The sequence below is a fragment of the Arachis stenosperma genome, chromosome 9 (genome assembly GCF_014773155.1).
Source record: "Arachis stenosperma cultivar V10309 chromosome 9, arast.V10309.gnm1.PFL2, whole genome shotgun sequence".
Classification (NCBI taxonomy): domain Eukaryota; kingdom Viridiplantae; phylum Streptophyta; class Magnoliopsida; order Fabales; family Fabaceae; genus Arachis; species Arachis stenosperma.
Window position 1 is genome coordinate 27,367,034 of NC_080385.1, and position 71,735 is coordinate 27,438,768.

The 71,735-nt window shown below is 34.4% G+C and overlaps 7 protein-coding genes across 11 annotated transcripts; 3 read left to right on the forward strand and 4 right to left on the reverse strand.

The window, feature by feature from the left end:
• Positions 1 to 11,002: 11,002 nt before the first annotated feature.
• LOC130949310 (uncharacterized) lies at positions 11,003 to 11,530 on the reverse strand. Its single transcript, XM_057878067.1, has one exon. It carries the CDS (start codon positions 11,528 to 11,530, stop codon positions 11,003 to 11,005), a length of 528 nt encoding a protein of 175 aa, XP_057734050.1.
• A 7,139-nt stretch (positions 11,531 to 18,669) lies between these two features.
• Positions 18,670 to 23,231, forward strand: LOC130947952 (uncharacterized protein C24B11.05-like). 3 transcript variants are annotated; one of them, XM_057876667.1, is made up of 9 exons: positions 18,670 to 18,727; positions 18,959 to 19,031; positions 19,937 to 20,008; positions 20,186 to 20,251; positions 21,134 to 21,231; positions 21,340 to 21,465; positions 21,802 to 22,056; positions 22,571 to 22,636; positions 22,751 to 23,231. In XM_057876667.1, the coding sequence occupies exons 3-9, from the start codon at positions 19,957 to 19,959 to the stop codon at positions 22,901 to 22,903; spliced, it is 816 nt and encodes a 271-aa protein (XP_057732650.1). In that variant the 5' UTR covers positions 18,670 to 18,727; positions 18,959 to 19,031; positions 19,937 to 19,956; the 3' UTR covers positions 22,904 to 23,231. The 3 variants fall into 3 exon arrangements, with proteins under 3 accessions (XP_057732650.1, XP_057732652.1, XP_057732651.1); XM_057876669.1 differs by having other exon boundaries at positions 18,695 to 18,727; positions 19,922 to 20,008; XM_057876668.1 differs by having other exon boundaries at positions 18,695 to 18,727; positions 19,927 to 20,008.
• LOC130947953 (peptidyl-prolyl cis-trans isomerase, chloroplastic-like) lies at positions 23,105 to 27,066 on the reverse strand. The gene is made up of 7 exons (XM_057876670.1): positions 26,824 to 27,066; positions 25,819 to 26,010; positions 25,204 to 25,339; positions 25,019 to 25,107; positions 24,840 to 24,894; positions 24,441 to 24,526; positions 23,105 to 23,490 (listed from the first exon to the last, which is right to left on the reverse strand). The coding sequence occupies exons 1-7, from the start codon at positions 26,890 to 26,892 to the stop codon at positions 23,332 to 23,334; spliced, it is 786 nt and encodes a 261-aa protein (XP_057732653.1). The 5' UTR covers positions 26,893 to 27,066; the 3' UTR covers positions 23,105 to 23,331.
• Positions 27,067 to 32,820: 5,754 nt separating this feature from the next.
• Positions 32,821 to 34,398, forward strand: LOC130949312 (uncharacterized). The gene has a single exon (XM_057878068.1). It carries the CDS (start codon positions 32,821 to 32,823, stop codon positions 34,396 to 34,398), a length of 1,578 nt encoding a protein of 525 aa, XP_057734051.1.
• Positions 34,399 to 45,809: 11,411 nt separating this feature from the next.
• On the forward strand, positions 45,810 to 48,713 carry LOC130948731 (uncharacterized). Of its 3 annotated transcripts, none has more exons than XM_057877587.1 (3): positions 45,810 to 46,400; positions 47,881 to 48,048; positions 48,391 to 48,713. In XM_057877587.1, exons 1-3 carry the CDS (start codon positions 45,858 to 45,860, stop codon positions 48,403 to 48,405), a joined length of 726 nt encoding a protein of 241 aa, XP_057733570.1. In that variant the 5' UTR covers positions 45,810 to 45,857; the 3' UTR covers positions 48,406 to 48,713. The 3 variants fall into 3 exon arrangements, with proteins under 3 accessions (XP_057733570.1, XP_057733568.1, XP_057733569.1); XM_057877585.1 differs by having other exon boundaries at positions 48,432 to 48,713; XM_057877586.1 differs by having other exon boundaries at positions 48,435 to 48,713.
• A 542-nt stretch (positions 48,714 to 49,255) lies between these two features.
• On the reverse strand, positions 49,256 to 56,340 carry LOC130948730 (GDP-Man:Man(3)GlcNAc(2)-PP-Dol alpha-1,2-mannosyltransferase-like). The gene is made up of 7 exons (XM_057877584.1): positions 55,932 to 56,340; positions 54,086 to 54,372; positions 53,326 to 53,512; positions 51,842 to 51,910; positions 51,541 to 51,734; positions 49,906 to 50,015; positions 49,256 to 49,796 (listed from the first exon to the last, which is right to left on the reverse strand). Exons 1-7 carry the CDS (start codon positions 56,229 to 56,231, stop codon positions 49,552 to 49,554), a joined length of 1,392 nt encoding a protein of 463 aa, XP_057733567.1. The 5' UTR covers positions 56,232 to 56,340; the 3' UTR covers positions 49,256 to 49,551.
• A 14,087-nt stretch (positions 56,341 to 70,427) lies between these two features.
• LOC130949313 (uncharacterized) lies at positions 70,428 to 71,147 on the reverse strand. The gene has a single exon (XM_057878069.1). It carries the CDS (start codon positions 71,145 to 71,147, stop codon positions 70,428 to 70,430), a length of 720 nt encoding a protein of 239 aa, XP_057734052.1.
• Positions 71,148 to 71,735: the final 588 nt, after the last annotated feature.

Below are 71,735 nucleotides of genomic sequence, written 5' to 3' on the forward strand. Positions count from 1 at the left end.
AATGTGATAAAATCCCCAAAAATTAATACAAGATAAACCCTACAAATGGGGTTTATCAACCTCCCCACACTTAAACCAAGCATGTCCTCATGCTTAAACCAAGAGAAAGCGAAGGGCATCAACATTTATTCAATGGAAACTAACTAAATGCAATCTACCTACATGCAACTATCTAAATGAATGCAATTGCTTGGTCAAAATAAATCAATTTCCAAGAAGCATATATGCATGAGGGCTAAAGGACTAGCAAGTCTAATCCACAATTGAATTGAGCTATTAAATATTTTTTTTTACAAACTTGCATGAAAGGAGATGATCATAGGTGGAGATATGTAACTGAGCATCAAACCCTCACCGGATGTGTTTGCACTCTATTCACTCAAGTGTTTAGGGTTGACTCTCTCAATTCTCCTCTATTTCATGCTTTCTAAGATTTGTTTTTCTTCTAACAATCAACAAATATTTCATGCATGCATACATCTATCATGAGGTCTTTTCTTTGGTTGTAATGTGGCTAGGGTCAAGGTAGGATGCATATATGGTTAAGTGAGCTTGAAGTTTGAATCTTTGATAAGCTTAGACTTCCCACCTAACCTATGACATCCTATACAATTTTAAAGCTAGCCTAACTACCCATCCTTCACTTTTTCACATACTCATGTATCCATTTTCATTTCACAACACTTATGCATTGATTTTATTGAGCTTCACTTTGGGGCATTTTGTCCCCTTTTTATTACTTTTCTTTTTCTTTTTTTTCTTTCTTTTTCTATTTTTTTTTTCATATTGTTTTTTCTTTTTCTTTTCTTTTTTTTTTCTTTTGTTTTTCTCATTTTTTTCTTTCTATATACAAGAGTATCAATGCATAAAGTTTTACATTTGATCAATACATGAGTATGTACCCAGTTCTCAATATTTTCAATAAAATACAAAATACACCCCTTTTATTCACCCAATGTCCCAAGTTTTTCCACTCTTGAATGATGCTCACACACACTAGCCTAAGCTAATCAAAGATCCAAATAAGGAACAATTAATGTTTTTCACTTAAAGGCTTGTAATGTGCTAAAATAAGAACAAGTGGGTTAAGCATAGGCTCAAATTGGCTAACAATGGAAGATAAAAGGTAAGGCTATTTGGGTAAGTAAGCTCAATCAAATGATGGCCTCAATCATATAAATGCATGAATACACAAAATAATGGACATAAAGAATCAAACAAATCAAAGATTACAATCATAGAAAGAGAATAATGCACACAAGAAGGAAAATAAGTGGTTATAAGATGTAACCACACCATTAGGCTCAAATCTCACTTGCTTGTGTTCTTAGCTCAAAAACATGATCCACAATATATATAATTCAAGCAAGTTCTATGAAAAGTTTTTACTCAAATCAATTGGTGCCCTATAGATAGAATTCTTGAAAATTTTCATTATTTTGACTAAGCTTATTGTGTATATATATGCAAAAATAAAAAAAAATGCGAGTAAAAATCCTAAAATCCTAGAATGAAATGCACAAGTGTTAGGATTAGAAATTTGTCACCCAAAATCGCCGGCCGGTCGGACGACCTCCCCACACTTAAAAGTTTGCATCGTCCTCGGTGCACTCAAAGATGAGTAAGGGGGTACGGCGAATCTCCGGATTGCTGCGTGTTCTTTCTTCCGCTTCCATGTTTGCTTGTGGTGCATTGTTCATGGAAAACAAAAATATAACACCATAAGATGAGACAATACAAAATCAAGGAACCATACTTTGTTGGAGTGAGGTAAATCACTAGAATTGAGTGAGTGAATTAGTGTGACATTAAGAAATATTAGTGTGTGAATTCTAAATTGCGCGGTTTAGAACACACATTAGCATAAAAGCTATGTCACAAAAGAAGCATGCACTTTACTCATTCTAGTATGCTTGAGATGCTTTAAGTGAACTTGTAAGGTAAAACAAGCATTAAAGAAGCAAGAAAGCATGCAAGCTAAGCCTATAGATGCATATGTTCATGAAATACAATGCATTAAGGTAAATGCACAACATCATCCATCAAAAAGTTGCCTAATTACAAAATAAGGCTCAAATCACATGGTGGCCAAATCATGCAATTCAAAAAGAGTTACAAGCTCGAAGGCAATTCTCATCACTTGGTATTCTAAAAAGGTAAGCATGAAAAACTCAAAACCAAGTAGCAAAATATAACCTCAATCATAGAATCCAACAAAGATTGTAAACATAATGATGTTAAGAAAACGTCCCTTTTTAATACTTAGCAGCAATTAATGGTAAACAAGAATATCAATCCAACACTTATGATGAAAAGAGAGAAAATAAAATGAAAACTAAACTAAAACTAACTAATCAACTAACGAACTAACTAATTAACTAACTAACTAACTAATAACTAACTAAAATAAATGGTTATCGATGGTGTTTAGAAGTGTTGGATGAGGGGTAGGAGGAGGGAAGAAGAAAGGAGAAGGAACGAATTAGAAGGAGGAGAAGAAAAGAAATGTGGTGAAGGAAGGAAATCTGCGCGTACGCGCGCATGGCGCGCGCGTGTCGATGGCTTATTTCGAGAGTGGTGCGTACGCGTCATGTGCACATCCGCGCAAGTGGGGTTGTGCCAAAGGCACAACGTTGGTGCGGCGTAGGCATAACTCTCTGGAAAATGTATGGAATGTGGAACTTCTCAATCCACGCATATGCACGCATGGCGCGCGCGCGTGGATGGTCGAAAATGCTAGATGCACGCGTACGCACGCAGTGCGCGTACGCGTGGATGGTGCTCTGTTTTTCAAAAATTTTTGCTATGTTTTTGCACCAATCCAAGCATTCTAAACCTCCAAGCATCTACCAAAACACCCTAAAACCTTATTTAACATGATAAAATACTAATTAAACTCAACCAACTAATCTAAACATGAAATTAAACTAGTTCTACCAATATGTACAAAAGAGAAAATGAAAGGATTTTACCATGGTGGGGTGTCTCCCACCTAGCACTTTTATTTATTGTCCTTAAGTTGGACTTATGGGGAGCTTCTCTCAAGGTGGCTTGTGCTTGTACTCATCTTGAAACTTCTACCAATGCTTGGACTTCCAATAAACTCCATCATTCAAGATTAATATCTCCAAGCTTTGATGGAGTTCTTCATAAACCATGGGCTCCCAATGTTGATCCTCATGTGTTCCCGGATCCCATATTTTGTCTTCACACCCATCTCCAAGTTGATTATCATTAATCCATGTGGGTGGTGAGCAAGGTGAATTCTCAACAAAATGACCAAACATCTTTCTAGACCCATGTACTCTAGTTATACACCAACCCTTGTTATTAAGCTTTGAACATGTAACCATGGTAAGCCTAGAATGGCATTTCCAACCACTAACCATCTCCTTTTTACTCTTAAAGCCACAAATATATCTAAGTTGACCATCCGTTTCAAAAAAACTATATTCAAGGGGAATAATAAAGCTTGAGTATAAGGAATTTACCCACTTGAATGAGAGAGTGGATGGTGGTGGCTTGGGGAGAGGTATTTCCAATGTGCTAGTAAACTCCACTCCCTTGTTTTCTTCCTTGATTGCCTCCACCTTTTCACAAACTTCTTCACTTTCAATCCTTTGTTCATCATTTTCATCCCACTCTTCTCCATCACTCAAATCATAAATGGGAGGACGAGAGAAATCTACCTCCATATCACTTTCAAATTTAGTAGGAGAAGGTTCTTCAAATTTAAAAGATTCTTCACCAAGAAGATTGGATGCATGATCTTCATCACCAAGGGAACTCAATTCTTGCTTCACTCCTTCCAAGTCTTCATATGGGCTATGCCTTGGAGGTTGTGCACATTCCTCCTCAACATCAACTTCAATCTTCTTGGAGGAGTTTTCTATAACTCTAGGTTCCCATGGAGGTTCCGCATCTCCTAAGTCTTCAACCATTTCTTCCTTTTCTTCAATAATCATAGGCTTCTCCAATTGTTCTAACACAAAGTAGGATTCTTCCTTTTCCACCGGAGTTTCCAATCTCTCCTTCATGCTATGTTCCTCTTTAAATTCTCCACATGTAGCCATGGGAGTTCCTTGAGTGTCCAAAAGTTGGGATGCTAGCCGGTTTACCACCTCATCCAAGGCGGTCATGAATTGTTGCACATCCCTTGTCATCTCCTCTTGTCCTTGAAGAAGAACACCGAGGGTTTCATCTATTAGAGGTTGGGGTAGATGGGAGGGTTCATCATATTGGAGAAAGGGTTCATTATAGGAAGGTGGTTCTTCTTGGTAAGGTGGTGGTGTGTATTGAGGTGGTTTTTGGGAGTAGTAATCTTGGAATTGTGGTTCCATGTATGGCTCATATGGTTCAAAAGGAGGTTAGTATGGTAGGTAAGGATCATGGTCATATGGAGGTGTTTGTTGAAAATAGGCTTGTGAGTGTGGTTGAGGTTCATGTTGAGGATATGACTCATAGGCATATGGTGGTGGTTCTTGAAAATCACAAGGAGATTCACCATAGCCATTGGATTGGAATGCATCATAGAATGGCTCTTCTTCATAGTGCATTGGTGGAGGTTGTTGCCATGAGGATTGATCATATGCATATGGCTCCTCCCACCTTTGGTTGTCTCATCCTTGATACACTTCTTCATTGTAGCTCCCATCACCTACAACATAATTGTAACTACACTCATAGCCAAAGTGAGAATTCATGGTAGCAAGATAAAGCAAAACAAAAACTAGTAACAAATAAAGAGAACAAATTTCTACAACTACCAAAAGCTAACAAAGAGGCAAAAGACAAACATATTCACAATATTCACAAATATACAATAACCAATAACATAACACCATTGCAATTCCCCGGCAACGGCGCCATTTTGATGATTAGGATTTTTGACGGTTTAGAATTTACAAATGAATTCTCGTTGCAAGTATAGTTTCTAAACCAATCACTAATCCTTTCATACAAAAAGTTGTTTTTCACTAAAACAAACCCCTAAAATTTATAAACCGAAGTATTGGAACCTCGGGTCGTTCTCCCTAGGAATTACAATAAAGTGTCTTGTTATTGGTTGTGAGTTATTTTGGGGTTTTGATAAGAAGCATGAAAGATAAATTACAAGAAAGTAAACTAAGGCCTAAAAAGGTCTTGGCAAGGGTTGGTGGTCAAGGATCTCTATCCTAATCACTAACCACAATATGAGAATTGGCAAGGATTAATCTCATTAAATCATCATCTAACTAGTAGTAAAGGAAAGTCAAATGAGCTATATCAATCCTAGTCCATAAGTCCTAACTCTCCACTAATTCAATTAGTGAGAACTAGAGTCAATGGATCCCAATTATCAATTACTTGGACATTAGTAACTCAAGAGGTCCTAAGTTACCTTTCCAAGCCAAGAGTATAAAATTCTACTCTAAAATCCAACCAAGCATTTCATCAAACACTTGGAAGGCATAAAAGGAAAGTATAGTAAAATTGCAAGAAAAGTAAATCTACACTACTCAATTGCAAGGAACTAAACAACAACAAATCAAATGAACACAATTATTATGAATTACCTCTAATTGAATTGAAAGAGAATAGGAGGAACAAAAGTAGATCTACAACAAAGTATAAGAACAACATAAAGGAAATTACAACAAAAGAATAGAGGAAGATGAATGTAACAACAAAGAATTGAAAGGTAGAAGTAGAAGAAAATGAATTAAAATCTAAATCTAAGAACTAAACCTAATCCTAATCCTAATCCTAGAGAGAAGTGAGAGCTTCTCTCTCTAGAAACTAACTCTAACTACTAAACTATGCTAATGGTAACTAACATGTCCATCCCTCTTCAATCCTTGGCTTAAATAGGATCAGAAATGAGTTGGATTGGGCCCACAAGGCTTGTAAATTCGCTAGCCACGAGTTTGCATGAAGTGAACCACGTGCACCAACGGCGCGTACGCGTCCTTATACATATAGCAACTATGGCAAATCTTATATCGTTTCGAAGCCCCAGATGTTAGCTTTCCAACCCAACTAAAACCGCATCATTTGGACCTCTGTAGCTCAAGTTATGGTCATTTAAGTGCGAAGAGGTCGGCTTGACAGCTTTCCGGTTCTTTCATTTCTTCATGAGTTCTCCAACTTTTCATGCTTTCTTTCTTCATTCCCTTGATCCAATCTTTGCCTCCTAAATATTAAATCACTTAACAAACATATCAAGGCATCTAATGGAGTCAAGGAGAATTAGATTTAGCTATTTTAAGTCCTAAAAAGTATGTTTTCACTCTTAAGCACAATTAAAGGAGAATATACAAAACCATGCTATTTCATTGAATAAATGTGGGCAAAATGTGATAAAATCCCCAAAAATCAATACAAGATAAACCCTACAAATGGGGTTTATCACTTCTTTAGGCTCTTCTTTAGTTGTTTCCACCTCTTCACAAGCTTCTTCAATTTCAACCTTTTCCCCTTTTTCACTTGGCTTGGTGTTGTCTTCAAGAACTTCATCTTGCCCAATGGGAGGTGATTCAATTTTGGATAGGAATTCTTTGATGAATGAATCCATCTCTTGATCAACCTCTTCATATTCTTCAATTTCAATATACACCATGCCAACTTTTCCCTCTTGGTAGCTCTCCTCCAATTCACTCTCTTTTTCGTTGCTCACAATGGGTACGGGAGGTTGTGCACATTCTTTTATAATTTCAACTCCATGTCCAATGGGAGAGGATTCGATTGTAGATAGAAATTTATCCATGATTGAATCCATCTCTTGATAAGCCTCTTCCAAGTCTCCAACGATGATATGCCTTGGAGGTTGCGCACCCTCCTCAACATCAATATCAAGCTTCTTGGAAGAGTGCTCCATGATGCTACATTCCCTTGGACTTTCAACATCTCTTAAATCTTTAACCACCTCTTCCTTTTCTTTAATGATCATAGGCTCCTCCAATTGTTCTAACACAAAACTTGATTCTCCCTTCTCTACCGGATTGTCCAATTTCTCCTTCATACTTTGCTCTTCTTTAGGTTTTTCGCATGTGGCTACGAAAATACCTTGAGTGTTCAAAAATTGGTAGGCAAAAGTGTGTACCACCTTGGTCAAATTGGTCACAAACTCAAGTGTATCCCGCTTCATGGCCTCTTGTCCTTGAAGTAACAAAGTGAGAGAATCGTCTATTGGGTTTGGGGTGGGTAGGAAGGTTCATCATTTTGGAGAGAGGGTTCATAATAGGAAGGTGGTTCTTCTTGGTAAGGTTGTGGAGATTGTGTGTATTGAGGTGGTTCTTGGGAGTAATCTTGATAGGGTTGTGGTGGTTCTAAGGGTTCTTGCTCATAATGGTCATAAGAGTATGGCATGGATGATTGGTGATATGGTGAATATGGATCATAAGGCGGTGTTTGGAAATGAAAGGCTTGTGAGAATGGTTGAGGTTCATGTTGAGGATGAGATTCATAGGCATATGATGGTGGTTGTTGAGTGTCACAAAAAGAGTCATCATAGCCATTAAATTGACATGCATTAGGATGGGGATTATACCTATAAGTATCCGGAGGTTGTTGCCAATAGGAGTGATCAATTCCTTGAGGCTCCTCCCATCTTTGTTGGTTCCATCCATAATGAGTGTCATCATTGAAGTGCACATTTCCTACAACAAAATTAGAACCAAACTCAAAGCCAAAGTGAGAATTCATTATGGAAAGACAAAATAAAACTAACAAAATCTAGAAAACAAGCAAAAGACAAGCTATTTACAATATTCACATATGTACAATAACCAATAACATAACACCATTGCAAATCCCCGGCAACAGCGCCATTTTGATGATTAGATTTTTGACGGTTTAGAATTTCACTAATGAAATCTCATTGTAAAGTATAGTTTCTAAACCAAACAATAATCCTTTCATACAAAAAGTTGTTTGTCATTAGTACAAACCCCTAAAATTTATAAACCGAAGTATTGGACCTCGGGTCGTTCTCCCTAGGAATTGTAATGAAGTGTCTTGTTATTGGTTGTGAGTTATATTTGGGGTTTTTAAGATTTTGGACAAGAAATATAAATGGCAAAGAAAATAAACTAACAACTAACAAAGCTCTTGGCAAGATATGAGAACTAGAAGTCCTATCCTAGTTATCCTCCTCAATTGTGATGACAAATTGTCCATTACTCCCACTTAGTTAACCTCTAACCATGGAGGAAAGTCAAGTGGATGAATCAATTTGATTCCTCAAGTCCTAATCAACTCCTAAAGGAAAGACTAGCTTTAGAGGCATTCAAATCAATTAGCAACTTCTAATTATCAATCAACAAAGGAATTAGATAACTCAAGAGTCACTAATTACTCTACCTAGGCCAAGAGGAACAAAACCTACACTAAAATCCAACCAAGCATTTCATCAAACACTTGGAAGGTGTAGAAGAAAAGCATAGTAAATCACAACAAGAATAGAATCTAACAACAATTATTGCAAATAATTAACAACAACAATCAAGGAAATCACAATTATCATGAATTACCTCAAATTGCATTATTGAAAGAAAACAAAGGAACAACAATCTATCCAAAACAAAGTGAAGAATTACAATTATTAAAGCACATAACTAGAAAAAGGAAGAGGAAAAGATTAAGACTTGATAAAGGAGAAGTGAATTAAAGCATGAATTAAACCTAGATCTAAGAAGAGAAATTAACCTAAACCTAATCCTAATTCTAGAGAGAAGTGAGAGCTTCTCTCTCTAAAAACTACTCTAAACTAAAGCTATGACTAATGGTAAAAAGTATGTTAATTCCTCTTCAATCCTTGGCTTAAATAGCATCAGAAATGAGTTGGATTGGGCCCACAAGGCTTCTAAAATCGCTGGCCACGTGTTGCATTAAATGGGTCATGTGCCACCATCGGCGCGTCCGCGTACCGTGCACGTGCACGCCCCTATACGCGATGCAACTATGGCAAATCTTATATCATTTCGAAGCCCCGGATGTTAGCTTTCCAACCCAATTGGAACCGCATCATTTGGACCTCTGTAGCTCAAGTTATGGTCAATTAAGTGCAAAGAGGTCAGGCTTGACAGCTTTTTGGTTCCATCATTTCTTCATGAGTTCTCCAACTTTACATGCTTTTTCTTCATTCTCTTAATCCAATCTTTGCCTCCTAAATCTGAAATCACTTAACAAACATATCAAGGCATCTAATGGAATCAAGGTAAATTACATTTATCTATTTCAAGACCTAAAAAGCATGTTTTCACTCTTAAGCACAATTAAAGGAGAATATACAAAACCATGCTATTTCATTGAATAAATGTGGGTAAAAGGTGATAAAATCCCCTAAAATCAATACAAGATAAACCCTACAAATGGGATTTATCATTTGTGTACTGTATCTCAACATTTTGTAGTAGTTTACTAACGAAGTATACCGGTTGTTGTTTGTGCTTTATTTCTATCACCAAAACAGAGCTAACAGTATTAGTAGAGATTGATAAATAAACAAATAAGGGCATACCTAGTGTTGGCCTTTGTAGGATTGGTAGAGAAGATAGTGTTTTCTTTATAATTTAAAATGCTTCTTCATAGTCCGAGCACCATTGGAAGGCTTCTTGCTTTCGTAACATTTTGAAGAAATGGTGTGAGTAACTGGAGATAGCGGGTAGAAATCTGGATAAGGTAGCCAACCTCCCTATAAAATGTTGGACTTCTTTGATTGTTCGTGGACTATGCATATCTATAATTGCTCGGCACTTTTTTGGGATTGCTTCGATGCCTCTAGAGATTAGCATAAAGCCCAAGAATTTGCCTCTTTGGACTCCGAATAAGCATTTCTTCGGATTCAGTTGCATATTATGGTATCTTAGCTGAGCAAATATTTCTTGTAGATCGGTACTATGGGTCCTTCCTTGTGGTGTTTTAACCACTATGTCGCCAACATAGACCTCAATGTTTCTTCCTATTTACTTAGCAAAAATTTTATCCATTAATCACTGATAAGTAGCACCTGCGTTCTTTAATCCAAAAGGCATTACTTTGTAACAATAATTACCATATTCAGTTATAAAGGATGTTTTGTCTTAATCTTGGGGATGCATCAGAATTTAGTTATAACTAGAGTAGGCATCGATGAAACTCAAAAGACCAAAACCTGAAGCATTGTCTACCAACTTTTCAATACATGGGAGAGGATAACATCCTTTGAACATGCTTTATTTAAGTTTGTAAAGTCTACACACATTCACCACTTACCTAAGGCTTTCCTTACCATAACCACATTAGACAACCAAGTTGTAAAGTGTAGTTCTCAAATGAAACCTGCCGCGAGGAGTTTTTGAGTTTCTTCTAAAGAGGCTATCTTCTTGTCCTCGCCCATGTTCTGTTTCTTCTGAGCTATAGGTCGGATAGCCTGGTTGATTTGTAGTTTGTGGCATATGAAGTTAGGATCAATACTTGGCATATATGTGGGAGTCCAGGCAAAAGGGTCCACATTTTCTTGGAGGATATTGAATATTTGGCATTTATCCTCTACAGACAGTGAACATCCAACATAAGTGAATTTATCAACATTGTTATTGAGAATTACCTTTTCAAGATCATCTGTAGGTGTAGGTCTTTTATGAATGTCCTCTCTAGGATTGAGCTCGGCTAATTTTTCATGTCTGTGATGTTGTGTATAGCTCGGGTATGTTTGGATTTTGCTGACTATTCCGGGCTTGCTTTAAAACTTGCATTATAGCAGTGTCGTGTTTTCTTTTGATTAAAATGAATTGTGCCACATGGTTATCTTACACATGAAACTTAATACACAAATGAACAGTAGATACTATAGCACCAAAATAATTTAAAGATGGTCTACTGAGAATAATATTGTAAGGGCTAACACAATCGACCACTAGGAATTGGATATCCATTGTCTTTGATAATGGATGTTCACCTAGTGTCATTTTTAACCATATGTACCCAAGAATAGGAACTCGTTTTATTGAGAAGCCCACAAGCTCTCCAGAGGATGGCTGTATTATCTTTTCGCGAGCTTCATTTTCTGAAAAGTGGAATAAATCAACACATCGACGTTGTTGCATGGGTCGAGGAAGACCTTCCTTACTAAAAGGTTTCCAGCCTGGATGGAGATAACAACTGGACCATCCAAGTTTGTTGCTTTTGCTTGATAATTAGAATGCTCAAAGGTTATAGTTGATGTTGATGACTGTGGTGCAACTTCGGATGGTACTCCTTCCACCACTAACATTGCTCGATACGTTCTTTTTCTTGCCGAGCTGGTAAGTCCTCCTCCTGAGCATCCTCCAGAGATACGGCTAATTAGACCCCTTGTCTGAGATGGTTGATATTTTACCTTCTCCTGTGCATTTGTGTTTTCAGGTTGGTTCCCGCCTGTCCTTGGTTGTCTTTGTTGGATGCGACCGTCAACATACTTGTCCAATAGGCCTTGTCTCGCTAGTCTTTCAAGAAGATCTTTGGCCATCACACATTCATCAGTGGTGTGGCCAAATTTCTGATGGAAAGCACAGTGCTTGAATTTGTCCATATATTTCTGATCTTTATAGGTCCTGGTTTTACTCGGTGATTTGATGATTTTAGCATTGAGTATTTTCTGGATGATTTCTTCTCTTTTGGTGTTAAAATGAGTATACACATCAAAATTTGGAGTTAGCTTGAAAGACTTCCTATCATCTTTATTTTGTGGTTTGGGTTGTCTTTTCTCCTCTCGGCGAGGTTGTTGTCTCTACAAATGCCAAACTTCACGGAGTTCTTCAATTTCCATCTACCCTGCAGTTTTCTTTCGAAACTCTGTCAATGTCTTCGATTTAGTTACTACTATAGTCTTTTAAAATTTTCCCAGATAGAGGCCGCTTTTAAGTGCATGTAAATGGAGAATCTCCATGGTTGATTTAGCAAACCATGTCATACAATCCTTTAAGCTCTCATGTTGACCTTGTCTGATAGTACTAAAGTAATCTGACTTGTGAACATATATCTTGGGGGCTGCAAAGTGGTTGGTGAAAGACACTACCAAGTCCTTGAAGCAATAGATAGAACCTACAGGTAACTTAGAAAACCAAATGTTGAGTTTAGTAAATAATAACAATATTTGATGATGACAAACATGTTGATGGTTGGGTTAAATGCCCAATTGGGATTTGATGGAACTATTGAGTGTTGCAAGCCCATGTTAATTGTGCAGCCCAAATTAAGAAGACAAGAAGCCCAACTAAAGAGACCAAGTGCTTCCAAGGTTGCTGAATGGAATTGAATCCATAACCCAGCCTATTGCTATTCAGGACAAAGGAAAGTAACTCTAAGCTGGTGGTACTATATTGTTTCGAATAAGGCACAAAGAGAAAGAAAAGTTCACTTTTTCTCTTGAGCACCAATGAGGAAGAAAGAAAAAGCAATCTCTGGTGGCTATGTCAAATCAAGATTGAAGATAAAAGCAAATGTTCAAATCAAGAAGGAAAAAGGTAAAATATTTTCATAAATATGCAAGTTAATTACTTGTTGATTTCACTTTCCTCTCTGCACAACCATTTCAGGTAATATGAAGAAAGTGGTGGTTACTTTTTTCTATTGTGAATCAATGGCTAATATTGAAACTTGGAGCCAAAGCACAAGGTTAATAGTTTTGATTTATCAAATACATTGAGGATTTGTTTTCAAGGAAGCTGCATTGCTTAACTCTGATTCAAATCCCTAAGTTTATGGTCTGATTGAAGAAAAAGAAAGTAAGTCCTCAGCTAGCTCAAGATTCAAGGAACTGACTTTGTGAAGGAAGCTCTAAGTGTGGAAACAAAACTAATACAAAAAGGAAAAATAATTCAGTTTGCAAGTAAGGAGAGAGAACTCGAGAGAAGAGAAGAGAAAAACCTTACAAATCTAAGTTTGAAGTTTTGGAAGTATTGCACCTACACTAAAAGGAGCATTTCGCCAAGATGGATAGCTACATTTGAGAGTTCAGAATCTGGGTTCAGCATATAGAGTTTGAGCTGTTCAACATCACTTCCTTCATAGTTAATCATTGAGTATTCTATTTGTATATTGTATCTTTTTTTTCTTTCTATTCATCAGTGGTAAAGGAGATATAAGAGAGGTATTAAGAAAAAAATCATTGAGAGAAAAGGCAAAGAGAAGAACTTGAAGAGAAAAGCTAAGATTTGTTTCTTGTCTCTTTTGATTGTATTTTTGTTTTACATCTTATATCTGATGTATCCCTTACTAAGTTGGATAAGCACTTATTGTGTCGAGAGTTTAGGAAGTTGCCTAGCCAAGTCAAGTTTATGTTGAAGCTTGATTTGTCCCTGATAGGATTAGGTTGAATCCTTAGAAATCGGTGTATGTAATACTTGAAATGATAGTGAAAATTCCACCAACTTTGTGGTGGAGATTGGATGTAGGTTGCATTGCACAAAACAACTTAACCAGGATATATGGTTGTATCTTCTTCTTCCCTGCATTGATTCTGTTTTTCACGATTTATGAGACAAAATAAAATTGTCTCCTACATAATCCATCTCGAAGACAAAACTGAAGCTAAGTTTCATTTTCTGGTTTGAGGCATAATTAATCAAGTTTAAAAGAATGCCATAGATTCAACCCCTTTCTCTAGGCCATCAAAAACCTTCACCAAAGTAACGCAACACCGTCTAAAAAAATTGAAAAAGATCGACAAAGTATAGAGTCAGAAGCACCATTAAAGAACCTCATAGATTGAAACTTAGTAACATAAATGTGAAGGCCTTAAAGGCCTTCGTACGGCTTTAATGTAGTCGACAGTACAAAATTCTTTAGCATCTGAAATTTCATGATATCCTCCGAAAAAGGATTGGACAGGGTCTTCCTCTCTTTGGGAGGGGTTACTTCCTCAAGATCCCATGACTGCATGCCTTTCTGGCTTGTGTCCTTGGGATCTCCATCAATTTTTTTTTCATTCCTTTCTTGATCTAGAAGCTCGGTCATTCTTTGGACTTCGGCTTAGAGTTCTGCATTTTGGGCCAGCAGCTCCAATTGTGTTAATTGCGAGATTCCGTTGTCAGCCATACTGGATGTCCCTGTAAAATAAGGCACGGGAATAAAATAAAAACAAAAACAAAATTATTTCAGTGGTGTTAGTCTATTTCGGGCTCCACGGTGGACGTCAATTTATTCTGTGTTAATCAGTTGCTTAGCCGAGGTATAACCCGAACTCTTCAGGAACAAGATTACTCGGTTTTGCTTATCTTCTCTTTCCCTCTTTCTGTATCTCCAAACGTCGGGGTTCCTACAAGAAAACACTCTGACGTCCAAGTCGGCAAGATCATCAAAGAAATATTCTTTTTTTAATAATACTTTCCGTTTTGCTATATTCCTTTCGTTTGATTCCTTCTTCGTTTTATAAGGGTTGGATCGTTCCGTTCGTGTTTGAAGTTGTGGTCCTTCGCAATAGGAGTGGTCGTTGTGTAATTTAAATGTTTGTTTCTGTCCATCATTATCGTGGGTTACTGATGCCGCTCATCTCGACTTCTAAAAACTATCGGCTATATATGCTCTGTCCGAGATATACTCTATTAATTCTGAAGTTTAAGGTATAATTTAATTATGTTACAGTGATTACAGTGATTATGGTAATTTAAAAAATATTCCTAAAATTAAAATAATATTTTTTATTATTAAATAATACATTTTAAAAAGTATGCCTACAAAAAGTATGATTTTAATGTTAAGAATACTTGCATAATCTAGTTACTATAGTATATATAGTGATACTAAAATTTACTTATATATATATGGTTAGGATTAAATAAAATTCTGAAAAAGAATATTTATTTATTTGAAAAATAAAAAATAAATTGTGGATTAATAACCACATTATGTTGATAATAAAATAAAGATAATTTCAACGATATGATGCTTATGGATCGTTATATTCCATTACTATTAAAGAATAAACCTCATCTTCAGTGGTCAGTCGGCTCTAGAATATGCTCCCCATTTTTGATGATATGAAGATTCCTTGCCATAGCACTTTTTTCCATTCCTTTGACTAAACTTGTGTAGATGGAATAGCCATGGTTGGGTGCAGTGATGAACAGATGATAATATATAATTAACAAACGAGCCTTTTATTTGGCAATGAACGTAAACTTTGATATAGAAATAATATACAATAATTTATCATGAGAAATTTTGAACACAAAATAATTGTGTGGACGTAAAATGGATTTGGAGTATGCGTCTCCCATCATTATTTCTACTTTTATTAAAGTGGGGTATGTTGGTTAGACTTTAGATAACCAATTTTGATTTTCTTTCTCTTTGTTATTTTTTTCTTTATTTTTTCTCTTTCAATATTAAAAAGCGAGGATATTAAACTTATTTTTATGTGTTTATCTAACGTTTATTTTAGTAAATTTTTTTGAAAAAGTATTTACTTCGTTGTGAGTTGCCTCAGATTTATATTAACTTTGCCACTATGGTTCGAACTCAGTTTTCAAAGGTCATTAAAATTTTCAGACGTGATAATGCTATGGAATATCGTGACTCCAAACTTTTAAATTTTCTCGCTGAACAGGGTACTTTGTCCGAATTTTCTTGTCCTGGTACCTCTCAACAAAATGGCAGAGCTGAGCGTAAACACCGTCATATTCTTGACTCTGTCCGTGCGATGCTTATTTCCTCTTCCTGTCCTGAGCGTGCTTGGGGTGAAGCTGTCCTCACTGCTGTTCATGCTATCAATAGACTCCCTTCTTCTGTTCTTGGTAACACTACTCCCTTTGAGCGTCTTTATCGTACTTCTCCTGATTACAGTTCTTTCCGTGTTTTTGGTTGTGTCTGTTTTGTCCTTCTTCAGCCTCATGAACATAATAAGCTTGAACCTCGGGCTCGCATGTGTTGTTTTCTTGGGTATGCTTCTGAACATAAGGGTTATCGTTGTTGGGATCCTATCTCTCGCCGTATTCGTATATCTCGTCATGTTGTCTTCTGGGAACATCACATGTTCTCTAGTTTTTCCTCCTTTGAGTCAATTCCTTCTACCCCATCACCGTTTTTTACTAACCCAAATGTTGATCTCTTTCCTAGTGATGATACTACAGGGTCTACCCCAAATCCACCACTCGAGGCTCCTGATCCTTCACCTTCTCCATCTCCCGATGATTCCAGTCCGGACGGCGATCCCACTCCTAGCGTCATGCCTCCTCCTCCCACTCGTTCTTCTAGGGTAAGGAATCCCCCTCCTCATCTTCTTGATTATCATTGCTTTTCTACTATTCTTCATCAACATGAACCTAAGTCATTCAGAGAAGCCTCCACAAATCCAAATTGGCAACAAGCAATGCAGGAAGAAATACAGGCTCTTGAAAAAGCACACACTTGGGATTTGGTTGATCCTCCTTCTGATCAGGAAGTTGTGGGCAGTAGATGGGTATACAAGATCAAGACTCGCTCTGATGGCTCTATTGACCGTTATAAGGCACGATTGGTTGCTCAAGGTTGTACGCAAGAGTATGGTATTGATTATGAAGAGACTTTTGCTCCTGTTGCTCGCCTTACGTCTGTTAGAGCTCTCCTTGCCATTGCTGCGGTTAAAAGATGGTCTCTCAGTCAGATGGATGTGAAGAATGCATTTCTTAATGGGGATTTGAAACAGAGAGTCTATATGAAACCACCTCCAGGATATCCTTGTCCTTCCAGTAAAGTTTGTCTCCTTCGCAAGGCACTTTATGGACTTAAGCAAGCTCCTCGTGAATGGTTTGACAAGTTCAGCACTACCATATGTAGTCTTGGATTTATTTCTAGTCCTCATGAGAATGCGCTTTTCATTCGTAAAAGCGACCGTGGAGTTGTTCTTCTACTTTTGTATGTTGATGACATGATCATTACTGGAGATGATGTTGATGGTATCTCTGATCTCAAGACCTCACTTCAGCGTACTTTTGAAATGAAGGATCTTGGTTCTCTCAGCTATTTTCTTGGTCTCGAGGTCATTTCCACAGATGATGGCATTTATCTCTCTCAGGCTAAGTATGCTTCAGATCTCCTTGCTCGCGCTGGGATTACAGATAGTCGCACCGAATCTACTCCTCTTGAGCCTAATGTTCGATTTACCCCTATGGATGGTACTGTTTTGGATAATCCGACACTTTATCGCCAGTTAGTTGGTGGTCTGGTCTACTTGACTGTCACCCGACCAGACATTGCCTATCCAGTTCATGTTCTCAGCCAGTTCTTGTCTGCTCCCCGTACTACTCACTATGCGGCAGTTCTTCGCATTCTTCGTTATGTCAAAGGCACTCTTTTTCATGGCCTTTATTTTTCTGCCCATTCCTCTTTGACCCTTCAGGCATACTCTGATGCTGATTGGGCTGGTGATCCCACTGATCGTCGTTCTACTACTGGTTATTGTTTGTTTCTTGGCGACGCTCTCATCTCTTGGCGTGCTAAGAAGCAAACGTTCACTGCTCGCTCAAGCACAGAAGCTGAGTACCGTGCCCTTGCTGACACCACTGCGGAGGTTATCTCGGTTCGTTGGCTTCTCGAAGATCTGGGTGCTCCTCAGTCGTCCCCCACTAATGTCTTTTGTGATAACCGCAGTGCTATTCAGATTGCCCATAATGATGTGTTTCATGAACGCACCAAACACATTGAGATTGATTGTCATTTTGTTCGGCAACGAATCCTTATTGATGCTGTTCGTCTCATTGCTGTTGGGACACTGGATCAGACTGCTGATATCTTCACGAAAGCTCATCACCCGACTCGCTTTCGGATTTTGTTATCCAAACTCAAGTTGGTATCCTTAGCTCCCACTTGAGTTTGAGGGGGGATGTTAGAGAATCATTAGAATCAATTTAGATCAATTAGCATCGTCTATATTTATATAGCATATCTGTACATTAATTGTAGGATTCTATGTCTTTATTACTTTGATTCATTTAGCACCTATAAATACCCCTTGTATATTGTACCTGAGTCACAACTCAATAATACACTTTTCACATCATTTTCTCAGTCTCTTGTTTCTATCAGTACTTTATAAAAATATATTATTATAAAGTACGTACAAACACTTATATTTGGTAAATAAAAAAATTTATGTATTTGTGTTTGTAACTTTTTAAAGTTAAAAATATTTATCAAAATTAAAATATCTAATATAATTTTATATATTAATTAATATTTAAATTTAATTTTTACATTAATATTTATTATAATATTTTTAAATTTTAAAAATTATTTTACTAAAATTACTTGTTATTTATACTTATTAAAAACTATTTTTAATTTAATTTACTAAATACAAATGTTATAATTTTTAAAAAATTAACTTTTATAAACTATTTTTTAAAAATAAAAATTATACCAAATTAAGCCTAATACTCATAGATTTAATCATCAGTTTTCACTCTTTTAAATGATTATTATTCATATAATTAATATAAAAATAATTATTTTTATTAACATAATATTACATAATTAAATTTATATATAAAGTATTTTATATAATATATTAAAATTAAATTCTATATTTGTTTACTATAAAATTAAGAACTGAGCAATCAGGGAAAATGAGTGAAACATAAAATATAGTTAACGAATTCTAACAATGCTCGCCACCTCACATTTTAAGCGTCACCTCGCACATTCAGCCTAGTGGTGGGGTCCTCCTTCTACACTTATAAATACATAGATTTTCTCAGCAATGATCAACATCATTTCCCTTCTCTGTTGTTACAACACTGCAGGGATCCAGGTATCATTTAATACGTTTCATTTTATTCTACTACTTCTTTTTTTACTTCAAATTATGTTCACTAATGTTATTTTCGTGTTAATGTGCATAAAAGTCTATGGATATTACTCTAAAGTACGTTTTATGTGGTTCACGTTGATTTGCACATTCATGCGTTGATTATCATGTAATAATTCATGGCCTATGATTATGATTGCTACTAATTAATATTTTCGTTTTAACAAAGTTCAGGCAAATTGAGATCATTGAGCTGTGAATTGCAAGATTTGATCTTTGAGCCCAGGATCCTTTGATCGTTCATCAGGTATGTACAAATTTTTGCATTGGTATGTTTAACTGTATCTATAAGTCGAATTTTTTAGAGAAAAGAAAGTAAAGTCGCTTCAACTTTAAAGAATTATTTGAGTTCATTACTCTAAAAGATCCCTCTCTCTTATCTTCTTTGTTCCACAATTTTTGTTCTTCGAACGGACCTTATAATACGTTTGCAAAAAAAGAACACTGAGACAAAGATACAAAATTTGTGTTTGAGAGATAAGATATAGATAGAGACTTGTATTTAGAGATATTGAATTAGTGTATTTTATGTTCATCATAACAAAAAAAATTAAGTAACAAGGACACAATTTATTTTTTATTTTTTATTATTTTTATTAATTTTTTATAATTATATTTTTTATTATTATATTTTTTTCTCAAATTTTTTTAACAGCAAAAAATAAAAATAAATTAGATTTTTATAATTTGTTCTAGTTTATTACCAAACAAAATATAAGAACACTAAATTTTGTGTCTCTTTCCTTTGTGTCTTATTCTCGTTGTCTTGTCCTATTTTAAGAAATAAATGCAGCCTTAAAGTTTTTCAAAAATATTAGATGCACACAAAAAATCAGCTACTATATATATTGTTTAATTTATTTTTAATATATATTTTATATTTTAATATACATTTTATATAAATAACTGATTTGACACCAGATTTTTTGTGTTCATACAATATAGTTGCATGTTTTAAAAGAATAATAATAAAAATCTTTTTAGTCTGAAAACTAGTGAAACTGCAACCTATATAAAATTTTCAGTTGTCAATTTTAGATTTCAAGGCTTGCATCATTAGAAATGAGGAAATTTATTTATTATGTATATATGGTTTAGGATTGTTAATTATGAAACTTTTTAACTAATAAAATTCAGTTAAGTTCGTTGCAGAGTAGAAATTCTTTTTAAGAATGGATGCCGATCATGGGATTGCTGGAGTCAAGTACGAGTGCTTGCTTTTTGGTAATGATTGAAAATTTGAATGCTATTTATGATCAAATGAAAAAAAAAAAAAACAGAATAATCGATTTTGATGTTTGTTATATTTTTAAAATGAAGAACTTGAATCTTTCACTTTATAAAGATGGAAGAAAATTCAATTAAATATTTCTGACTCCAAATTTTGTTCATTGTTGACAGATATGGATGACACTCTCTACCCAATGAGCATGGGTTTAAATTTGCAATGTCGTCATAACATAGAAGGTATAAACTAATTCAAAATATATCTTTTTAATTCTTCAGATAAATTGTAGTAAGATCAATGATGAAAATTACAAAGTTATCAAACATAGACAACTTGTTAAAATGAGATATTCTTTTACTCCATCGAGAAAATAAGAATTTTTATACTAAAATTGTGACTAATATAATAAACATGGCCTATTTATAAAACTTTTTATATTCTTTTCTATTCTTCTTTTTCTTCAAACTTTGTTGTTTTGACTTATGAACATAGTATTATTTTATGAAACTTGTATTATTTGAACATTTAAAAGTGGGATTAATACCCAACTCAATCTAAGTGAAATATCATGATATCAAGTATCAACACAGTGAATGAGGTGTGTTCTAATGTGACAAAAGGGTAATGCTACGGTGAAGAGTGAAGTTTAGTTTTCGCCAAGAGCAACTATTGTTTCTTTTAGTAAAGAAAAAATCCACAAAAAAATTATCATATGCAATGCTTGTGATATTTAAAAATTTAGTAAAAACCTGTACGGCACTTTTTTTTGGGTATAGAAGTAAAAGTAGTGATATACCTTAACATTATAATTGTTTGTGTTTTTTTAAATTGTGAGATGTATATAAACTGGCCAATTTCTGTACCTCAAATTTTTTTTATTTTTTGTTAACACAAATTGGACAGTCCAATTTGTGTACCTCTCACAAATTGGACAGTCTGGTTTTTGTACTTCTAATAAATCGGACAGTCTGATTTCTACTTCTCTAATTAAACGGTTCCATATTTGAGAATAACATTCCAACATTCCACATTTCAAAAAAATATCATTACCACTCCAATTCTACTCTTCACTAAAGAAATTCTCTGACAGAAGTACTGTAGTTAACCAATCTTGTTTACAGATTATATGTTGGAGCACTTGCATATTGAAGAAAGTGAAGTACCAAAGATGTGCCTGGATCTGTACAAGGAATATGGGACAACTATGGCAGGATTGAAGGTATGAATATTATTTGAAATTGTCCTAAGTTTTCTTTTTCATGAAAATTTTCCTTCTATAGTAATAATAATAATATGATGTAATGAGTGTGTGTCAATTTCATTTCAGCTCCTTGGTTATGAGTTTGACAATGATGAGTTTCATGCTTACGTTCATGGAAGATTACCATATGAGAAACTGAAGCCTGATCCAGTGTTAAGGAACCTTCTTCTTTCCATGCCTCAGCGCAAAATTGTATGTCATGAAAAGAAAAAATAATAATTATAGTAAAAAAGAAAGAAGAAAAGCTTAGGATACATTTGGTTTGTGTTTTTATTTTCTTTTTTCATTTTCAGTATGGTATGTTTTTCTAAATTTTGTAAAGGAAAGAAAAAAAAAGTGAAAACAATAACATCCTATTTTCTATTTTCACCTCATATTTTTCTCTTTTTCCTTTACAAAATTTTAAAAACAAAAAATACTGAAAATAAAAACAGAAAATAAAAACGCAAACCAAACGCACTCTTAACAATTTTAATTTGTTGACTCTGTTCCATGTTTAGTGAAGCTGAAAAAATTTTCATTTTGCAGATTTTCACCAATGCAGATCAAGCACATGCAGCTCAAGTTCTCAACAGATTAGGTTTGGAAGATTGTTTTGAGGGAATTATATGCTTTGAAACTCTTAATCCTCCCAAAGAACCTAAGGATGATGATGATATGGTCATAGAGAGTGCAGAATTTAATAATGACAATAATTTAAGGGACTCACATATCATATGCAAACCATCCCTTGAAGCCTTTGAAGCTGCCATTAGAATAGCTAATGTTGATCCAAATAAAACAGTAAGTTTTATTACTTAACCAAACAGAATTAATCACTTGTTTGATGTGTTTGTTTCTAGAATTATTTTCCATTAGTTTCAAAAAGACTGGGATTCCATTTGAATAAAAATAATGTTGACAGTACCAATTGACTCTTCTTTTTACTTTCTTCATAATGGTACATATAAAGTAGCAACATGATTTTAATACGGAAATGAATATTGTTATTCCTATTTTGATAATGTTACTATTTTTTAGTTATAAATTCATGCAAACATATAATACAAAAAAATCACGTCCAATCATGTGTGAAGTGACATTATCAAAAATAGGAATGACAATATTATTTCACTATTAATACTTTCTGCATTGACATCTCACTCAAATTCTAAGATATTTTATCCTTATGACACCTCACATCTATTCTAAAATATCAATATCCTATAATTATTCACTCGTATCCATAATTCATAATAGATTGCTGATAAGCAACAAAGACAAAAGTAAAACTCAGTTTTCTTTTCATCTTATGCAGATTTTCTTTGATGACAGTACTAGAAATATTGAAACCGGAAAAGCAGCTGGACTTCAAACTGTCATAGTAAGTTCTAATTTTTCTTTCTATGCATGTTATGTAAAGATCTAAGCAATAACCCCAGTAATTCATGTACATATATGTAAGTCAATTCAAGCTAACAAATTAAACAAATTTCAGGTGGGGCGATCGGATTTGGTGCCTGGTGCCGACCATGTTCTAAGCAGCATTCACAATATCAAAGAAGCAATACCTGAAATATGGGAGGTTGAAGTAGACAACATAAAGGGAAGGATCCAGTCTCAAGGACTTGAAGCCATGGTCCTTGCATAAATGTTTTGCTTGGATCAAATGTTTTAGTAAAGTTGGTCAAGCAAATCAAGGGTTTCTAGCTTAGCTCAGAGTTCTGTCCACCTACATTTACTACAACTTCACCACTGTAATTGTATCCACAGAATGGTGATCCTTAAATAGGTTAATCTTGCAATTAGCAACTATGAAATGGATATTGGAAACTAGTAAATGTAAACCATGTAAGCAAAAGATAGGTAATTACTATAAAGGTTTGGTACAAGCTTAGTTATACAAAATATGCATGTATGTATGTATTCTCTTCTAAATGAAATTGCAGTGCCTGGTCCCTCAGTTACATGTTTTTTTTCTCATCATAGTAAAATGATGATTTAAATGCACTAACACTATCCTCAATTGAAAAATTGTAACTGACAATCAGGGAAATGTCATGCACTTAAGTGCAAAGATCAACCATCAAGAGGCAGTTCACCGCAATTAGCGATTTTGCATGCTTTCTTGGGGCTGTTATCACGCGGGCTCGTCTCTAGTGACTCGAGAGTCTTCACAACATCCATTCCATCAATGACTTGTCCGAACACAACATGGCGATTGTCTAGCCATGGCGTCTGCATCATTAAACAACACCATTTACTTCATTTCAGTGCTAAAATCCAAACAAAGTTCAAACAATGTGTGTATCTAATGGTTGAAATGATTGAGCATTAAACACAGGAAACAAAGTTCCTGACTTGTTACAAGTGTGTAAACTAACCATACAAATGAATCATAACTAGCAGAACATATAATAGTACTCTTGGATATGCAAAAAAACATTTGAAATAAAAACCATGGTCCTACTTACTACTTAGTGAAACTTCTTCAATCATGCAACAAGCAATTAGCAGATATTGATATATGCTTAATTACACTTTTGGCCTTTCTAGTTTATCAATGTCTGGGATTCTAATTACCTTAGTTTTAAAGTTGCTATGTGAAAGGCATTTCCACAACAATAAAGCCAATAAAGAAACATTTTTCTTGTCAGAAAAGAAATGTCCACATTGGAACATTGAATTGTAACAGAAACTAAATATCATTAATCAACCACTTCCAAAAACACAGAAAAAAATAATTGCATCAACTAAAAAATAAAGAACTTAAAAATCAACCAAAAATATAAAAAGAAAGAGACAACAGTGTGCCAATTGAAATGAGAGAATTCAACTTTAGTAAGACTTAGAGGATCAAGGGTGTAAGTAAACCATGATTTTATCAGTAGGTTATGAAAATATGAGAGACAATTACTAGAAGTGCAAAATCCATGCAGTAAGGGGCATTTTTAATTGGGATAGACTTGAGAAACAGGAAACAAGCATTAATTGGTGAATTCTTCACAGAACTAAAAAGCAAGATGTTCTAGTCAATTTGACCATTATCATCGAATTCCTTTGCGATAATGTTGCTTCTGAAAATTCCATGTTTGTAATGAGGATGGAGAGGAACTTGCGGAAAACATTTTTTCTGAAAACAAAAGCATAAAAGATAACTGAAAAGGAGGACAGTGTGTGCTTCTCACCGGTACGGTGCAAATAAAAAACTGACTACCATTGGTATCAGGACCAGCATTTGCCATACTCAAAACTCCAGGACCAGCATGCTTCACTGAAAGAACATCATTACATAAATTATTCATGGAAACTACAATTTGAAGAAGGTTATTAACCTAGCTATTTTATAAACAAAAAACACTCAAAGCAGAATCTTAAATACTTATTGAGTTATTGTTTAATCAAAAGTGTTAAAACTCAATGGACTGATGGTTAGTTCAAGAGATTGAATGTACTGGTTCTTTTATTATATATAGTTAATTTTCTATAATTCGAAACTGCTATTCGGTTTCACTAAGAATTAATTTCTTTTTCTGTATGCTAAAACTATATTACATATCAAACAGCAGTAGAGAGTAGAGACTTACAGTTAAAATTCTCATCTTCAAACCGAGAACCATAGATACTAACTCCACCGGTTCCCTGCAACCAATTAAATCATGTTTGAGGAGTGAAGAAAATTGTTACTCGAGAGCAAATACATGCCCTCCCATTAGCATGAATATGTGGGAAAACAAACAGATGAACAAAATATAACAGAGCATACATTTCCCTCGGTGAAGTCCCCGCCTTGAATCATGAAGTCTTTGATTATACGATGGAAGTAGCATCCTTTATAGCCATATCCTTTCTCTCCTGCACAAGAATTATTCAACTTTATGAATGAGATGCTGTGTCACAGAATCACTTCTACAAAGGCGGAAGTTGATGTAGACATATTTGATTGCTTGCCTGTGCACAAAGCTCGAAAATTCTCGGCTGTTTTAGGAACGACGTCCCCAAATAAACCAAAAACAATCCTGCCAGCAGATTCACCCGCAATTTGTACATCAAAGAAGCACTTAGTTGTCACTTTGGCTAGCAGCTCCTAAAAGTTGCCAACATAACCATGTGAGTAAAGAAGCAACATCTCAAATCACAGAATAAGAATCGTTTATTGGTTATTGAGGATTGCTATGAACATTTTTTCTTAAAGCAATGAATATGTGAAAGAAATGATATATCCTCCTACTAATGGAAGAATCAATTACTTTTTAATATTTCATGACATTGGTTGTATCTACTTTTTACTTTACTTAGGTGAAATTTTAGGAGGCTATATGATTACTGAATTTTTAACATGGAGATGGAAGAAAACATAACCATTCATTGTACATAACTATATGATGAACAAGTGGTCAACATTCTAGAAATCATTTCTATTATCAAATTCATTTAAGTGTTAACTCTAATCCATACACCGAAGGGAAAGATAAGAATGAAGTAAAAATTAGAGTGGATGAAATTACTATCCATTTTGGCTTAGAATTCTTAAACAAACACATTAGAAAATCACGAATTACTCACACTTTCGGTGGCATTCATGCATGTCATTCTCCTATATCTCATTGATTTTGCTTCAGATTGTTGTGTGACAGAAAGCCTCACAGCATAGTGTGATCTTGAAGCCAGTGTTTGGTTGTAACCAATCCGTGATCCGATACTGCTACAGACAACCTGCGGCTTCCGAACCATCGACACATCTTGGCTAAGTTTCCCCTGAAAAAAATCCCAATCTTAATGAAAACATGTCTTCAGTAGCTCCTACATTCTCTCTAATGTCAATTTGTTAGAAATCACCCTCTACAGTCTACACATTGGATGAACATGCTTTCCTTTATCAGATTGGATAGGGTGTGTTTGGAATACCTTGAGAATAGAATTCTCACAAGAAAATAATTCTTTTCTTTGGTTTGAAATACAATAAAAGTTTATTTTTCAATTCTCAACGGAATTCCAGTTCTCACATTAATGTTCAAACTAAATCAGACCTTCTTATTTGCAATTCCATTATCACTAAAGATTGAAATGTTAAAATTATCCCTAATAAACAAAAAATAAATAAATAAATAAATAAAGAAACTACAAAGATAAAATAGTAGAGAACACAAAACTCATTTCATTCATGCAATTAATTGTTCCAAATCATGAATTTGAATTTGAAATAGAATTAGAATTCACTTTTTAACAGAAATAGAATTCTTTTCTCACTTTAGTGCTTCTTTTTTTGGTTTCCTTCTCACTTTAGTGCTTCTTTTTTTGGTTTCCTTCTCACTTTAATGCATTCCAAACCATTGACGTTTCTCTGCCTAACCGTCTAAGCTTGTAAGAGAGATTCTTCATAACATAGTATAAGAGTTTCAACGATGAAAAAGTTCTAGAGTTTGATTTGGTTATTTAACAAACCATTGAAGATAAAAATGGTAGGCATACAAGTTCTACTACAAAGAAAACCTAAGAAGCACAAACACTTGTTGATTTTGTTTGTAATATAGAAGGAAAAAGAAAGAAAAACAAGTAGTAGCTAGAAACCTGGAGATGGTGAAAACGGGGAAGTAGAATTTGACTTTGCAGCAATTGAGTTGAGAATGAAGAGGCCATGAATGACTCGAAACTTGTTTAGTTGACTTTGTGAGCCTACAAATGCTCTGTTTTCTGAACACTCAAGTTTAGCTTCTCTTACCTTTATAGTTCGAAGGTGAACTCCCAAAGCCACACACTGCTACTCCTATGGATAAGCGGTTCTAACATTGGCATTCCAAGAGTTATATTATATCTATGAAGCACACTTCACACATAACATTTACCGACATTAGTTTAATATCGGTTGTGTCTAACTATGTTTTAATAAAATGATAAAAATTATTTTTCGGACACAGCAAAATAATTTTAAATATCATTAAATATTAGCGTGTTCAATTTTATTTTTAATATATATTTTTAAAATAAATTTAGATATAATATATATTATTATTTATTAAAATAAAAAATATTTTAAATATTTAATATAATTAAAATAAAATATTAAAAATTTTAATTATATTTTAATATCAATAAAATATCAAAATATCATTATGATTTATCTAAAAAATACTTTATATTTTATATATATGCGTGTCCTTATATCATGTAAGATTTTAAAATTTGTATGTCGACGTGTCCCGTGTCGTGTCGTATTCTATGTCTGCGTCAGTGTTCGTGCATCATAGTATTATATATATAAGAGAGGAAAATTTTCTTAAGTAACTTTTATGGCTATTTTCTTTAGCAATGAAAAAAATGCTGTGTAATTTATTATCATGGTTAATCGGTGTATTTTTTATATAAATTTAAAATCTTTTATTTTATTTTAAATAACAAATTCCACGTTCAGATTTAAAAAATTCAAAGGTCATATTTTCATAGTGCACAAATTAAAACATTCGATTTGTAGTAAGATAAATTTTATTTCACTCTCAAACAAATTGTAGGGTTCAATTTGTATGTTTAAATTTTTTTCAATACTCAAATATAAATTTGACCCTCAGATTTATATTTTTACAAAACAAATTAAAAACCACAAATTCTCATATTTGTGACATGAAAAAAAATTAAAAATCATCTCAAATTTGTAGCATTTACACGAAAAAATATACTAACTCTCCACATTATTAAAAAACATCACTAAAATCCGAATACTAAAAATAAAAAGTGAACTTTTATTTATCGGGTAAAATATATTTGTTGTCTTTAAAATTTAGTAAAAATTTTAAAAATACCTCTAAATTTTATTAATTTTATCTCAAAAATTTTTGATTTGTATTAAATATGTCCTAGACAACTAAATTTTTTAAAAGTTTGGACTAATCCAACAATAATACATAATAAATATGTTTGATTTACTTGTATTAAATATTGTTCTTGTAAAGTATTCTTGAATTGATATTTTTTTAAAAAAAATTTATGGTTAGAAATAAATTTGATACAAATAAAAAAATTTCTAAGACAAAATTAAAACAAAATAAAATTTAATAATATTTTAAAAAATTTTAACAAATTTTAAAAATAAAAAATATATTTTATTTTTTTATTTATTTAAGAATAAAATTTTAAAAAAATGTTATCAGAATTTATTGTTTTTGTATCATTAACAAAATTATAAAGCATTCGTGACACAAGCAAATCGTCAAAATGTAAAAGATACTTTTTTATTCATAAAAGTACAATCTACCAAAAATGTATTATCAATTTATGAGAGCGTATTGTAAAAAAATTATTTTTTATTTGTACAAATACAATCCACGAGAGTGTATTATTTATCTATAGGAGCGTATTAAATATCATTCTATCCAATATGCATGTGTTTCACACAGTACTATACAATATCAAAATAAAAAAATACATAATAATCAATATATTAAGGTGAAAATTTAGATACAGTCGACTTTACGTAAGTTGATATCTGAGAATTATTAGATAATTTGACTAATTTGACTAAATTTTTATCTAATAACTTTCAGATATCAACTTTACGTAAAGTCGACTTTACTTAAATTTTCACCATATATTAAATCACCAACTCAACAAGTTACTTCTGGAGTTTAAGAACAAAAATTAACATTTTTCAAATGTTATTCTAAGCGAACAAAAATCGTTTAATCTTTAAAAATAAATAATCAAAAATTACTTTGTCATTTATTTTTAGTTAGAGCCTTAGAGGTTGTACTTCTTGTAAAAATATTAAGAAAGATAAAAGTTATTTACTTTTTTTTTTTAACTTCATAATAGTTGTTTGATTCTAGAAGAAACTGCAATCTTAAAACTCCAGATCATGGCTCATGAATTCATTAATTTTGTAATAATAATAATGCGCTAGACAAATAGATCTAACATTTTAAAATAATATTAGTCAATAAAATTATTTTTATTTTAAGAGACAAATTACATAATTTAAGTATATATATAAAAATATAAAATAAAATAAAATAAATAAAATTAATAACTAAAAAAAATAAAAAATAAAAATATATTTAAAAATTATATAATTGTAAATTTTGGTAACATTAATTATTTTTTATTTAATAAAAAATAAAATAAAATATTTTTTGGTTCAGTAAATCAGTCTGCCAAAATCTATAGGTTTAATAGTGTAAATTTGATAAAATTTTTTATTTGATAAATTTTAAATTTTAGTTTGGTCTGTCTTTTTTAGCAGATTCGCATGATAAATTAGTCTCACAAATTCAGTCTATTTTATCATTTTTAACCACACTAAATAAAAAAGAAGAATTAATGAAGATGAGAAAATGTAGTCGACAAAGAATAGATTTTTAAAAGAATTAATGAAGATGAGAAAATGTAGTTGACAAAGAATAGGCTTTTAAAAGCTATTATCAATTAAAGAGGCCTAATTTATTTAATTTAAGAAAACCAAAATTATTATGGTTCAAAAACCCAACCTAAATGACCAATTTAGATGGACTATGCTTATTTTTTAAAAGTTGTTAAAAACTATCATGGACATATTAATGTAAATCTATATATCATTATAAATGGATTAATATTTTTAAAATTATTAGTCAATTTAAATTGATCTAGTTAGTTTACTAATTTATTTAGATTAATAATAAATTTAATATTTTTGGATTGACTTAGTTATTAATGTTTTTTTTATTTCCACTTAGTTATTAACTATTCTAAAAATATCCTTCACACAATTACAACACTAATAACAAAAAAAATTTAAACAACTAAATAATTTTTTAACTAAATTCAATTAAATCACTCTGTACGTTTTTTTTTTTTTTTTACGTTCTTATATGCATTGTTATTGTTTTTTTTATTTTTTTTCTCCTTTTTTTTATTATTTTTATTTCTCGTTTAATTTTTCTCTTTTTTTTTTGTTTCTTTTCCTCTTTCATTATCATCATTATCATGGTTATCTTCTTCTTTTTCTTAGGTTTATCGATAACAAAAGTACATCATTTAATTGTAAATGATACAAGAAAATTTAATGAATAACAAAAAAAAATTTGGTAAATGACACCAAAAATTTTGATAAATGACACAAAAAAATCTCCAAATGACCACAAATCCAAAACCGACTCACTCAACAGACAAAATATATTTAGATGTGTTTTAGATTCAAAAGACACATCGAATTATTACAAATGATACATAAATAGCTAAATATTTTATATATTAATTCAATATCACACGGGTGATAGCAAAAACATATTATTTAGTTAGAAATGACCAAAAAATTTTGGTAAATAACATAAGAATTTTTTTAAAAAATTACAGGTTTAAAATCTAAATTCACTCAACCAACAAAATACATTTAAATGTATTTTAGAGCTAAAAGTACATCATTCAATACTACTTAACTAGTTCAAAAATAAAAAAAAATACATCATTTAGTTAGAAAAGACACAACAAAAAATTCTTGTATCACGATTAATTAAGAAATTTTGGTATCAAAATTAAAAAACTTCCTGTGTCGTGGCTAAAAAATTTCGGTGTTATTTTTTGATAAATTTACAGAATTTAAAACTCTCATTTTTCTTCTTCTTTTACATTCTCATCATTCTTATTTCACCCTCTTAACAAGAAGTTATGTCATGACTAAGAAATTTTGATGTCAAAAATAATAAATTTTTTGTGTCACGGTTAAAAAATTTTAGTGCTAATTCTTTTAATAAATTATGCACAATTCAAAACTCTTTCATCATCATCATCATCTCTTCTTTCACCTTTTCATAATTCTAAATTAATACTCAATTTGATACCTAAAATTTGAAGTAGGACTCAAATTGACTTCTAAAATTACAATTGACTCAATTTAGACCCCAAATACTATAAATGATTATTATAAAATGAGTATTAATGCATTTTTTTTCTCCTCCAAATAATTATTATAAAAATGATTATTTTTATTTCATTCTCTTAACAAAAAAAATTAAATAAAAAAATTTAAAATATGCTATAATAATTATTTGGAGGAGGAAAAAAATGCATTAATAATAGTAACAATAAAAAAATAACAATAAAAAAACACGCAAAAAAAACACAAAAAATTGTATAATTCATGTGCATATTGTGTAAATTATTTTCATTTAATTTGGATCAATTTAATTGAATTTGATTGATAAAAATGCTTAGATTATAATGAGACACAATAAATTCTCTAAAATTTTAGAATGATTAAAGGTTTACGTTATTAGAATAAGCCCAAAACAGAACAAATTAATAGAAAATGATGGAAAAAATTTAACTAATCCAAAAAATTAAACCAATTAAAAAAAGACACTACTCACCATCCACAAATACTAAACTATAGTTTCGTCAATCAAACATGTAAAAAAATAAGAACCGAAAGAAACTAACATAGTTTTCAAAGTTGGGATTTCGACACTTCAAAACTATTAGGACACTCTTCACGAATATATGTTGAGATTTCTACAATGTTGTTCTAATTTAGAATACTTTGTGAAGGTTTTATTACGACATATACAATAAGTTTATGGGAATAGCAGATTTCTAGTACTCCTCTGGTATTTCCTAGTATTCCTTGGTATTTTATTCGTAAAAGTTATATAGTCGTATTCTTACTACTTTATGTCCTTCAAATCAAATATTTTTTCAATCTTATTTTAAATAAGAGATATGTTTTTTGATTGACAGTTAAAATTAACTTAAATAAAATGAAGGCATGTAAATTTAATTTAACCTAAAATAATTTAGAGTTGAATTAATATGTATTCTAAAGGTACATATTAAAATTATTATAAATGAAGAAATTCGAATTATTTAATTATTTTAATAAATATAAAATAAATCTATTAAAAGTTAAATTTTTTTTATATTTTTATAATTTTCATTAATAATTTTAATATGTAGTCTTAAGGGCAAATGACCAAATTAAAATAAAGAAGAGAAAGGTTTACCAGATTACAACAATGGAGAAATTGATACCTGAATGTCTTGTTTCGTTATCTATGTAAATCGTGGGAGCCAACTACGGTTTCAAGCTACACATAAACCGTGGCTGGCAGGCAGGTTTTACATGGAAGAAAAGCACAACGTAAACTGTGGTAGATAGCCACGGTTTACTCTTTATGAATGAAAGTTAGAAACCGCTGGAAGTAGCCACGATTTATGAAGAAAGAAATGCATGAAACGTGGCCGGCAACCACGGTTTATGAAGGACTTCCAATGGGCATAAAACCCTGTAACCAAGAACGGTTTATGTAGACTGAAAATATATATATAGTTGAGTGAGATTCAAGCTGGTGAGAAGATCATTGTCACAATGTCAAGTGAGGAAGAGTGTGTTCTTGTCTTAGTGCATTGCTCTGGAAAAATAAAAAAAAAAGCAAAAAATATGGTGTGAAGTTCACTGACAGAGAACCGTTGAGTGTATTTGTTAGTTCATCAAACAGTTTGTCAGATGTGAAGAGCAGCATCTTGCAAAAACTTGGGGTTTTTGGGAGCAAGTTTGTGAAGAAGATTTTCTACAAGATTCCCATCGCTGTAGTCTCGAGCGGTGTCATGTATGATACGTTCGTGTTAGCGGCTGACAAAGATATTAGGGTTCTGTTTCATTGCGTAAGGAGTTTTCCGGAGGTCAGAATACATGAGCTGTATGCGAAGTTGGAGGTTGCTGTGGATAGTTCTGGGGCATCGGCTCCTGTTCACAGCTCGACTACCGCAGGTGGTGCGTCTTGCTCGGTGCCTGCGATCCGGCCATCTGTTCCGCAGGTTGTCTCACCTTTCTTTGCGGCTGATTTGGTACAAACGGAGGCAGTTCGTACTGTACGTTCCCCTAATCAAGGGGTCCGGCAGCAGGCATTTCAGGGGGAATCAGGTCGTGCCATAGATGATGAAGTTCAAGGCTTTGGGGAACCTGATCGAGTAGAAAATACAATGCGGGACGATGACTCTGAGCAGGAGCCTGTAAATATCTTTGGAGACAGCGATGATGACACCGGTGCTAAACCACATGCACAACAAGGTCCTTCAAGTTCTGGCACACAGCATTACCCTCCACACTTCTCCGCTATAAACTTGGAGGCTCTGGGTGAACACCCGGCGGGAATTGCTACAGTTGGCGGTTCGTCAACAGAATTTCAGATTAGGCAATCCTTCCAGAGTAAAGATGAAGCTGTTCTTAGTGTGAAGGACTATAGCATCCGTCGAGGTGTTGAGTACCGAGTGTTGGAATCGGACCATCTGAAGTATCATGGAAAGTGCAAGGATTTCGGCAAAAGTTGTAGTTGGCTGATTCGGATTTCGCTCCGTGCACGAAAGGGCACTTGGGAGGTTAGGAGGTACAACGGTCCCCACACTTGCTTAGCCACATCTATTTTCAGTGATCACCGTCAGCTTGATTACCACGTTATCTGTGCGAGGATTTTTCCGTTGGTTAGTGCGGATGCTGCAGTACCGATCAAGGTGTTGCAACAAGCAACTGAAGCTGATTACGGCTTCAAGCCCAGTTACCGGAAGGTTTGGAAAGCAAAACAGAAGGCAGTTGCACAAATATATGGAGATTGGGAAGAGTCTTATGCCGAGTTGCCACGTTGGATGCTAGGGGTGCAGTTGACGATGCCCGGGATAGTTACTGTGTTGCAGACCTCTCCTGTTCGAGTTATGGACCAGATTGATGAGTCAACAGTGTACTTTCATCGTCTATTCTGGACATTTCCACCTTGCGTTGAGGCCTTCCAGCATTGCAAGCTGCTTGTGAGTATTGATGGTACCCACTTGTACGGCAAATATGGAGGCACCTTACTGTTGGCGATTGCACAGGATGGGAACTCAAACATCCTCCCGATAGCATTCGCCCTTGTGGAGGGGGAAAATGTAGAGTCATGGTCTTTTTTCTTGTCCAACTTAAGAACGCATGTGACGCCACAAGAGGGTATCCTTGTTATCTCAGACAGGCATAACGGCATCAAGGCTGCACTTGAGAATCCCGTGAATGGTTGGCTGCCACCACGTGCTTATCGGGCGTACTGTATCCGTCATGTGGCAGCAAATTTCAGCCTTTCTTTTAAAGGTAAAGATGCCAGAAGGATGCTGGTTAATGCGGCGTATGCAAAAACTGAGGCAGAGTTCTATTACTAGTTTGACATCATGCGTACAGAGAATCCGGCCATGTGTGACTGGGCGAACCGGATGGAGTATGAGAAGTGGACCCAACACCAGGATAGCGGTAGACGGTTCGGGCACATGACGACGAACATCAGTGAATGTGTGAACTCCGTGTTAAAGGGAACTCGCAACCTCCTGGTCACTTCGCTGGTAAAGTCCACATACAGAAGGCTTGCTGAGCTATTCGTGCTCTGGGGACAAACAGCAGAGGCGCAAGTTGGGTCTGGACAAGAAATTTGTCAGGCTTTGGTCAAGGCTATTGAAAGGAACATAAGAGAGTCAAGGTGCTTCACCGTCACCTTGTACGACAGGCACCAGTCGGAGTACACGGTGACCGTGCACTCCCCAAAGGGCATGTGAAAGATGTGGGTCTCAGGACGCCACCTCTCAATGAATGCGCTAAGTAGAGGCTCATCAACCCAGAACCACTGACTATTCAGCCTAGCCAAGTGATATAAGCCCGCGGTCTCTAGATACGGTATGATACGCTCGTGTAAAGGCATATTCTGTTGTCTTCTCACACCGCTAATAACTCTAGTAGGCTGCAAAAAGATGGATAACGAACTCTCAACACACAACAATAGTAACAACTTACACTAATATCAATAAAAACCCTAACCATAACAAGAACAGCGCAAATAACACTAACAATATTACTAACACCTAAAACTAAAAAATTAATTCTACCAATAACAAAAATTAGAAATTTAATAAATATAAAAAACTCACATTCATGATAACAGCAAAAATTTCTATTATAACTGTTAAAATAATAATATAACATCTACCATTAATAATAACAACATTAAACAAAAAATAATAATAAAAAGGTGGTTTAACCAACCTCTTGGTCGATAAATCCAGCCACATGCGCGACGTCATTTAACCGGTACATCCGAGCCTCTTCTTCCATTGGTTCGCCACTCAACTGGTTCAAAATCTCAAACCAACTACTAAACCAAAAAACTATTTTTCTCTCTCACCCACCAACCTTCTCCAAATTTTTGAAACCTCACAAATGATCCGCCCTCACCAGCCACGGCTTCCTTATTTATACCTACACACTCATAAACCGTGGCTGCCTATAGGATTTTATGCACGAATCATTTTCTTCATAAACCGTGGCTGTCTACCACGGTTTATGTATAGCTCTCTCCTCACGTAAACCGTGGCTGCCTCCCACGGTTTACATTCAAACTCATTTCATCATAAAATCTGGCTATCAACCGCAGTTTATGTTGATTTCAAAACCGTGCTTAGTTCCCACGGTTTCTATATAAAATGAAACAAGACATAAAGATATGCAATTTCCAATTATTGTAATCTGGTAAACCTTTCTCTAGTTTATTTTAATTTGGTCATTTGCCCTAGTCTTAAATCACATGATAGTTAAATCTTAAATTCTATTTTTTTATTAAAATATTTTTTGTTACAAATGATGATGGTAAAAGATTAATGATAGTAATAAATAATACAAGTATATTTTACAATTTCAAAAAAAAATATTATCAAGAGCGGTTTAGTATACTTCGAGTTCAAAAAGCATTACAAAGATTTTTCAGCAAAGAAGTTAATGCCTATATCATCATGTTAAATAATCAAGATTTTAACATAGCTTGCTTGTTTATTTTTCTAACAATAACAACTTTAGTTAAAGAAACATGAAAAGAAGCCTATGGCCAAATGATATTATATCATAATGCTAATTAAATAATTAATAATAACAATTGCTCTCTTGCTTGGAGCCGTAGTAAAAAATAAGAATTTTATTAGATAGATAATGATTTTTATAAACACTAAATTTTAAAATTGATTCAATAAAATAAAAATATATTATATTTTTAAATAATTTAGTTAAATTTTAATATTAAAATAATTATTCGTATACCTAATAAATAAAATATCTAATATATATTATTCACTTTGTTTAATATTTTTATTTTTTACTTATACTTTTTTTAAAAAATAATAGTCCAATGGAAGAAGCACAAATCAAAACCGCCATCGTGATAATAAGAAGAAATTGCCACACAAGATCGCTACCTGATGAGTTGTATGTGGTAGGAGAAGGCTAGACCCTCTATAGCATTGCCAATGTGGCAGGGACCCATGTATCATAAAATCGAATCCTTTTATCCAAAATTCGAAGTTAATAATTTCTATAATCAATGAATATTAGCTAAGTTAATCCTTTTATCAATATTTCAAAGGATTTAACATTAGCCCATAATCCAGAGATAGCTAATGTTAACATGAGTTAGTCATACACACTTTATTATTGAGATGAAGATGATGACGCTAAGTAAAAGAACAATATCAAAAGTAAATCAATATTTTACATATGCTACAAATTGCTAAGTAATTATAATCATGTCTTTTTTTTTCTATTTTACACAAACTTGATATGAAGAAGAAGGAGAAGATTCAGAAGAAAAATAGGAAGAAGGTCAATTTTATAAAATAGTTTGATGTTGATTTAGTATATTATAAATTTAAAATATGAAATAATTAGTAAGAATATTATAAATAGTTTTGATGAAGAAATAATTTAGATGAATAATTTAAAAAAATTGATAATTATATTATTAATATATTAAGGAGAGAGTATAAAAGTTAGTAAAATTTAATATATTTGTAAGTTGAATATAATTTTTACAATAACTTATTTATAGACTTCATAAGTTGTTAGATTATAATTTTTAGATAATATTATTTTTTAGATATTTTTAGATATTAACCTAGATATTTTTAGATAGGAATCTTAGATATTTTTAATATTTGATTTATTTACTTAACTTCTAGACTTTTTTATTATAATATCTAAGATATTTATTTTTATAAAACAAGATTATGAGAATTCTAGAGAATTTCACAAAAATATAGTATAATTAATACTTCTTTTTTATGTACATTTGTGTAATTCCAAGCATCTTTCAAAATAGTTCGAACTTTAATATTGGTAGTGCCTTAATGAAGATGTCAGTTGGTTGCTCATTTGTGTTGCAATACTCAATTTTTATCTTTATCTCCAATATAGCTTGTCGTACAAAATGATACTTGATAGCTATATGCTTGGTTCTACTACGATGGACTGGATTATTTGCTATTGCTATTGTTAACTTGCTATCACAGAACATAGTTGTTGCTCTAACTTGTTGCTCTCCTATATCTTTGAATATTTTCTTTATCTATATTGCTTGACTAGTAGTATTTGCGGCAATAACATACTCGCCTTCTACGGATGATTGAGCCACAGTTTCTTGTTTTTTTTATGCCAAAGAGAATACTCCAAATCCTAACGTAAATGCATATCCAGAAGTACTTTTCATGTCATCAATTGACATGCCCAATCACTATTCGTATATCCAAATAATTTTGGATCTTCAGTAGATTTATAGCGAATGCCATAATCCTTTTTGTTTTATAGATATCAAAATCCTTCTTGCAGCTCCATAGTGCTTCTGACTTAGTTTTTGCATGAATCTTGATAATAGACTTATTGCATACATGATATCGGATCTTGTGCTAGTTAGATAAAGGAGGCTTCCAATAAGACTTTTATATTGTGAAGTATCTGCCTCTCCAGATTCATCTTTTTTTTTTTGTAATTTCTCATTATGGACTAGAGGAGTAGATACTGCTTTGTAATTATTTATCTTGAACTTTTGCAACAAATTTTGAGTATATTTCTTTTGTGAAATGAAAATTCTGTCTCCATTTTAGTTTACCTCAATGCCAAGAAAATAGTGCATCAATCCTAAGTCAATTATCTCAAATATTTGCTTCATTTTTTCTTTGAATTCTCTGATCATGGTCTCATTGTTTTCGCGTAGATAAGATCGTCCACGTACAAAAAAACTATAAAAATGTTTGAGTTACTGTATCTTGATGTAAAGTGTAAGCTCACTTTTGCACATCCAAAATTCATGATCAATGAAATATTTATTAATTCGACTATACTATGCTCGCGGAGCTTGCTTGAGTCCATAGAACGCTTTCTTTAGTCTTAGCACCTTGTATTCAAGTCCTTCTATAATGAATCTTTGTAGTTGATCAACGTATACTTCTACAATAAATTAATACAACTACTCCCAATCACACACTTCATTAAACAAATTTAACCACTGATTTAACGAAAACCGTAACAAAGTACTAAACTCACCAATAATCTGAAAAAATAAAATAACCATACCAACAATAAATCTGATGATAGTGGCTGCAAGGTCTCTTTACCAAGGTGGTGATAGAGGCGTCAGTAACAACGACATGAACAACAACCGCAATGGAGGATGCGGCAGGAATAACAACAGCAGTAGAATTACGTGCAGCAACGGCGACAGCAGGTACTCCAGGCAATGACGACGACGACGTGCTCCCGGTCGTAGCGACGATGACAGCTTCAATGGAAAGAGAGAGAAGACGAGAAGAGAGAGAGAGAGAGAGAGAGAGAGAGAGAGAGAGAGAGAGAGAGAGAATGTTCGTAAAAGTGAGAAGGAAGGGTTTAACATTTGAATTTTACCCCAATTTTACCGTTGTATTTATCGGCAGATTAATCTGATGGTAAATCACCAAAACAATGCATTTTACTAAACCATGATACTGACAGAAAATTTAACGATAAAATTGGCGCGGATGAGTTACGTTTTTGCTCCAATAATTACCATCGCCTTTAGCGACGAAAAATCTGTTCTGACGATAATCTTTTATAGTGACGAATTTCTCCTCTTTTCTATCAGAAAACCCGACGCTAAATTTGCTGGTACAGGTCGATGCTAAATCCGACAATAATTCTGACGGTATTTGGCATTTTTTCTTGTAGTGTGGTAGCTTTCCAAGCTCAACTTGTTGTACTTGAAAAATAATTGCCATGTTAGAGAGAAGAGTCTAAATTAAATAAAAATAAAACTAAGAGTTATTATGAATAATGATAATATGGTGAGCCCCCAAGCTTGACCTGTTTATTTTTAAGAGAAGCAGGTTGAGCTTTTATAAAAATCAAGTTACAACTCAGTAGGATATGAAAGAGATGCGGTTTGTGTTATAGTTCGGAGATATAAGGATTAGCCCCTAAAATTAACTTGATAATCTTGAAAATAAAGTTGATCAAGCTTGTTATTGGGAATGCTGTTGTTTATATTATTGTATTTTTGGACGAGCTCGTAGTTGATTGTTTGTTGGATTGACCCCGACTTTATACGTGTCAGCTTGCTTTGACTGATTCTGACTTATAAATATCGATTTTTTTAGTGATTTTGAATTATAATTGCCAATTTGTTTGAAATAATTCCAACTTATAGGTGTCGGCTTGTTTGGATTGATTCCGACTTATAATTGCTAGTCTATAGGAAGTGATTTTGACTTATAGGTATCGGTTTATATGGATTGATTCCGACTTATAACTATCAATTTGTTTTTGTATGCTAACTTTAATATTGATTTGTCGTAATATGTGTAGTGTGTAGAAAAAATAGTAGTTGAACTAAAAGCAGGAATAATAATTAAAAATAAAGAATGATGAAGTTAAAAACAATGTATTAGTTATTAAAGATTACCCTCTTAACATAGAAGGTACAGAACGGACTGCCTCATTAAAACCCCTCCAAACAAAACTCAGTGTGAGAAAAATCTTGTGAGTGAAAAAAAAGAGTACATTTTTGAGTCCTAACTTACAACTTAGATATGGTATTAGCTTCAGAGATGTTGCGTTCTAAGTACCAGGTAGTTCTTTGCCTAGTAGTATTTGAAGGTATAAGTCCCTTTGCTAATCACTTTGCTAATTCGAAAAGGTTCTTTTGGTCATCCTCTTTTGACTGAGTTTGTTTATTGATTTGCCAAACTTGTCTAAGTTCTTCAATTTTCATCTGTCCAACTGTTTTTTTTTTTTTGAAATTTTGCTAAAGTCTTCAGCTTGACAACATCAATAGTCTCCTAGAACTTGCCAAGACGAAGACCACTCTTAAGGGAATGGAGGTGGACATCGAGGTTGAGATTGGGATCCCCATTGCTATCTTATTGAACCTCATCATACAGTCATAGAGACTTTCGTGTTGACCTTGTTTGATTTTGCTAAGTTAGTCTGAATTATGGACATAGATCTTGGATGCTGCAAAATTGTTAGTGAAAAAGTCGGCTAGTTCCTGAAAATTAGAGAGAGAATCTGTAGGTAAAGATGAAAACCAGAGTAAAGCAGCACGATCTAAAAAAGTAAAAAAATAACAATATAATATTGGGTCAGAAGCGTCGTTAAGAAACATCACTGAATGAAACTTGGTGATGTGAATATTGGGGTCACCGATTCCATCATAGGGTTTCAGCGTTGTTGGCAGAGTAAATTTTTTGGTTATTTAAAAGCTCATAATCTCTTTTAAAAAAGGGGTTGGTTCATTTTACTGACGACTTTAGAGTAACTACCACCGTGGTCTTGACTTCCGAGGTATGGACGTATGCTCTCATTGATAGCCAATAGTTCGGTCTCAGTGGGAGAAGGAGGAGTGGATTAGTTTGCTCTTCCACCACCATTAATTACAACCAACAAAAGAGGGTAAAAAATCGAGCAGAGAAGATGATAGTATGGTTAGATTTAAACTCGTGGCCCACGGTGGGCGCCAAATTTTTCTGTGTAGTAAACTTGATGATAGGTATAACTCATCCTGTTTTTAAATAGTGTTTGAATTTGAACGTGCTATATTGTGGTTACCAAGTTGACCTATTATTACAGAGTTGTTAGGGATGTTAGCCTAATTTTATGGTAATCACTCCTAAAAAAATCATTAAAAGGGAGAAACCACATATCTTTGATTTAGCAAGTTTTATTTATATAGTTCCGATTTACAGGTAGTTCAGGTCGAGGCATTAGTAACGAATCACATATAAAAATTATCAATTGGAAAAAGTTTTTATAAAAAATATAAAAATTAAAATAATAAATTTAAATTTCGGCTAAAGAATTTTAATAGAAAAAAATAGTTGATTAATACCTGGAAATGGAGCTTTTTGGTGTATATACTAGTGGATGGACGTTCATCCATGCAACATGCACCCTGCGTGATTGCCATGTGGTGTCCATCCATGCAACATGCACCCTGTGTGATTACCATGTAGCGTACATCCATGCAACACGCACCCTACGTGTTTGACACGTGGCAGACGCTGGTTAGATGTCTTTGCAACACAAAACCTGCAAGGTGAGTCTTCTGCCTATAAAAATAGGAGCTCGTTACTATTTTATTGCATTGTAAGAGAGGTGTTTTCTCTGTTGTTGGTGTCATGGAGGGCACTGAAAATACAGTTGTTTACCACAACGGTGAGGTTATACATAATACATATGAGGGCATGAGCTTCGCTTGTGAGAGTACATTTTTGTTTGTAGTTCCGTGCACTACAACGTTTGTGAAACTACAGTACGAGCTCTGTCAGAGCATAGAGAGTAATATTTTAAAGAGGGTGAGCAACATTCTCTACCGGAGTTCGGTTGTGGTATTTGGTGGCCTGGTACAGTTTGTGGTTATGCCAATCGTTGACGAAACAAGTATTCAGCAGATGTTTTATATTCACCAGCAAACTCAAGTGCAACATCCATGGATTGAGTTGTATGTTGAGTTTGAACATATAAATGCGGATGAGTTTTAACATAACTCAGACGTGCAAGATGACAGAACTGAAGCATACGAAGAAATGGACAATGATAGCGACGAGGAGTTCGAAGCTACTTATGAAGCCGGTGACGATGACGAGGATGACGATGGGGGAGGTGAGACAGTCACGGAAATCTTAGTGGTTCCACCTGCAGTTAGTCAAATGATGGACATTCCACCTTTTATGCGTAACTTGGATCTTGACGCCATGCATGCACCGAAGTTTCCTGAATACGCGAACATAGGTACGGAGTAGTGGGTAGTATGTTTCCTTAATTTTGTTTTCATGGATCAATTAGCGACAATTTATTATTATTATAGGTGTTGCTGACCCTGAGGACGGAGAGTTCCGGATCAGAATGAAGTACGGTTTAGAAAATTAGTCATTGTAGCAATTCAGAGTTACACTATCTCTAAAGCAGTAGATTACATTATTTACGAATCCGAGCCAAAGATGTCCTATGCACAATGCAAGACTTATGGACGTGGGTGTGATTGCCTTATTCATAGGTTGTATTGATGACCAACTCCCTGTCCCTCTACTGGACCTGACCCACCTGCGGCTGCTGGAGCTGAAGGACCAGGGATATACTTGTCAACAACCTCCTGCTGTGTCGGCGCATTCAAGTCAAGACCGCTCGGAGCATCTATTGGCACATTAATACGACCTGCATCGATCTCAAGATGTGGATCGATGCAACCACTCACTTGACTATCGGGTGTGGGGTACGATGGCTTCGACGAGCCGATCCGTCCATTGATGCCCGGTTTGACTGCGGTGACTGCTGAGGTGGCGTTGCATCAAAGATATCCTCAAGAAAATGACAGATGATAATATCATATGTATATTGCTCAACCTGTGGTGATAATGCCAGAAAGTTCGCATACTCAAATCCCAGATGCACATGCTCGTTGTGAGGCAAATTGTGACGGCTGTGGTGGCTGTGATGTGTGTCCTGTCTATGATGACAGGGGTGTGGTGGCTGAGGTAATGGCGGGCGATGATAAGGAAATGGCTGAAACACTGCATATGGCTGCTGGGGTGGCTGCTGAGGAATGAACTCCGGCAATCTCAAGTACATCCAGAATGAATCAATGTACCAACGATAATAATCGGTATACCGGCTAAAGTTGGCGATTGGTTGCGAATTCCTATCTCGCGACCGACTGTTGCGGTGGTTCCCCTATTGCTGAATCCAATCATGGAGTATAATGCTCCAACCATGGTACTGTATTCCCCGAAGAGTGTAACAATGCTGGTCAAAAGGGATGTCCTGTGCCGGCAGAGGGAAGAATTGTGCATACCCATACTAGCGATGATGACATTCAACACACTCGAACGAAACCAACGGCCCTATCATGTCACACACATGAAGATGGTGCTGTAACTCGGCCGGGACGATGATGCCGAGAAATGGCCGAAACATAAACTGCAAAATGTTGAACGAGCTAAGTTAGATTATTCATATCGTAAATTATTTTTAATAAATTAATACCGATACTAACCTCTTCCATGTAGTCTATGTCGTGCCTAATAGACGCTGCTCGCTTCGACATCCACGTCTTAGTTCATGGATGATGACTCCACATGCAATACATAACGTTATAGCAGAGTTTAAATTTCGTCTTGCCAGTAAAACATAAATAAAATACAAGACAAACTCCAATAAACTATGTATTGTCACGGTATTACCTGCGTGCAACCGGTATCTTAGCAGTGCAAGCTGATGTCTCGGAATGGGCGCAAGAAAGGGCATTCGCTCCCCACCCAAACAAACAACAAATCAAGCGAGCCGTCTATCTCTTTGCAATTGTATAGCGATGCACGGCACAGTGCCCTGTAAAGATGTGCGAGAGTTGTTGACCTCCAACTGTAAGTGCCAATCTACTAAGAATTTTGGAGCATTGGTAGGTACTTTGCATGGGCAAATGCAGTCGATTTATCCGTGAAGAGGGTGGTTCCCAGCAGCCAGAAGATGTAACACCTAACGTATCACTGAACAGACTCCCAAGTGTCTAGAGGCTATGTGTCTTTGATATGGAGAGTCCCAGGACAACTTTCTGTAACTTTTAGATGAACTACTCAAGATGGGTTTGCTGCCAAAAATTGCCATGCTTTGGTTGACCAAGAAGTCCTAACTACTATCGGTCTAACCGGTCACAACCTCTCCATCAATCGGTAGGCCAAATATGTGTAATATGTCCTCCAGTGTCACTGTAACTTCACTGGCTGGTAATACGAAGGAATGAGTCTCTGGCCTCCACTTTTCCACAAGAGCAGATAGCAAATCGGAATGCCCTCTGATCTGTCTCACTCTTGATACATGGTAGAATCCCGTTGTTCGTAAAGCCTGCTTAATGCCAGGTGCCACTATTCCGGCAAATCTAGCTTATGGGGCAGAATATTCCTATTAGCATGGATACAGGACAATCGAAATACAAATTACAAATTATTAAAAATTAAAAAAACATACATATTACAACTAAATAAAAATAACATTACAACATAAAATAATAATATAAAATTCAAAAAATCATCTTAATATTATTAATTATATTACACATTCATATTAATAGAAATAACAAACTTACATAATTAGGATGTTCCAAATAGTTAATAATAGATCTTTCAGAGACGTATAATCACGTACTATTTTAAACGTATTAAAATCACTTTCAGTTAAAACCAACTTACTCACTCACTCTCCAAACCTAACCCTAAACACTTATACTCAACTCTCTCCAAATTCTCCGAAATCCTTGCACTCAACCCTTGTATAACTCATGCACCAACCCTCACTAATTCTCCAAAACCCTTTACCACCAACCCTTACTCACTCTCCAGAATCCTTCACTACCCAACCCTCACCTCACACACAAGTAAACCCCAACCCCCACTCGAACACAACAAAACACCACCTCCTAACCCTCATTCACACACAACCAAAACTCCAGCACCCTTTTATACACCCCTAAACTCACCAACCCTTCGCTAACTCTCGCACCCATTTACTCCTCTCACTTCCCGTTGCATGCGTTGTCTCCTGCATGGAGACACCTCGGGAAGAAGCAGTCAACACGCAATCTGCATGCTGTTAGGAGGCTGCCACGTGGCCTGGAGACGCTGCGCTGCACGGTCAACATGTGACCTTTATGCTGCTGGGGAACAACCACGTGGAATCACGCATCCTGCGTGTTGTTGCGATGCTGTCACGTGTCAAATTCCTGCTAAGAATCTCTACTAAAGTTGTCTCGAGAATCTGCGCGAAATTTCTGTAAAAAATTAAAAGTAACACGAAGAGTGTGTGTTGAACAATGGCTTGACACGTGGAGAATCTCTACTGTGAATTTCTGCTAAAACTGTTTCAAATTTCTGTTACAAGAAACACGCAAGTTGCGTATTGTAATGAATTTTTGACGCATCTACATTTCTGTAAAGCACCCCAAACACTAATATTTAACAAAAACACTCTTCCCTTTTTCATATCTAAACTAATTTCTGTAAAATTTCTATGAATAATAATTTTTAATATGTGCACGTGTTAACTTATAAAAAAAGACACAAATACTTTAAGAGGATTCACAAGAACTTGAAGAAATTAAGAATTCACTAAAACAATTCAACTCTATTTACATTGTGGAAAGCTAAGATGAATGAGATAATCAATATTAAAGATGAAAAAAAGAAAGAAAACAAAAACAAAAACACATTGGAAAAACACTTACTACTTTACTAGTTATTACGTTGACCTGGTGAGGCATTGGTAGCACAGAAACACAACCACAGAAAGAAGAACAATGCGCGCATTCCCATCGTCACACTCTTCTTCTTTCCTTTTCCCTCAACCACCTTCCTCTTCTTCTTCCTCTTCAACACCACCACCACCACCACACTCGCTCTCATTCTTTCTGTCTTTTCCCTTCCATTTCAACAATCTCTCCACTCCCAAACCACGCTCCCTCAACAACCACCCTCACTTCTTCTCATGCTCCGCTTCCAAATTCTCTTTGGATGTCGATCATGAAGACGAAGATGAAGATAATGATGTTGCTTCTTCTTCTGGTGATTTATTTCTGACAGACGATTATGATGATGATGATGATGATTATGATGATGATGGTGAAGTATCAGAAGAGTATTTGGCAGAGGATGGTGTGTACATAGAGGTGGTGAAGCTTGGCAAGAACTCACGAAGAATCGAATCCAGAATCTCCGTCAATGCTTCGCTTGATGCCGTTTGGAGCATCTTGACGGATTATGAGAGGTTGGCTGATTTCATTCCTGGCCTTGCCGTTAGCCAATTGCTCGAAAAGGGTGAAAATTATGCTCGTCTCTTGCAGGTTCCTCTCTCTAATTCTTGATTTTCTCCAAATAGAGTATTTCCTTTTCAATTCTTTTGTAGAAATTATTAGTTGTTTGGTCTTCTTTGCAGCATGTTAATTATTAGTTGAGTCAATCACATGGTCCTAGAGTATCGATAATTATTTGGTTCCACTTGACAAATCCATTCAATTTTTCAGCGAACCAAATATTTTCAGGGTCAAAATAGTGGTGGTTGACTTACTCATGCCTAGAATGAGACATCATCAATACTACTTTATTAGTGAGCTAAATTTTTCGGGAGTTATATTGGTAGTTTTCTTAGTTTGCTGACTTTCAAATAATGTGCTGGGTTTGGTTTGGGTTTGGTTTGGGTTACTCCCATTTCTGTAATGAATTCCATTATTTATTAATCACGGGATGGTATAGTGAGAAGATTGGACTAATTGCTGGGATGTTTTGCATGATGCCCTTATTAGATATTATTTTATTGAGTTTAGTCCTGAGAAATTTTGCTGAAGTTTGCTTCCATTGGACATGTCAAGTCCTACGGAAGCAAATGTCAAGGACCTCTTTGGTACTTTTCATTCTTTAAGGACGAATTTGTCCAACACAAAATTTCTCAGAAATTAAGTTGTCATTTTACTCTTTTATTTTTTTGTACTCGACAGGGTTGATGAGAAAATGGGTAACAAGATTAAAAGAACAGAAAAGTTTATTTTCCCTTTTTTTCCTGGAATAAGATACTGTGAGGTGAGGATAACTATAAAATGAGAAAGTAAATGATTAATTATTCTTGGATCAATTTTGTTGGATCCCATACACAATTTAATTTACTGATTAAAGGGTGGTTAGTACTTCACTTTTTTACTTTACAACTACCCTTACTTTACAGGATGAAAACCTTACTTCAATATTTGATGGTTTGAATTGGAAACAGGCATCAGCTTGCAAAGTGTTTATATTATTGACTATGATTCATATAACTGTTGCAAGTGATTGGGATTGATTAGAATTTAAAAGCCCGTTTTGATTATCTTTCCACAATGCTGCATTACAAACAGATAAATACCATACCAAAGTAAGAGTTATTTCTTGCATATTGAAAATTTATCTCTTTATAATGAACCTTCTGGTCTAGAGGCTTAAACAAAAGGCGCATTAGGTTAGAAGCTCTCAGAACTCAAGGATTATGGCCTCTTGGCCCTCCCAATCAATATGGTTGCAATTTGATCCTTCATTTCTTAACCCATGCTCCTAATATCAAAAAGTGTGCCCTTGAGGTGAAATCTTTGTCTGGACCAGGGTTCTTACCAAGAATAATACAAATGATTCAGATTCAGAAACACATAATAGACTAAGTTTCACCCATTACAAATTCAATGCCACAATATTTTTTGTTTTCCTATGACCTAAACTGTACACTGATGTCTTTTAGAGATTTTTACTTGTTTGTCTCTAATAATGTTAATTATTGTTCAATGTTCATAATATGCACAGATTGGACAGCAGAACTTGGCATTTGGAATTAAGTTTAATGCTAAAGTAGTTGTAGATTGTTATGAGAAAGAGCTGGAGACTCTTGTGTCTGGTATTAAGCGTGACATTGAATTCAAGATTATAGAAGGAGATTTTCAAGTCTTTGAAGGAAAATGGTCTATTTTGCAGGTATCAAACTTTTTCCTGTGCTCCTGTTGTGATCATTCTTCGGGATCCAGCATAAATATCATATGCATTTTGCATAAATCATAGTTTGAGGCACTCTGTGACATAAGTAGCCTCATTAAGAATTCTGAGATTTCATTAAGTTCATTGGTTTTCTTTTGAAACATTTTGATCAAATTTTGGAATGAATGGGAAAAGGAAGTGAAGTCTATAAATTTTGGAACCATATAGTAATCTGGGATGAGGTATAAAAATGAGTTCAATTTTGACATTGATAGTGTGTAAAAGTGCAATTCATTAATTATCTCTGTTTTGTTAATTAAAATGTCAATGCAAATTATTTAGGAAATACAGTGCTAAGTATTTAAGCTATGATGGCTTTGCAGCAGTTCAACAATGGAAGTTGTGAAGATTCTCAAGTCCAAGTTAACACGACACTCTCATATATCGTTGATATTAGGCCGAAGCTATGGTTGCCCGTGCATCTCATAGAGGGTAGACTTTGCAATGAGATAAAGAGGAATCTTGTAGCAGTTAGGGACGAATCTCATAAAGCTATTGACAGTACTATACATGCATGTTAATTCGAATTAAGTTGCTGTAACTTACATGAATCATATAAAGAAAAAAATGAGACAGCAATAGTTTATTCATTAATTCTCTTCTCACTTTTGGAGACTTGCAAGCTTGGGTAGTTTGAAACTCTTTCTAGTTTCTTTATGTTAGACCTTTTCCGATCACTGGATTGAAAAAAAAAAAAGACTAATTTTTTAATTAAAAGATCTTCAAGCTATCATAAAAAAAAAAGATCTTCAAGCTGGGCCCTATATCTCATCGATCAAGCTTATACAATGCAACCCCCACGCTTAACTTGTTTACTTTAAGCTGAAAATTGGTGGGTTCATGCAATGCAGTCAGGAACCTTAAGCTGTGGGGTTGGTATGATCTTTAAGATCAACTCTACATTGTTTTATGGTTACATGCATAATCAAGTCTTGACCTCATCCTCTTTTGCATTCCAAGGAACTTGAAGGAAGAGCTCCTTGGATGGGTAAGGCGCAGGAAGAGCTTCATGGTTAAAACCAGCAAGACAATGCTTATTTTCAATATGAAAAATGTTAGGAGCACTTTTTTAGTTTTTATATTAGTCAACAATTTGGATCATTTCCATTATGTATATATATCTGTCTTCCTCATTTGAGACTAAGTATAACAAGCCATATTTAGCCACGTTCACATAATGGCAGAACGCATCAATTTGATTCAAGATCAATTATATTACAATCCAGCTTTCAACTGTCTACTGTACAAGTAAAAAACATCCACCGATTTGTACTTGGGTATAACTGTTACATCTTTTTAAAGAGCAATGAAAACAAAATGTTCTGTAACAAAATTACTGTTTTTGGAACAAAGTTCCATGTAATCTTATAACAATCTGCAGAGGACAGTCAAGGAACTCATCGCGTTTAGTTACAATCACTGACTTGTGGATAGACCAAACCATCATCTAGATCTATGAGAAAGTATAGGGCGTACAGCATCTTTGAAGTCATCATAAAACCTCTGCTCAGAAAACCTCGTCGCTCGTCTCCTCGCAGCCGCAGCCATTGTAAGTCTCTCTGTCTCTGGCATCCCTATAACTCTCAAAATGGCATCAGCATATTCCTCAACGGTGCAGGCAAGAAATCCTGTTTGTTCTCCATCTTCATCTAACACAATGTCCATTTTTGGTCCAGCAGAATTATGAGCTGACACACAAACATCACAAAAATAATTAATGCATGTAAATGCACCCAACATAGAGGAAAATGAAATTTTAAGTATTTACGTAAAGGTAAAATTTCATACAACACCCACCAATTGGGATGGCACCAGCAGCCATATATTCCACAACACTAATACCAAAATGCTCGTCTGTCATGGAATGGATGCCTGCAACAGCGGCGCCTAGAAGTCCCACCAAATCTCTGCAGGTTATGGCAATAACAGCATTGAATATTAAGGTTCTACAAGCACAAACTAGAACAACCAATTAACTGTAAAAAGCGAGGTGATTACAATGATCATTTAATTTGGTTGAGAAACATTTCGAAATTTATCTGAATCTCAAATATTAATTGAAGCCATTGAAGTTTTTCTCTCTTTTATCGCAATCAGCTAGTCTGAGTTATACGTGTATCATGACTAATAGACTGCTCCATTTTCCAGTTGAACTCCCATCAACTCCATGACCTAAGTAATGACTAGGAACCATGCAGCCTGCCAGACTCACTATTAATCTTTATAATCTTTGGTAGAATAGCTGTGACTTAGAGGAACCATACCCCCTCATAGGTTGTTCGAGCAAAGCAACAAGATGAATAGGTCAACATACCAATCATGACATTCCAGCAAATAGTTAACAATTTAACCTTGAGAAATAGCTCTATAATAACTGCATTTTATGCTATATAAGTCTTTGATAGATGATTCAAATCACATATGATCAACTGAATGTCTAAAATATAGCACAAATTCTACAATCTGAAAACATGATCCTCAGCAAGATCCACTTCTGTGTCCTGAGTATACAGGGACTAGGGTATATGTTCTACTTTTACAAGAGCAAGGTGCAGCACTTTCAAGTTGAGAAGCAAGAGTATGGTATACTATATTAGTTCCTTAAGTCAAACTGACATGGAGTTTAAATCTTGTCTCATTAGATTCAATCTAAGGGGGAAAATAATTTTCTCCGAAATTGTGAAATATGCTTAAAACCAGTGAGACTGAGAATAACTCATTATTTTCTTATTCCAACCAACATATCAGAATATTTGCACCAATTATCCAATCGGGGGTTAAAAAGCATTCCTGTATCTGTGAATAGTTGTATTAGTACATTACGGATTTCTCCGTTTCTCTTCAAAATTATTTACATATACACTTTAGGATTCTTTTTTCCTTTAGAAATTTTTATGACAACCCTATTCTATAACTCCCCAAGATAACTAATGACAATACAGCAACCACATTGAAAGACCATCTAAATTGAATTCCAATAATGATGCACACACAATGCTGTCTTTATAGATATATACAATAACTGACGAACATTTCTTTTTTTTATTATTATATATATTTTATATACAAGAGAACAAACATTTAAACAAATAATAAATGGCAAAACAACATCCACGTGAAAATACTTCCCTACATAATTAAATGGCAGCAAGTTGAAAATCTTTTATATTTCATTGGAGTTCTTTAACATGGTATAATTTTGACTGCCAAAGTACCATGATTAGTGAAGACCAAATGATAAATTTCTAAATAGCACTCTGAAACCAAACTGAAAGAATTCATCTGCTCCAAACAGAGGAATTAGAAGTATGCCTTGTTCAGAACATTTTTTACAGAAGTTTTATTCTTCAGAGAAAGGACTTCTTAGGAGCTTTAGGTAAAACTGGAGAAGTAACAAGAAGAAAAACTTAATGGAAATCCAGTGTTACTGACCTATATGTTACATTCTTGTGAAATTCCACTTGCTCATTCACATTTAGCTCAATTGCCTTGTCTTTCAACATTTGAAGTCTTTCCTCATCTGATTTATTTCTACAGCTACCCACGAACTGTAGCCTAGGTTTAGGCAAGCTAGAATCTAATCTCTTAACAGCAACTGAAAAAGCCTCAAGTTGGAGACCGTGAGCCTACAATGAAAAGAAACATGTGAACTGGGTGTAATCAACAAAGGCCTAATGAAAATACCAAAAATGGTTGTACCTCCTGTTCACAAAACTGATAGGAGTATGCCCACCTTCTCTGGTCGAAATTGTGCAACTGATATTATCACGGGAATTTCAGCTGGTCTTTTCAATGGAAGAACCTGCCATATTGCTCATCTGTTAGAATCCGTCAGTGATTAGATTACCACAGTAGGTAAAGCTCATATGTGTATAGGTATAATATGTTAATAGAGGGAGGGAAAATGTAGGAAATTTAAAGAAAATAGCAGAAAAATCATTGTATTATTAAGGGAGTTCTTGAACAATGTAACCCAGGAACCCTTGAATCATCCGTTTATACTTGGGAATTCTGAGCGCTCCTCTATCTCGAGACTCACCAAATGACTGAACCATTTCTCCTTTCCCTCCAAATCCCATTTTTTTCCTGCTAGTCATCCTCACTACTTAATGAACCCTAAAACAAATAGATAGTTCTTTCGATTGTTATTGCTCTTAAATGGAGGATCTCATTCCCTCCATCTTGTATTATTATTCTCTCTGTCAAAAAGAAAAAATGAAAAAGGAAAAGAATTAGGCCTGCCAACCAATTGATCCTAGCCAGCTCTTATTCTTCCTAATATACAACTGTTGAATAACAGGTGCCCTAACTTAATACTGCATATTAATTCGTAAGATAAAGCTACTAAAAATATTCCCTCCACCTCTCAAGAAAATTTTCTTTCAAACAACAAACAAAAGGCTCTAACTAGAAATGTTTGTACATCGCCTCATGTGACAGTTATGATTCAACTGGCTTAATAACAAGTTGTGTGAAAGAGCTTCGAACCACAAATATTAGGGATAGGCAATAAACAACAGAATAACAAGAAAGTGTAGAAAGGAAATACAGAAATGCGGAAGAGAGTAGAAGGAAGAGTAGAAGAGAGATTCAAAAAGAAATAGAAGAGCTGTAGAGCTGGAAGATATCACGATGATATTCTCCAGTCCCTAGTTTATTCATGGAAAAGTAAAATACTAAAAGGTAGAGAACAGGGTAGCAGTAGAGCCTAAATCCTTCCTCATCATACTGATTCTTTTCAATCCTCTTATATACATTTTCAATCCTCTCTCCTATAAGAGAATTCATCCCTCACTCACTCACTCCCCACTAACTTTCGCAGCTGTCCTATGTTTACATCAGCTGGTTCCACTATTTTCATTTTCAACTCTTGTTTCTTTCATTTTTCAATTGTAAATAAAAGGCAAATGAGCTATTTTACCACTCTCTTCTCTGACTAACTTAACTGCCTCTTTCCCGTCATTATTCTTCTTGTTTTCTTCACTTGGGTACTTAACACTTCTTTTAGCAACTCAGTGCCATTCAATGGGGGAATACAGAGATTAAATTTAAGTTTAACAAGGGGAAACACAGGAAAAAAGAACAATGAGAACCTTCAATTATTGTAAAGCAACATGCAATACATGAGTTCCATTCCACCTAGCAAAAGCGACATGGGAGAGATGGACTTGTCTTTGTGGCAAAATTTTTCAAGCTAATAAAGAACAAATTGCAAACCTGGAGCCCTGAAGTATCACACGGAGGGTAGACCCGCTTAATACAATGTGAAACTCCCCAAAGCTTTTCAATATGTGATTTGGTCCAAGAAGAATTGACCATAGCTAGGTGTGTACAAGATCCTACAATCCCATACAACCAGCTGAAGAAGGTATAATAGATCATTTTGCACCGCGAAAGCCAAACACTACAAGAAAATTATTGTCGTATTCTTTAGATCAGGAATAGGTCAAATAAAGTGGTGCAAATTTATTATCATCAAAGATTAAAAATCAATAAAAGAAATATGATAAATTACCATATAAGTAATTTTCAGGGAAAGCATAAAAGATGGTCTAAATTTCTGAATCCCATAATCTGTTAAAAATTCTGTGTATTTTGTGCATATTAAAGAATAGATGCATGCATGAGTTGAAGAGAAAGGGAAAATGGGAAATATGACAAAGGAATCAGCCAGTAGAAAAAGTAAATTTCACCAGATGAAAACTTCAACTTCAACAATCATATGCCTAAATATTAAAATATCAGGAGAATAAAATGCAACTACTATTAGAGAATAGAGAATCTCCTATCTCATATCTCTTGGCCTCAATATAGTTCAGATATGCTATATGTTCAAACTTCAGATTTATGAAATACTGAAAAAAACAGGATTAATATCATCATTTTCCAAGTGAAGCTACAGAATGAGAAAAAATAATAAGTGTAACTCAGACCAGAAGAGGAAGACAAATATGCAAATCAAAATAAAAAATCAAACCTTTTTGCAATTGAGGCATCATTATTATACATCAGGCGGTGCTGACTAACACGAGAAAGCATATCTGTACTGATAGTTGGGTAGTGTGTATAGCAAATAACTTTACATCCAAACAACCTTGCAAGTGGATATGTAAATGCATATCCACTTGTGTCAAAATAATATAAAGGAGTGAACTTGCACAATGCTTCCCATGCAAGATACATAGAACCCAGACTTTGACCAATCATGGTAAAGTGTGGATAAGTGGTTTCTTCAATCCACTTTCTCTTGTACAAATGAACCACCTGACAATTAAGGATAGACAAAATTTAGTAAGGTTTTTATCAAATCAATTGCACTATTGCAAAATAACTTCTAAAAACGTGATATTTGCCACTGTAAGTAACAACAGTCAGCAACTCAGCATATTAGCAAATAAGGTGAAATTTGTTTTCTACTGTTGGCATAATCCTGTCAGTTCTAGAACCACATGGATCTATCGTGACTCCGTAACTTAAAAGAGAATTCAGTTGTTACACTCATAAATCATAACACATCTACCACCTCAAAATTGTACCCAAGAAAAAAACCCTATTGTTTCTTTTCCACTACTCAATATACTGGTGTATTAATAGGCAAATGTGCCTATTATTCCACTTTTTTATCGGTTGAATGTAGGTAATAATATTAGTCAAGATGATATACACTTCAAACTTTTAGATTCAAATCCTAGAAAGTACAAAATGTTTTTTTTTATGAATATATATAAAGAAAGACATTTTAGAAATAAAATTTTGCACCAAAATCTTTCCAATCCCCATTATATATTATATAGTAGAAGAGATAAGTAGATATATACTTGTGCCTTGTCAGGCAAGGAGTGCCCGTCAAGCTGCATTTTCATAATTAAAAAGTTGATACGTTAATTAAAATTAAAGTAAGCGAAAAATAGGGAAAGAAAAAAAAGAACTTGAAAAAAATTGTTTGAAAAAGAAGAAGAAAGTGTAAATGTGTATTTTATGGAAGTCGATGGGAGGAAAACAAAAACTGCTATACACACATTTTAGTAGCGAAGAGGGGCACGAAGAGGGGCACTAATAAAATACTTTTACCACTTTAACCATATTTGATAGCAAAATTAAAATTAAACAGCACATTAGGAAGAGGACTAGATTGAAAATAAAAATTGAATACCAAAAAAGAGTTATGTTTCCCTTTACTAACTATGGCTACTTTAGAAAAATATACTTAAAATTAATATTTGATCTCTTAAATCCCGTGCCTCATTCCTGTTTCTTTGCACAGTCCAAGTTGATCATAGGCACAATCATAACAATCTATAACAACTACGCTACTTGCTTAGCAAGCATCTGATCACATAAATGAGGACATTAAAAATGACCATCACCAATGGTTATCAACTAACATTCTAACATATTCCATCCTCAGTATCTATCTCCCAGCTCAATACTGCAATTTGGCACTAGAAAAAACGAATTTGGATCCTCTAAACTGAAAATATTGATGAAGTGATAAAGTGATAAACTGAGTGATTAATCGCCATTGAATTTGTAACTTTCATCGTATCTGAGTCCCAATATCTTAATTCAAGGGTGATTAAACCCTTACTTTCTCACTTTACTGGTGTCCTCACTTTAGGGGAGCTTGATCCAGAAAAACTACTTGCCACTTAGGTAATTTCTCACATAGTCGTAATCCCGCAAGTAAAATGTGTAATGTAAACTAAAAGGTAAAACTGATGCTTGATATGAATGAAAAGGATGAAATTAAAAACCTTGAAAGGGTTCTATCCTCCAAAAGCAAACTCAGAACATAACAAACGAAAAAGGGGATCGAATAGTACCTTTACAGGAGAGAGAAGCGTGACGCCGAAGCGGTCGACGGCACGAGCCGCCAAGCTCTGTGGCGTGGCATCGTGATCCCCGGTGTAGACAAGGCAGTCAAGGTCAGGGATCTCTTCTTGAATGGCTCTGACTGCGCACCACAGAACCCTCTCGCCGCCGCCGCCGTCGTTGGTGTAAGGATGGAAGAACCCAACCGCCCTCTTCCTGCTCTTCCTGCCGCCCATCGCGCGGAGAAGAAGTCCCAAAATGAACGCACAGAGTGCAGCCACCACCGCAGGGACGATGAACCATATTCCCATCGTCGTCGAGTGAGTGTGACTCCGAAAACAACTAGAATCAGCCACAGTCGAACTGCGATTCTTTGTTGGCTATTGAAAGAGTAGCAGGGTGTTTGGATCCCTCCGAATTCAATTGCAGTGAAACAAAAATAATTAAATTATTTTAGATGGAATTTAATTTTTTTTTAAATTAATTTCGATTTAAATATGTTGGATTTAGAATTCTATTTTATTAGGATTTTATTCCAAATTTAAAACATTTAAAATATTTTTATAATTTAATTTTTTTTAATTCTCTCAATGTTTTTCACGTTTTAATATACATTTTCTCTTTTATTTTTTCATCATTTTTTTTAACTCACTTAATATAATATATATTAATTTTTTTAAATATCTATTATATTAATTAAAAAAATTATTTACACATATAAATATGATGTGTTTAACTTAGATTAATAACATCAAGCATTTGTCAATACGTTTGAATATTTTAACTGAAATTATGTCAATCATGATACTAGTAAAAAGTAACATAATTTTATTCTATTTTAATAACATGAATTAGTTGCTATAATTTAGCGTTAATAATTATTTTTTTTACTTGTTATGTCATTAGACCACTTAACAAGTTGGTTCTTGATAATCTATGATGTATGGACATGATACAGACATGGACATGGACATGACACGATACGGGACACACCGACTAAGAGTGGCAAAGCGGCCGGCCTGTCTGTTTAGGCCTGTCTCATAAACAGGGCGGGCCAGTCCAACCCGCCAAGTAAGATGGGTTCAAAATGCTAATCCGCTCTATTTTATGGCGGGTCGGCGGACTAGTCTGCTTGACTCTTTTGTTTTTTTTTTTTAAATAAAATTCATTAAAATTAACCAAAAAATAATAATTAAAAAATCAAATACAAATAAAAAATAGTTAAATTATAATATACTTTTTTCATTATCTTTTTTTTTTAATTTTAAACTTCCATAAAATTGTTTAAAATAATATTTGTCAACAGAACTATCTTTATTTTAAAAAATAAGTCACATAATTTGAGCAAATATACGACATTGTAAAATAAAATAAATAAAGTTAATAACTAAAAGAAAAAAAACAAAAACAAAAAAAAGTGTTTGAAAATTCTATAATTATTAATTTTATAATAGTAATTACTCTTTTATTTAATAAAAAAAAGAAAAAAAATTTTCGGTCCGGCGGACCGGCTCGCCCCGCCCTGCCAAAATCCGCCAATTTGGCGGTGCGGGTTTGACGGATTTTTTTAATTTGGCGGACTCCAAATCCTAACCCGACCCGCCTTTTTTAACGGGTTTAGCGAGTTGGCCCGACAGGTTCAACCCGTTTTGCCACCCCTAGTCACTGACACACAAATTTTAAAATCTTGTAAGACACGAGGACATGCATATATATAAAATATAAATTATTTTTTAGATAAATTGTAATGATATTTTGATATTTTATTGATATTAAAATATAAATTAATTTTTTAATTATTTTTAATGTCTTATTTTAATTATATCAAGTATTTAAAATATTTTTGTTTTAATAAATAATAATATATACTATATCTAAATTCATTTCAAGAATGTATGTTAAGAATAAGACTGGACGCGCTGACATGTGATAGTATTTAGGTATGTCCAAACGTGTCTGAAAAAATATTTTATTTTTTATTAAGACGTGGTTGGACTCAATAGAGACGCGTGTCGAACGAGTGTCAGTGAGAATCGTGTCTAAAATGTATCCGTCACGTGGATACATCAACTCAACGAAATATCCGTATTTCATAGTTGATAGTTTGTTTGTTTTCTGTTATTGGTTTGTCGTTGAAATCAACTACGAAGAACCATTCAATTTTTAATTAATAATAATATTTTTTAAATTTAATATTTTTAGATTAATCTAATTTTTGTTTTTTTTAAAGAGATGAACAAATTTTAGTTTAGAAAAATTAGTTAAAAAATATCATTTTTAATTATTTTATATAATTTAATATATAAATATATTTATTATTTAAAAATAATGTTATATTAATAAAAAATAAAGTTGTCTATTATAAAACTTTAATTCATTTGATAAATATTTTAAACACTAAAATTCAATTCAATTCTATAATTTTACTAATTAATTTCAAAAATTAGAATTCAATTCAATTCTAATTGAAATTCAATTCTTGATAAAATTCAATTTAGTTTTATATTATTAAAAATTTTCAAACATATGGTAGATGTTAACGAGTTAATAGTGTCTTTGAATTGGCTTTTCAAAAAAAAATTTAAGAATTTTTAATTAAAAAAGTTATTTTATATTTGACATTAACTAATATTTAAGAAGGATAAATCACCAAAATGCACATAAATAATTTTGTCGCTAATAAAAATGCATTTAAATTTTATTATCGACAAAAATATTTTTAAAAAAAATTATTTTTTTAAGTGACAAACGACTTTTGTCTTTTGACAAATCGCTTATGCACTTGATACAAAATTTTATAAAAATATTTAAATAAATGTTTAAAAAATACACAAAAAATGAGATAAAAAGTTAATCTCTATATTTTTTGTTTTATTTTTTAAAAGTATTATTGTTTGTTGACAAAAAAATATATACTTAGCGAAAAATTACTAAATTTTAAAGATAAAAATATCTTATTTTTATAATCATGCTTGCAAAAAATCACATAAAATTTTAATCTTTAAAGTATTTTTTGATAATACATATTTAATATTGGGCATTTTATCATGTATTTAAAGTATTTGAGGACATTTGTGTCGATAATGTAATTCGAGTGTATTTTTATCAACAACAAAATTATTCAGGTGTATTTTTTGTGGTTTACCCATTTAAAAAACAAAACTACCCCTGTCTCGAATTATGAGAATGCTGATAAAAATAACCTTACTTTAATTAACGACAAAAATATTCCTCAAATATTTAGAAACACTACAAAAAAAATCTAACCGTGAAGAGAAGCCTTTTTCGTTAAGGTAGCGTTTATTTTGAGATACTAAGACGAAGACTTGGGGATTGAGACTCAATATTAGGTTTGTTGGTCCAGAAATTGGTACTAAAATTTCAGTCTCCGTCTCTAAAATTTGAGTATTTCAGTACCTCCAAAAAGTGGGGACACATGGGAATCAAATTTTAGAGATGGAGACTGAAATCTAAATAATATTTTCTGACCAAAATACCCTTGTTCTAATTAATTAATTCCAAGTTTACTTTTTGTGCAGATCAAATTAAGGTTACTTCTTTGCAGCTTCTCATTCATTCATCTTCTCATCGCCAAGACCACTGTTATGTCGTACTCTAGCAAGCGAATCTAAGCTTGAACAGGTCGCTGAAAATTAACATACAAAATTATCAATCCAACTATAATTAGGGTTTATGTAATCATCTAGACTAAAGATGCACCCCCAAATTCAGTGATATGTAACAAACAAAAGAAGAAATCAACGACGAAGCGAAAGAGAGGAGATCTGAGACATAACTCCAAAGTGAAGAGCAGACCTGATAAGGAACGGCGACAGTGGTGGCGAGGCAGATGCAGAGACAGTGAAGGACACCAAACAGACGACCCTGCGGAGTACTTGGTGGCACGATTGAGAAGTTTTGGAGACGATGTGGTGTGATAGGCTCGACGAGAGAGTCTTCTACGCCGCATAAGCGGCAGTGCCAGTAGAGGGGTTGACGGACGATTTATGTCCTCGCTCTCAGTTCTTCGAGCACAGGGGAGAAAAAGGGTGAAACTTCGTGAAATTTGACATAGGTTGAGAAAGGGATTATGTTTTATAATCTTAGAGGTATTTAAGTAATTTGTAATATTTCAGTCTTTAATTTTATTTCAAATCAAATAAGATACTGAGAAATAACTTAGTCATGTACACTTTTACACTATACACAATACTGAGACTCATTTCAGTCTTTATCTCTCAGCCTCTATCTCCCAGTCACAGTCTCAGTCTCTCTTCCAAACGCTACCTAATAGAATTGATTGAAGTGGCAAATAGTGATGCTAATATACCGTTATTATTCAATCCCTAAATTAAAAACTCTAATTTTCTAATTAATTGTTGTAAACTAAATTAACCTTCTCTCTATGAACCAACACCATAGCTCCCACATCCTCTTTTTCTTCTTCTCATTTCTCCTGAAACCTCCTTCGTATAAGGTTGTAAGTTTATAACTACCTTCTACCACCTCTCTTCTCCTATTCTATCAGCACCTCCACACACAAACCCAAAATTTTATTCCCATTAACCCCAAAATTTCCAAAACTTTGTCGATATTTAAGTGAAAAAAATAGAAATATGTGACATTATTCTTAAAATTACTTCTCATAACTGTTTCTTTTTTTTTCTACCTTCTTTATCACTGTTAGTCCTTTTTCACATCAATGTATTAACAACGAAACATAGAGCAAAAGAAAGTTAACTTGGTTGGAGAAGAAAAAATGCAACGATAGAAGAGAACGATGCTGCGACCGTCAATGAAACTGGCAAAGAGAGAAGAAAAGGAAGAACAGAATGAAGAAAGAGGGATACAACGAGCAAATGAGGGGGAAGTTGTTTCCGCCGTCATCGCTACTACAGTTGTTGTTATCATCGCCACCGCCAGAACGGGCTAAAGCCTCACCTTTGCTTCAGTTCTTCATCCACTTGAGCCTCAGCTTTCTATGCTCCACTGTCATTCCTGCTAGTGATGGTGATATAAATGGAATATGCTTGCAGAAGAAGTTTTTGTTGGAGCAATTAGTGAAGAAATGGTTCATAAAGAAAAAATGGTTACGCTGTTTGAGATAGATAGAGAGAGTGTGTGTGTATTTCAAATTACAAAAATTAGGGTTTAGATTTGGGGGATGATATTGGAAACCTAACAGAATTAAGTATGTAACGGATGTTACATTGGCATTTTTGTTTGCCACATTAGTCTATTTTGTTAATGGAGAAAGATATTTTTTATGGTTGGATATTTTTGTAGTGTTTTTAAATATTTAAAAAGCATTTTTATCGTTAACAAAAGTAGGAGTTATTTTTGTTAGTGTCTTAACAATTAAGGAGACAGAATTGATAATCTACTAAAAATATAAGAATTGATTCTGTGATAAAAATTTATTAAAGATTAAATTATTTAATTAAAATTTTTTTGGAGATTAAGAACTTGTTCGGATATGTTTTCAAAAGATTCTTCAAAAAAGTAAAAACATTTTTTTTTAAGTAAAAAAATATTTTAAAAATATGTAAATTATATTTTTTTTTAAAAGTTATATTTCTTATTTTTTTAATATTTTTATTTTTACTATTAAAATTTTGCTAAACATACTAAAAAATATTAAAAATATCTTTCTCTAATAATTTAATGGCACTTAAACAAGTTTGAATTTAAGGTATTTTGTATTTCGGTGATGCTACACGTACAAACGCTTTTATAACACAAAGTATAAATTTATCAATATAACATATAAATTTTTATACATAACACAAAATATTTTACCCATAGCACATAAATTTTTACAGTGAATATAATTAATTGGTTGGGTGAGTCAATTATATTCCTTTTGAAATTTTTGTGCTGTGCATCAAATTTTCTATACTGTGCATCAAAATATTATGTGTTGTGCACCAAAATTTGTATATTATATATATTTTGTTGATTGTGTGTCAATGTTTTTGACATGTAGTCCTTCAAAAAACTTGTGTTGTTCACCGAAATTTTTGTACTGCGCATCAAGAGTTTTTTGCTGTGAATCAAAATTTTTGTACTCTACTTTTCAGAACATGTATAAGAAAAGGAAATAAAGAAGACGACCACGATGAAAATGATAAGAAGGAAAAATAAGGAGGACAAGAAATCAAATAAAGAAAAAGAAAATAATCACGTTAAAAAAGAAGACGACGACCACCACCACGTTTAAAAAAAAATAGGTGTATCTGATTTAGTTGGGACTTGAAAAGTAAAATTGTTTGGATGTGTAGCTTTATTGTTTTCATTTTTATCATTACAATCATCTTTTATTTTTTTTTTGGTTATTTACGATATCTCCAAATCTAAGAGGTCAAAGATTAATCAGTTGAAAATAAAAAATTTATTTAAAATTTTATCATTAACTAATAAATTGATGCATGTGCAAAACAGAATTTAAATATCTAATATTTAATTAAACAAATAAATAAATTAATTATTCAACCAACTTAAATTGATTCTATTAGAAATATTCTTAAATTGCATAAGTGTATTTACATTGTTTGGGTCAATTTTTATTTTATAGTTGGGAATAGCAAAATAATTATATATTTGAGGTATGCCGAATGTTGGAGGTGTGTTATTGGTGAAGTGAAGTACATTCTTAAAATGTACTTTTGCTTTAAATTGAAATGATGATAAGCATGAGAAACCTTTTTAATTGGAACTATATTGAATGTTCATGCACTACAAAAAATAAAAAAATGCAGCTGTCTTTGAACTCTAAAGTTAGATTTGGTTGGAGAGAAATAAAAAGGACGGAAGAAAAGTTGTAAAACTTTCTTCATAAATTACAAATAAAAATGTGTACTTTCTTTTATATCTCTTTTAATTCTCCTATTTTTTTTCTTTAAGTAAATATATCTTAAAGTTTAAATTTTAAATTCGATTTAATTATTCTATTGATCTTTATAGTTTTACAAAGTTTACAATTAGATCATTATATTCTTTTTAATTGGTCTCTAAATTGCATTTAATTTTATAATTAGGTCTTTTTTGTATCAAAAATATTAAAATTAACAAAATATTCTTTTAAAAAATATGTGGTCAAAGATCTAAACTAGATTTCTAATTGTGAGTATCTTTAATTTACGAAAAATATTTCATGAATTCAAATATATTTTTTTGCATTGACAATGATTTAATTGCAAAATTAAAAGTAATATAATGACTCAATTGAATGAAAAAAATATAGAGACATTATAAATTTAGTCAAATTATAGAGACTAAAACAAAGTAATTTTTAAATTCTAAACTCATAAAAATTAAACCATAAATCTTAACTTCTAAAATTTAAATCTATTAATATAAAATATAATTAACGAAGATTAAATTTTTAATTAACAAAAATGCAATATTAGGAAGAGAAAAGCGTTACATCCATGTAAAAAATACATGGATGTTATCCAAGTCTTTTTGGCTATACGCGCCTCCTCCAATCTCCAAATCGTTTGTGATTCACGCGCTACGTATAACGTAAACTTTCTATGACCTTTGCTCAACTTTAACCTTTTACTGCAACTTAAACCTCCTTTTTATCTGCTTGCGTTATAGGCTTCACTGTTCTCCTCTACTCGCGTTTTCTTTCTTGTTCTTCTTCTTCTTCTTCTCTACTCGTATTCTTCGTTATAGATCTGGATTGACTTCAACCTAATTAGCTTCGTCATTCTTCTTCTTCTTCGTTTTCTTCTTCGATCTGGACTTCTGAATTGAAATAATGAATGAATCAACTTCAAATCAGTTGAATGAGCTTATTACGTTGAGACAGTTAGGAAATGATTGCTGCATGCTATCACAATAATCTTAAAATGAGGCCACCGAATCGAACAACATTCATCTGATGAATCAAAATCGCAAATGCCACCGAACGGAACAATGTTCATATGGTGAATAAATAGTGATCAACTTTCAATCAACAAGAAGAGTATTTCTCCTTCTCTTCCTCCTCCACCTTCTTCTTTCAAATTCGCGCACGTAGGTTCTTCTTCTGCTTCTTCTTCATAGCGCACGCAGATTCATCTTTTTCTTTTTTTTTCTTCTTTCATTATAATCATCACCTACAACACCAACATTATGCTCGGTTAAGTGGAGTTGCTCATTTTGATTCACTTGATTGTTAATGTGTTCAGTTGAGTCCTTGTGCATGCAGAAATGTTTTTCTTACTGATTGAATGCTTATCATGTAACACCCTAATTAGCCTAAGCTTTACCTCACGTCATAAAGTAAAGGTTAATCAAAGGTTACGACAGTTCTAAGCTCATACATATAATATATAGAAGAAATAATATAATCTAGATGTCCGATGAAGGATATAGCTCAAAAACAGGATTTAAAAAGCGCAAAACGTACTAACGAAGCTTCTAACTTAAAGCCCAAGAAACTAATAAAATATAACAAAAATATCATAGTACAATAGTGTAATATCATAAGAATCTAGCCACGGCTCGTGGGGTTTAAGCCGGCTAGCCATATAAACAGACAAAACAGAATATAAAGTTTAAAACAGCTTATACAAGTTTTTCTCTCTCAAATACAAGCCTTTAGGCAAAAACAAAATACAAAAGTGAGAGATTTATATATAAACAAAACAAATAAAAAAGACTCCAAGATCTTCCGCTTCTGTCACCATCCAAGCAACTCACTGAGGTGGGTTGCGACCAGCATCTGAAAAATAACAACAGAATATGGTATGAAAACCAGAGGTTCTTAGTATGGTATCAGTGCCCAGTGATGTAAGATATAAGACCCCGGGATGTCAAAGGCAATGCTAGACTTCATATCCATCACAAGATTCAATCTTAAGGCATACTAAAACAGTAAAGCATATCTTAAAACTTTAACATATTACAAGGTTTATCTAACTTAGGGATTTTCTAATCTAACAGATCACCGTTGTCCCACAGCCTTCACCAACCTATCCTCCATGCGATCCCATTGCCACTGCCTTCCGAACCTCCTCAATCCCAGTAGAAAGCACAATTAATTTCAATGCAAGTAAAACACAAGTATTGGCAAGTAAGGCTAGTAATTCAACTAGCAATTAGGCATGTTATACAATTAGGCAAGCAATTACAAGTCAACAAAGCAAACAAACAAGTAGAAGATGCACATGATGAATCCCTGTCCTACTGGCTGTGATATCACATTGTCGATTCAACTGCCAACCTAACACACCTCCATGGAGATGTCGCCCTTCGGAATCATCATTGGGAACCCCCGAGATATGGTGCTCGGATCACCTCCAGAATTTTGTGCCTGCACACTCTATTGATCTGAAGGGATGCGAGCGGGATACTCTTGCCTCAGACCTCACATCTCAACGTAAGCGGGATTAACCACCGTCCTTACGCCACCACTGCTACCTCGACAGGCGGGATTAACCACCGTCCCTGCCAAGCGCATAGCGTCTCATAATCTCAATATAAAACAGTAGTTCAGTGGTTTTTTCAGAAAACATTTTCAATTCATCAATGGATCATCATTGCACATTCGAGTCCTCGACTAATCTCAACCACTATCACATCAACATTTCCATTCCGAGTCCTCGACTTGTCTTAACTACTGTCAATTCACATTTCAGTTCCGAACTCAACAGTTCATCAGTTCTCATTTCATATACCAATCTACCTTCACACGCCATCAAACCATCCTCAGTACACCCGAAACCTAAACCTCTATTTTCTAATTTTTCATAATAATATCAACTAAAACTCTTAGGTTTCTTCCCATGTTTTCATACCCAAAATTAAGCCCAAGAGCCTTAAAATAGTGTCACATAAGCTTACAATCTTGTTGGAAAGGTGAAATAGTTGAAAACAAAATTTAAATTTGAGAGACAAGGCGTGTGTGTACGCACAGAAGTGTGCATGCGCACGCCCAAAGAATTTTTAAAACGTGTGCATACGCATAGAGGTGTGCGTACGCACAGGTACCAAATTCTTGCAATTCTATTTGCTCGCACAAGCTGTGCTAGCGCCCTCTACAGATTGCCCTTCCCAACGTGTGCGTGTGCACAGGGCTGTGCATGCACACAGGTTGTAAACGTTCATTGTGTATGTGTGCGCACAAGCTGTGCTAACGCTCTAAACAGATTGCTTGCCTCTGCGCGTGCGTACGCACAGGTTTGTGCGTGCGCACAGGTTTCAAATTTCATAGGAGTGTGCATGCGTACATACCAAAAATCACAAAATTCTGCAACTCTGCAGAATTTCAGATTTTTACACCAAATTTTGAATGATCATAACTCTCTCTACAAAAATCCAAATTTTACAAACTTTATATCGATTTGAAGAGTTTTCAATAAATTTCAATTCTATCTAAATTTCAACAATTTTTGAAAACTGAGGCATAAGTTATGATCAGACAAATTTCACCAAAATTCTCTTTTTACCAAATGCTCACAAGTACTCAATTATTCCAAATTCTCAAACCACCTCCAACCAAAACAATACCAAACGCCCATTTACAGCATAAACTACCCTCTTTGGTCAAAATTCACCATTTATACAATTTTTCCATCATATTTCACTATTATCAACCATCAACATCAAATGTATAATACCACAATCAATCCCCATTCAACTTTTCCAACCACATTACCACATCAACAACATCAATATCACATATATCGTACCAAGCCACTTCTCAACTTCACACAATCATTCATCATCATCATATCATAATCAATCATCATAATCAAACTCAAAAATCATCATTCCATCACAAATCATCATACATCATCATTCAACAACCCAACAACCATTTTAATTCAACCTATCCTATAGGTCACTAGCCTAAGTATCAATGAATAATATATACTATATAGAGGAAACTGAAACCATACCTTAGCTGATTCCCAATATGTACCAAAACCCAAAATTAAGCTCAACTCAAGCTTTCAACCACAAGCAAGCCTCCACATCCACTCCAACAAGCACCAACAAGTTCCAAAGGCTTCCAAACTCACAATAATCAAGCTATATATGCATAAATCATTACAAATCAACCTATGGCTCATCATAATCAAAATTTCACAAGGGTTTAAGAGTAACTCACCTTACCCAACAGTTTTGGAGGCCAAATCCCAATGCCAATCAAAGGCTAGAGTACACCTAAACATCCAAAATATGAGATTTCACTCAAAACCAAACCCAAAAATTCGAATTTCTCAAGGGCACAAAAACTGGGTAGGAAAATTCGAAAAGCTTACCACATTGGATAAAAGTGACGGGCTCGGTGAGAGCTTTGTGTAGCCGCTGACGACACGCGAATCGAAGCACCGTAGCTTGAAATATCACGGATTGAAGTGGTAGGTGAATAGTATTTTCTCTTCTCCTCTTCCTCTTTTCTTTTCAGCTGAGAGTGTTGTGTTATGAGAGTGTTATGGGCTGATTTGGCCTTTAAAGAGGATATATATGTTGGGCTTGGGCCCAACTTGGGCCCAATCCATCCCGTTAGTGTTTTTAGCCCGTTTAGCCCAACCTCGGGCTAAACCTTTAAAATTAACGCCCAGTTTTCGACTTCTAATATTTTTCTAAAGTTTTTTACTGTCTTTAGTTTTTCTCGCGCAGTACCGGGCAGACTTGAACCAGTTCAACTGTCGGTTCGCAGTTTTTTACGGGTTTTCGTAGAAAACACATTTTCTGACTCAGAAAAACCTACTGAGTCAAAAAATCATATTTAAATCCTCAAATTCTCACTCTAATTTTTCGGAATCTAATTTGGGCAATATTAATTACTTAATTAAACAATTAATTAAACTCGGTTCTTACATTCTCCCTACCAAATAAGAAATTTTGCCCTCAAAAAATTTAGTAACTACCTGAGAAAAGCTCGGGGTAATCTTTTCGCATCTCGGATTCCAATTCCCAAGTATGCTCTTCAACTCCTGCTCGCTTTCAAGCAACTTTAACCAACTGAACTTCCTTTCCTCATAGCTTCTTCACACTAGTGTCGTCGATACGCACCGGTGTTACTTGAAAAGTCAAGTTCTCCCTCAACTCGACCTACTCAGGCTCTAACAAATGAGCCACATCCGACATGTACTTACGGAGTTGTGACACGTGGAATACGTCATGCAAGTTGGACAGGTGAGGTGGCAAAGCTACTTGATACGCCACCGGCTCGAATCGCCTTAGAATCTCAAACGGTCCAATGAACCTCGGATTCAACTTCTTTGTTTTGATTGCTCTTCTAATCCAGTTGTTAGTGTAACTCTCAGAAATACATGTTCTCCCACTTCAATTTCCAACGGTTTCCTTCTCTGATCCGCATAGCTTTTCTGTCGACTCTGGGCAGTTAGAATTCTCTCCCGCATCTTTTTAATCTTCTCAATAGTCTCGGCTACCAAATCAAGACCGAAAATGCTTACTTCACCTGACTCAGACCAACAAAGTGGAGATTAACACTTCCGTCCATATAAGGCCTCATACGGAGCCATCCCAAAGCTCGCATGAAAGCTATTGTTGTACGCAAACTCCACCAATGGCATGTAACAGTCTCAATTTCCAGGTTGATCCAATACACATGCCCTCAGCATATCTTCCAACGTCTGAATAGTCCTTTCTGACTGTCCATCCGTTTGTGGATGATATGCGATACTGAGACATAGTTTCGTACCGAAAGCTATTTGGAAAGCTCCCCAAAACCTTGATGTGAATCGGGGATCACGGTCCGATACTATGCTCGATGGCACATGTGCAACCTTACTATCTCCTTGATATACAATCTCGCAAACTCCTCCATAGGACAGTTCACCCGAATAGGCAGAAAATGAGCGGATTTGGTTAAGCGATTTATGATCACCCAAACTGCGTCAAATCCCGACCTAGTCCTCGGTAAACCAGTCACAATGCTCATTGCAATTTCTTCCCACTTCCACTGAGGAATTTCAAGTGGCTGTAGCATTCTCGACGGTTTCTGATGCTCTATCTTTACCTTCTGACACGTCAGGCACTTTGATACGACTGTAGCTACATCACCTTTCATCCCAAGCCACTAGAACATCTTCTTTAAATCATAATACATCTTCGTGCTTCCAAGATGAATAGAAAATCCACTATTATGAGCTTCCGACAATAAGTCTTGTCTCAAACTCCCGACATTCGGTATGCAAAGTTTCCCCTTATATCTCCACAATCCATCACCATCCTTAGTGAATTCTCCACGCCTCTTATCACCAACTGGTTGAAACAATTGCTGAAGCTTTTGCTCATCCTGCTGAGCCCTCTGAATCTCTGTTTTAAACGTACTCAAAATCTGTAACTAATTCAAATAAGCTCTTCCGAAAACTTTACCAATATCTAGCTTAAGATCCACGAACTTATCCACTAGCTCCTCTTCCTTGATCCTCATCCAAGCTATGGTTAAAGATTTCTGACTCAATGCGTCTGCTACCACATTCATCTTTCCTGGGTGATAACTTAGTTCAAAATCATAATCCTTAAGCAACTCCATCCACCTCCTCTGACGCATATTAAGTTCTTTCTGATCAAAGATGTATTTGAGACTCTTATGATAAGAAAAGATGCTAAACTTCACTCCGTATAAGTGGTGTCTCCAAATCTTTAATGCAAACACAATCGCTGCTAATTCCAAATCACGAGTTGGGTAATTTACCTCATGCAGTCTCAGCTGATGCGATGCGTAAGCCACCACGTTTCGGTGTTGCATCAACACGCAACCCAAACCTTTCAGTGGCGCATCACAATACACTTCAAATAGTTCATGCAGTTCCGGCAAAATCAAAACAGGCGCTGAAGTTAACTTTTGCTTCAAAGTTTGAAAACTTTCTTCACACTCCGACGTCCACACAAACGGTACTTCCTTCCTTGTCAACTTAGTCATCGGTAGTGTAATCCGATAAAATCCTTCAATAAATCTCCGGTAATATCTGGCTAAGCCTAATAAACTTCTAACTTCCGTCACCGTTGTTGGTCTTTTCCATTCCATCACCGCCTCCACTTTCGAAGGATCCACCGCTATCCCCCCTTTTGCTCACCACGTGACCTAGGAATTTCACTTCCTCCTTCCAGAACTTGCACTTGGACAACTTAGCATACAATTTCCGCTCCTTTAAGATTTGTAGCACAATCCTCAAGTGTTCCTCATGCTCCTTTTCTGTCTTAGAATAAACTAAGATATCATCTATGAAAATCACCACGAATTTGTCCAAAAAGGGACGAAAGACTCTGTTTATGTAATCCATGAAAATAGCAGGTGCATTTGTTAACCAAAAGGACATAACTGCAAACTCGTAGTGTCCATAGCGTGTCCTAAACGTAGTCTTAGGGATATCATCCTCTTTCACCCTTATTTGATGGCAACTGGATCTCAAATCAATCTTGGAAAACACCCCAGCTCCTTGCAGTTGATCCATCAAGTCATCTATCCTTGGCAGCGGGTACTTGTTCTTCATAGTTACTTTGTTCAACTGCTGGTAATCCACACACAGTCGCATTCATCCATCCTTTTTTTTCACCAATAAAACTAGCGCTCCCCACGGTGATACACTCGGTCGAATGAACTTCTTGTTCAAAAGCTCTTCCAACTGAGTCTTTAATTTGGCCAGCTCTATCGGAGCCATTCTATATGGCACAATCGACACTGGTCCAGCTCCCAACACCAATTCAATCATAAATTCAATCTTTCTTTGAGGTGGAAACTCCGTAATATCTTTCGGGAACACATCTGGAAAGTCTTTAACCACCAGAATCTGATCTAAGTTATGATTATCACCTAATACATTCGCAGCCAACAGGATATAACCCTGACACTCTTCCTCACTATAGTGCACTATCACAGAGTTCAGGTAGTAGCCCTCAGCTATCACTGCTCCATGTTCTCCTTCCGACATAAATTGAATTGACCTCTCAAAGCAATCCAACAACACCCAATTATTCGACAACCAATCAAATCCCAAAATCGTCTCTAATCCAACCATTAGTAAACAAATCAAATCATGCACAAAGTCTCTACCGTCAAGTTTGAATCCTACTCGTCTACAACTTGACCTAGTCACCACCGTCTGATGCGGAGTATGTACATGCAATTCAAATGCTAACTCTGACACTTTCAGACCTAGTTCCTCAACTTTAGCAAACGAAATAAACGAATGCGAAGCTCCAGTATCATACAATGCAACTAAGGTTTTATCACCAATTAGACATATACCTCTCATCAACAGATCCGCCTTAGAAGCATCCTTGGCGTTTACAGCAAAAACTCGCCCTTGGTGCTGACTCTGACCCGCATTAGGGTTCTTCCCACGAGTTCAATCCCTCGCGATGTGACCAGGCAAACCACAGTTGAAGCAACCACCTAAACCAATCTTGCGAGTCATATGGATGAAAACGCCCACAACGCGCACAAGTCAAATTCGGAGAAATCTTACTCTAATTTCCTCTCCCTTTGGCATATTGAAACTGGTTCTCAGTGTTTTTTCTGAAGCCTCCTTGTCCTTGAGGCGCATATCCTCCTCTCATGAAACTCTGACCCCTCAGATGAAAATATTTGCCATGTCCCTTACTAGTGTTCCCTCCATGAGTGTCCTTGGACGAAGCTACTGTCTTGGCATACTCCTCAACCACCCTTGCTTTGTTCACCAAGTCGGAGAAGGTACGAATCTCCATAGGAGTCACATCAGTCATTATGTTGTCCTTCAAGCCCCTTTGGTACTTGATACACTTCCAGCTTCCATAGGTTTTTTGGGCATCCTGACACACCCTAGAAAACCTACAAAGCTCCTCAAACTTGCTAGTATAATCTG

Excerpts from the sequence above, each read along its gene's own strand:
- LOC130948731 (XM_057877585.1), top strand. The coding sequence starts at position 45,858 with ATGCGCGCATTCCCATCGTCACACTCTTCTTCTTTCCTTTTCCCTCAA. Across the intron at positions 46,401-47,880 it reads ATTATGCTCGTCTCTTGCAG|ATTGGACAGCAGAACTTGGC; the intron begins GTTCCTCTCTCT and ends TAATATGCACAG. Across the intron at positions 48,049-48,431 it reads GAAAATGGTCTATTTTGCAG|CAGTTCAACAATGGAAGTTG; the intron begins GTATCAAACTTT and ends ATGGCTTTGCAG.
- LOC130947952 (XM_057876667.1), top strand. The coding sequence starts at position 19,957 with ATGGATGCCGATCATGGGATTGCTGGAGTCAAGTACGAGTGCTTGCTT. Across the intron at positions 20,009-20,185 it reads GTACGAGTGCTTGCTTTTTG|ATATGGATGACACTCTCTAC; the intron begins GTAATGATTGAA and ends CATTGTTGACAG. Across the intron at positions 21,466-21,801 it reads CCATGCCTCAGCGCAAAATT|ATTTTCACCAATGCAGATCA; the intron begins GTATGTCATGAA and ends TTCATTTTGCAG.
- LOC130949312 (XM_057878068.1), top strand. The coding sequence starts at position 32,821 with ATGTATGATACGTTCGTGTTAGCGGCTGACAAAGATATTAGGGTTCTG.
- LOC130949310 (XM_057878067.1), bottom strand. The coding sequence starts at position 11,530 with ATGGACAAATTCAAGCACTGTGCTTTCCATCAGAAATTTGGCCACACC.
- LOC130948730 (XM_057877584.1), bottom strand. The coding sequence starts at position 56,231 with ATGGGAATATGGTTCATCGTCCCTGCGGTGGTGGCTGCACTCTGTGCG. Across the intron at positions 54,373-55,931 it reads CGCTTCTCTCTCCTGTAAAG|GTGGTTCATTTGTACAAGAG; the intron begins GTACTATTCGAT and ends CTTAATTGTCAG. Across the intron at positions 53,513-54,085 it reads GATGCCTCAATTGCAAAAAG|TGTTTGGCTTTCGCGGTGCA; the intron begins GTTTGATTTTTT and ends ATTTTCTTGTAG.
- LOC130947953 (XM_057876670.1), bottom strand. The coding sequence starts at position 26,892 with ATGGCCTCTTCATTCTCAACTCAATTGCTGCAAAGTCAAATTCTACTT. Across the intron at positions 25,340-25,818 it reads GCATGAATGCCACCGAAAGT|GAGCTGCTAGCCAAAGTGAC; the intron begins GTGAGTAATTCG and ends GGCAACTTTTAG. Across the intron at positions 23,491-24,440 it reads TTTTTATTTGCACCGTACCG|ACGCCATGGCTAGACAATCG; the intron begins GTGAGAAGCACA and ends TTAATGATGCAG.
- LOC130949313 (XM_057878069.1), bottom strand. The coding sequence starts at position 71,147 with ATGAGAGGTATATGTCTAATTGGTGATAAAACCTTAGTTGCATTGTAT.